The sequence below is a fragment of the Cervus canadensis genome, chromosome 2 (genome assembly GCF_019320065.1).
Source record: "Cervus canadensis isolate Bull #8, Minnesota chromosome 2, ASM1932006v1, whole genome shotgun sequence".
NCBI lineage: Eukaryota > Metazoa > Chordata > Mammalia > Artiodactyla > Cervidae > Cervus > Cervus canadensis.
The window spans coordinates 1,860,421-1,931,733 of NC_057387.1; the positions used below are offsets into that span (position 1 = coordinate 1,860,421).

The following is a 71,313-nucleotide window of genomic DNA, read 5'->3' on the forward strand; positions in this document are numbered from 1 at the left end:
CCGTCAGCTGCAGCATCATCACCCTCTGGTGGCGGCGGAGCAGACATCAGCCAGGCCAGGCAGTGCAGCGTGCCCAGGGCTGTCTCTTCTCTGGCGGGCCGGCTGCCCTGCTACGGAGGCAGCTCTGGGTCCGGACCAGCTGTGAAGCCGTGGCTTCTCAGAGACCGTCGCTGTGGAGGCACTGCCTGGCCTGCAGAAAGATTCCTCTATCCAAAGCCATGTGACAGTCCCCCTACACCTGTTTCCTCCCGGAGGTGGGATCTAAAATCAAGGGGCGTGGACGCCGGGCCTCGGCTTCTCTCCAGCTGCCCTTGGGAGCTGGGTGACAGCGCGGGAGGCTCTTACAGCTGAGCCAGGGTCAGACGTGGGGGATGTTCTTTAAACTGTCAGGAAAACAGTAACAGTGTATCCTGTGTCTGCAGATATGCAAAGAAGGGGGGTGATGTTAAGCAACAGGGTACCCATCTATCTAAAGGAGCCCATTCTGACCCTAAAAACCATTGAATTAAATTTGAAATTTAAAAAACCTGCCCTCTTCTCCACCAGAGCAGGTTCAGAGAGTTTCACAAGGAATTTTCTCAAACTTGCAAAGAACAAAGAAGCCTCACTCCCCTTTTTAAACATTATTTCAGGGACTAGAAACAGTAGGAAGACTCCCAGTTCATGTCATGATGCAATATTCATATCCAAAGACAGTACTCAAAAGTTTTAGATTGATATTACTTATGACCATAGGTGCAAAAATCCTAAAGAAAATATTCTCAAATACAGCAGTACATTTTAAAAATGCATCACAATCAAGGAGGGTTTATCCCAGAGATACAAGAGTGCTTTAGTATCAGATAAAAATCTGAGTTTAATTCACCACATGAAAAGTTAAAAGAGAAACACAAAACAATTCCCTGAATAGATGCAGAAATGCATTTATACATTCAATGATAATCATGGTAAAGCTTTCAGCAAACTAGGAGTAGAGGGTATTTTTCTAAGTGTACAGCAAATATCACACTTACTGGTGAAATGTGAGGAGTGCCATGAAACCCAGGTGCAAGGCCAAGATGGCCACTAGTAGCGCTATTTGTTGTTGCTGTTTAGTCGCTATGTCATGTGCAACCCTGTTGCAACCCCGTGGACTGTAGACCACCAGACTTCTTTGTCCATGGGATTTTCCCAGCAAAAATACTGGAGTGGGTTGCCATTTTTTCTCCAGGGGATCTTCGCAACCCAGGGATTGAATCTGTGTCTCCTGCATTGGCAGGCCAATTCTTCACCACTGAGCTACCAGGGAAGCTACCATTACTCTGTTAGAGGATCTGGTCTTGAGCTGTTCCATATGGCCGTCAAGAGCTACAGGTGGTTTTTCAAATTCAAATTTAACTGAGTCTCATTAGCCATATTTCAAGTGCTAAACAGCCATATGTGGCTACCATATTGGACAACCCAGCTATTGAACGTATCCATCATTGTAGAAAGTTCTATTTGCTAGTGATAGTCTAGCCAATTTAACAAAACCAAGAAAATGAAATGAGAAGCCTAAGGATTAGAAAGAAAAAAATGTTTCCCCTATCTGCAGACAATGTGATTGTCTACACAGGACATCTAAGGAAACTATTAGAACCTGCAGATAAACAATTAGATTTAACAAGAGTTTAGCAGTGTTACTTAGAGAAGGAAATGGCAACCCACTTCAGTATTTTTGCCTGGAAAATCCCATGGACGGAGGATTTCAAACATAATAAAGGAAAAAAGTAACAGGCACAAAAGGTATCTTTACAAGAGTATCAACAACTTTTAAAGAAATTAGGCATAAAGCTAACAAAAGATATGCAAGATAGAGCTCCTTGCTTTGGAGGAAGCCCTGGCTCCCAGCAGCCTTTATTTTTCTCGGCTCCAAAATCGCTGCAGATGGTGACTGCAGCCATGAAATTAAAAGACACTTGCTCCTTGGAAGGAAAGTCATGACCAACCTACACAGCATATGAAAAAGCAGAGACATTACTTTGCCAACAAAGGTCCATCTAATCAAGGCAATGGTTTTTCCAGTGGTCATGTATGGATGTGAGAGTTGGACAATAAAGCAAGCTGAGTGCCAAAGAATTGATGCTTTTGAACTGTGGTTTCGGAGAAGACTTTTTTTTCCCCCACTTATTTTTATTAGTTGGAGGCTAATTACTTTACAATATTGTAGTGGTTTTTGCCATACATTGACATGAGAGTCCCTTGGACTGCAAGGAGATCCAACCAGTGCATCCTAAAGGAGATCAGTCCTGGGTGTTCATTGGAAGGACTGATGTTGAAGCTGAAACTCCAATACTTTGGCCACCTGATGAGAAGGACTGACTCATTGGAAAAGACCCTGATGCTGGGAGGAGGGCAGACCCTGAGGGCAGGAGGAGAAGGGGACGATAGAGGATGAGATGGTTGGATGGCATCACTGACTCAATGGACATGGGTTTGGGTGGACTCTGGGAGTTGGTGATGGATAGGGAAGCCTGGCTTGCTGCAGTTCAATGGGGTCGAAAAGAGTCAGACACGACTGAGCGACTGAACTGAGCTGAGAATAAAGAGGTTGTTGTTGTAGTTGCTAAGTCATGTCCAACTGTTTGCAACTCCAGGGACTGAAGCACGCCAGGCTTTCCTGTGCTTCACTATTTTCCTGAGTTTGCTCAAACTGATGTCCGTGAAGTGATGGGAGCAGATGCCATGATCTTAGTTTTCTGAATGTTGAGTTTTAAACCAACTTTTTCACTCTCCTCTTTCACTTTCATCAAGAGGTTCTTTAGTTTTTCGTTTTCTGCCATTTAATGAAAGAAAAGTGAAAGTGAAAGTCGCTCGGTTGTGTTCGACTCTTGGATTGTGTCCATGGAATTCTCCAGGCCAGAATACTGGAGTGGGTAGCCTTTCCCTTCTCCAGGGGATCTTCCCAACCCAGGGATTGAACCCAGGTCTCCCACATTGCAGGCTGATTCTTTACCAGCTGAGCCACAAGGAAAACCAAAGAACACTGGAGTGGGTAGCCTATTCTTCAGCAGATCTTCTGACCCAGGGGTGGAACCGGGGTCTCCTGCAATGCAGGTGGATTCTTTACCAACTGAGCTATCAAGGAAGCCCTGCCATTTAATAGTTGTCTGTATATGGTATGCATTTTTTTTTTTACTAGTATTGCTATAATTAAAAAAAAAAAAACTTTATTGGAGTATGACTGTTTAGTTTCTGCTGCACAACACGAATCAGCTATCTGTGTGCATACAGACCCTCCCTCCTCGGCTTCCCTCCCACCCCCCACCCCAATCCCACCCCTTTGGGTCATCACAGAGCACTGAGCTGAGCTCTCTGTGCGGTATGCAGCCTCGCAGTAGCTATCTGTTTTATACATGGTAGTGCTCACGTTATTGGTACTCTCCCAATTTATCCTCCTCTCCCCGTCCCGCACTGTGTCCACATGTCCATTCTCTACATCTGTGACTCTATCCTGCCCTGCAGATAGCTTCATCTGTACCATTTTCCTAGATTCCATATATATGCCTTGATACACGTGTTTTTCTTTTAACTAAAAGATTGAAAATTTATTTAAGGTAAACTATCAAATTACAAATGGTTTTTGTATTCATTTCTATTAAGTACGTGTTTTGGTCAGATGTCTTTGGTTTGTTATATTGTCTAACACTACAGTTTGAATGGACATTTACCTGAATAACTATACCGAAATTAATGCTAATAGGTGTGTAAAATGAGGAGAGAGGATGGACTATTTAACTGAGCTAGATGTGTAGAGGTATGCATGTTTTTAAGTATCGATTCCAAGAGATGAGTCATTTTGTTAGTGGACAGGTAGATGGGATAACCACACAGCCAGGGACTGTTCTTGACAGATATACCCAAACATCTGTGCCCCTTCCTAGTTCTGCTGAAGGGGCCCTTTAATACTTGAACCTGACTGTAAAAAACGTAGGTAGCCAATCATAGGTCTCAAAACTAGCAGAGGGGAGATATAAAGGGACTGAAACATAGGGTTTGTTATAGAAAGTCAAATAACTAGAATGTGAAGTAGATACTAAGGGGTGATGAAGACAGGCCTGTGGGTGTGTGAGGCAGACAGGGAGGCTGAATCCAGGTCATAAGAAAATTTAATGCCAAGTTAGGGGGAGTGTCCAGTTCATCTTTGTATCCCCAGCACCCAAAAGAGTGCCAGATGCACAACAGAAACTCACTGTATACTTGCTGAAGGAATGAAGAAACTTTAAGGAACCTCCGTGGAGAAATTACACAAGATTTAAAAGCCACTTAGGATTATTTCAAACTTGGGAGAGGCAATTTGACAATATGCACCAAGACTCTTTTAAATACTCCTATCATTTAACCCAGTAATTCTATTTATGGGACTCTGTTTTAAAGTAATAATCCTAAATGAGGGAAAGCTTTATGCATAAAGTTTATTACAATATTGTTTTTAAAAGAAAAAATGGAAATAGTCTAACAACTGGGAAACAAGTTATTGTGTGCCTTTCTCCTGTAGGGTATTTAATATGCTGTCAATAAAATGACGATTATAAAGACGATGTGATTAAGAGGAAAACATATATATTATTATATTAAGTAAATATAACGAAAACCCTACCAAGACGCACAGTTGAAGATAGGGTATGATTATAAATTACGGGAAGGGTGAAAGAGTTTGTCTGGGGGTGGTAACATTTTTTTCTTTTATCCTTCTGTGTATTTTCCCTACTTGTCCTCATTATTTCATTCACTTATCAAATATTTATTGAGAGCCCACTATGTATCAGGTACTGCCCTAGGAATTAGGGGAAACAGCAGTGAATGAAACAGAAATCCTGTCCTCACGAACTTACAGGTCAGTTGGAGAAGGCAGAAAATTAACAAGACAATGAAATGAGTGGTCGGCAAAAAAATAAGGCAACGAAAGAGAATAAAATCAACATCATTTACTTTTAGACTTGGAGGGAGGAGATACTCATCCAGGTAAAAAGACCGAATTAGATATTTGAGCAGCCGTAAGAGCGAGAGGCCCCGGAGGCGCCAGCCCGGCAGGCGACGCTGCAGCCGGGCGGCGGCGGGACGGTTGAGCGCGAGGCAGGCGGGGCTTGTGACGCGAGGGGCGGGGGCTGGAGGCCGCGGAAACGCCGGGCTCGGCTCAGCACTTTCTCTCCGGGCAGGCGCGCGGAGCTGAAAACCAAACACCGGTCTTCCGCGCTCCTGGGGGCGGGGCAGACGGGAGTAGACCGCGTCGCCGGAGCCGAAGCCTTCGTGGAGTTGTTTTTTCGGTTGCCGGTCGCTGTGGCCGAGACGTCTGAGGTCGGGCTGATACGTGGGGAGCAATGGCGACCTTTGTGAGCGAGCTGGAGGCGGCGAAGAAGAACTTGAGCGAGGCCCTGGGGGACAACGTGAAACAGTAAGAACTCCCCAGACGCAGCCTCCGCGTCTCTGCGCGGGCGCTCCCCCGGCCTCTGGCTGCCCGCCCACCGTGGAGTGAGTCCACGCGGCCGCTGGGCCTGTGCGCCTCTCGCGTCGTTGGCTGTGGGGCTGTGGGTTTTGCCGGCGGGGGCCGGCGGGCAGCCCCGACTCACCCGGCTGGATGGGCCGCCCTCCCCGGTTTGCTCGGGACCCGGGCGGGCGCCTTCCCCCGGGGCTCTGTCCTGGGTGGGGCGAGCTAGGCGTACTCCACGCCTTCACGCCCAAGGGCCTGTTGGGCGGGTGCGGCCAGGGCGCGGAGTGCGGGACGCGCGTGGCTGAGCAGCGGCCTACCCCGAGCCGGCTCGTCTCTAGGTGGCCCGCTCCCGGGGGGCTTCGTGGAAGCGGAGGCTTATTGAGCTCAGGTGTGGTGCAGGAACTGTGGGTAAGACATGGAAAGCAATTTCGGAAGGCAGACAGACCCTCCGGTGAAATAGTCACTGAACACTGCTGCAGTTATAGTGAAGATAGCAGTAGCGAACGTTCATTGAACACCTCTTAAGCGCTCTAGATGTCCTATCTCATCTAATCCTCGCAACAGAGATGTGAGGTAGGTACAGTTATCTCTCTTGTTTCATAGATGAGAGGACAGAGATCTTAACTCTTCAAAAGTCATGGCAGTATTGGGGCCCTCGTGTCTGATTTCTCGCTCTGAAACCTTACCGGGGGGTTGCAAAGGATCCCAGAAGCTCCCAGACAGACTTTCACCCAGGTTATAGCAGGGGATCGAGTACATAATCGGGTCAGAATCGTCGAAATGGCTGAGTTTAAAATCAGTAACTCAGACAAAGCCAGAGACACAGAAGGAACCCTCCGAAGTACAAGGACAAATTTGGAAATTTTCAACACAGTTTGATTACATGTTTATTTTTCTAAAATATTAGAAGCAAATTTTAAGCGTTTTAAGATTATAATGCCTGTGTTATTGCTGCTAGATGATTTTTGTAATATTCTATACGTTTTGCAGTACTCAGTAGACACTCGCTTTGAAATGTTTTTAAAGGTGCAAGGTGTTTGGGGGATACTTTCTTTTTCTCCACTCTCTCTCCTTCTCATCTTTTTATTTTTTTATTATAACTGAATTGAAGTTACTTAACTTGGATGTCATACATGAGTTTTGGTTTTTCCTTCTTGTGAAATTTTGATGTGGCAGTCTACTTTGTGTCTTACCAAGATATACAGAATTCCCATGTAAGACTTCTTGGAACACCGATGGACTAAATGGAATAATTAAAAAGTAAGTAAGGTGAAAAGACAGCCCTCAGATTGGGAGAAAATAATAGCAAATGAAGAAACAGACAAAGGATTAATCTCAAAAATATACAAGCAACTCTTGAAGCTCAATTCCAGAAAAATAAATGACCCAATCAAAAAATGGGCCAGAGAACTAAACAGACATTTCTCCAAAGAAGACATACAGATGGCTAACAAACACATGAAAAGATGCTCAACATCACTCATTATTAGAGAAATGCAAATCAAACCACAATGAGGTACCATTACATGCCAGTCAGGATGGCTGCTATCCAGAAATCTACAAGCAATAAATGCTGGAGAGGGTGTGGAGAAAAGGGAACCCTCTTACACTGTTGGTGGGAATGCAAACTAGTACAGCCGCTATGGAAAACAGTGTGGAGATTTCTTAAAAAACTGGAAATAGGACTGCCATATGACCCAGCAATCCCACTTCTGGGCATACACACTGAGGAAACCAGATCTGAAAGAGACACGTGCACCCCAATGTTCATCGCAGCACTGTTTATAATAGCCAGGACATGGAAGCAACCTAGATGCCCATCAGCAGATGAATGGATAAGGAAGCTGTGGTACATATACACCATGGAATATTACTCAGCCGTTAAAAAGAATTCATTTGAATCAGTCCTAATGAGATGGATGAAACTGGAGCCCCTTATACAGAGTGAAGTAAGCCAGAAAGATAAAGAACATTACAGCATACTAACACATATATATGGAATTTAGAAAGATGGTAACGATAACCCTATATGCAAAACAGAAAAAGAGACACAGAAATACAGAACAGACTTTTGAACTCTGTGGGAGAATGTGAGGGTGGGATATTTCAAAAGAACAGCATGTATACTATCTATGGTGAAACAGATCACCAGCCCAGGTGGGATGCATGAGACAAGTGCTCGGGCCTGGTGCACTGGGAAGACCCAGAGGAATCAGGTGGAGAGGGAGGTGGGAGGGGGGATCGGGATGGGGAATAAGTGTAAATCTATGGCTGATTCATATCAATGTATGACAAAAAAAAAAAAATAAATAAATAAAAAAACAAAAAAACAAAATATAATTTTTAAAGATTATTTTAGTATTAGGAACAGTAATAAATCAAACTAGACACACTGGAATTAAAATTTAATAATCTGTTATTTTGGGCATAATTATTTAATTTTTTATAAACATTAATTGACTCCCAAAGATAAAATATTTTTACCTGAAGTTATAGTTTAATATGCATGTTGACTTTCTCCTTCCTTGCTTACTTAATTAAAAATTCTTAATTATTTTAATGAGTAAAATTGACAGCCTTTACCATCATTAATTACTGTAGCTTATTTTTGTAATACTGACTGCTAAACTTTACACTTTTTAAGCACGATAGACTTGTCACTCTTATATTTATGATGCTTACAAATATTTGAAAGTGAATGTTTTCATGCTACAGTAAACTTGGCTTGTGTGTATAATTGACTGATTAGATGCAATGATGCCCTCTGTGATCCCCCCCTTCTCACACAGGTCACCAGAAATGTTGAAGTTAGTGCTTCCTATTTGGTCTTTAAAGGTCAATGCTGGCTATCAGATGTTTTGTCAAATACAGATGCCAAAGCTAAATTTGGTGCATCTGTAGCTGAATCTCCATTAAGAATGCAATCAAAATATACCTTTGTGCAAGGAAGAGTTAGTGGTATAGTGTTGTTCTCTATTAATGTTTTCCATTGTCTTTTTTTCCCTCTGCTCCTTAAAAAGTGCTTCTTGGTTGAGCAGTCTGTCCTACAATATTTTCTCACATATCCTGCTTGAGTAGTTTTTCTTGGTTTGTACAGCCTGACCATTTGAATGCGGTTCTTGTTCATGGATAAAATACGTCAGGTATGTAAGGACCTCATGCATGAGTTGTTTCCTAGTTGATGCTGTTGTCCTCATGTTCTTTATGCCATGCTGTCTGCGCTTGTCAGCTTCTGGAAAGACATGAGCTTTGCTAGCTTACTCACTTTGTATAGTACTCAGTAGAGTGTCGGGTTCAAATGAGTGCTTAGTTTTTGGGATGATTTAGCCATACGTTATTTAATTTTCCCCAGGTATCTGCAGTGCTTCCTAGTCTGATTCATTTATACTCATCACCCATTATCCTCACCTACATAGAGGCTGGCTTACTTTGTTTTTCTTATTTTTAAGGAAAACAATCAGTTGTCCATGGCTATACAACGAGTTAATACAGGGACCAGGATTGGGAAGTGAGTCTTCAACTTGATAGCCAGTGCTGGCTATTTGGGCTATAAAGTTTGGAAAGATAGATAGCATCAGGTTGGCAGAGTCTTGTCTTCACTTCAAGTATGAAGTATTTGAAGCTATCCTTTCTTGAAAATAGGAACACAGGGTTTTTAAACAATGAAGTTTTTCTCATGTTACTCTCCTCTTTTGTTGTATGGGATAGGAAAAGACTTTTGCTTTTCTGTGGTACTTTATTTCACTTTTAAATTGTTCTTGTCTTTAAAAAGGCAGGGGAATCATGTAAGTGTTTGCTATTGGGAAGGTATTATTGGTTAATGAATTTGACTCAGGTGAAATGTTGTGCCAGGTTCTAGAACTAAACTTGTTTTGCTGTTGAATGAAATGGGTCTTGGGAAACTTTAAGTCTCCATTAAAGTTACGCATTTTCCCCAGCGGGGTTGGGGTGGGGAGTACAGGAACTCAAACAATTACATATATATAGTTATCCAGACTTAAGCTGATCTGTGTATAGGACAGCAGGAGAAACTGCCATGGGTATAATGGCAGTGAGAGCATTAAACTGCCTTGTTTAGGACTCTGTTTTGTTGTTAGAAACTCAAATGAGCATTACAAAGTAGCTAATCGTGAATTGAAAGTTACTGTAAAACATGTACTAAGTAATTAACTAGTCCTGCTTCATGAATGAGGAGTAGCTTGCTTAAGCATTAAAACAAGGGGTGTGGATGTGAAAAATCAAGTATTTTACTCCTATTTTTAATAATGTTGTTAAGGTATAAAAGATTGAATCCTTTTCTTCTACCAGTTAACTAGTAATTTTTATGATTAGTGGTTGTTTTTCACTTCTAAAAAACCACTAAGATTCTCTTATGCTTAGGTATTTTTCTTTGTAGCAAGTTATTTTAGAAGCCTGTTCAACCAGATGGAGTAAAATTTGAGTTCAGTTGAGGGAAAAGGTCACCCAGCGTCCGTATTAATGTACACTCCTCAATCTATAAAACACAACAAACTTTAAAATATAAAGCTTTCTCAAAATTGAGGTAAAATGACAGACAACTTTTCGTTAGTCTCAGGGGTACAATATTAATGATTCAGGATTTGTGTGTATATTTCAGTGTGGCACCACAAGAAGTCTAGTTCACGTCTCTCATCATACATAGTTAAAAAATTATTTTTCTCTTGTGATGAGAACTTTTAATACATTATTGACTGGGGGATTTTGTAGAAACTAACACCCATGACCATCAATTTGTTATGTAAGTGAATATTGAAACACTCTGGTCAATAATATTCAGGTTAACAAAAGACTTATTGATACGTCTTTGGGCAGTAAGTTGTTAAGATCTACTCTCAGCAGCTTTCAAATATGCAATATTTGACAACTTTAATAATATTTAAAATAATTTTAAGTGTATTTTTCTGGGGAGTAGGTCCTTTAGAAAGGAAAGGTATAGCTGTGGTTTTTAGCTGGCTGACTTATAGGTCAGACTCTGTGACTACCGCTCAGTCCCTTTTAGGGAGGACTTTCCTCTTCTGATGGTATTCTGGCTCCTCCGTAGCTTAAACAACTGAGTTATTTTCTCACCATTCCAGAGTCTAGAAGTCTGACATCAGGGTGTGAGCAGGGTTGTTGTTTTCTGAGGCCTCTCCCATTGGCTGTTGCCTGCTGTCTCTTGTCTGTATCCTAATCCCTTCTTATAAGGATACCAGTCTCATTGGGTTAGGGCCTACCCTGATGCCTCCAGTTCAGTTCAGTGTCATGTCTGACTCTTTGTGACCCCATGGACTGCAGCACGCCAGGCTTCCCTGTCCCATCACCAACTCCCAGAGCTTACTCAAACTCATGTCCATTGAGTTGGTGATGCCATCCAACCATCTCATCCTCTGTCGTCCCCTTCTCCTCCTGCCTTCAATCTTTCCCAGCATCACAGTCTTTTCCAATAAGTCAGCTCTTTGCATCAGGTGGCTAAAGTATTGGAGTTTCAGCTTCAACATCAGTCCTTCCAGTGAATATTCAGGACTGATCTCCTTTAGGATAGACTGGTTGGATCTCCTTGCTGTCCAAGGGACTCTCAAGAGTATTCTTCAACACCACAGTTCAGAAGCATCAATTCTTCGGCACTCAGCTTTGTTTATAGTCCAACTTTCACATCCATACATGACCACTGGAAAAACCATGGCCTTGACTAGACGGAACTTTGTTGACAAAGTAATGTCTCTTCTTTTTAATATGCTGTCTAGGTTGGTCATAGCTTTTTTACCAAGGAGCAAGCGTCTTTTAATTTCATGGCTGCAGGCACTATTTGCAGTGATTTCGGAGCCCCCCAAAATAAAATCTGTCACTGTTTCCAATGTTTCCCTATCTGTTTGCCATGAATTGATGGGACTGGATGCCATGATCTTAGTTTTTTGAATGTTGAGCTTTAAGCCAAGTTTTTCAGTCTTCTCTTTCTCTTTCATCAAGAGGCTCTTTAGTTCTTCTTCACTTTCTGCCATAAGGGTGGTGTCATCTGCATATCTGAGGTTATTGATATTTCTCCTGGTAATTTTGATTCCAGCTTCTGCTTCATCCAGTCCAGCATTTCTCATGATATACTCTGCATATAAGTTAAATAAGCAGGTTACATAATTACCTCTTTGAAGGCCCTGTCGCGTTCTGTGGTACTAGGGGTTAGGGATTCAACATATGAATTTGGGGGGAAACACAACTCGGTCCATAACATTAAGGAATGCAAAATTTCCTTCTTTCCCTGGGAGTTGAGGGAGATAAGGTGAACTTGGGGAAGAAGCAAAACCTGAGGTTCTTAATATTGCTTCTGCCTCTGCAGATACTGGGCTAACTTAAAGTTGTGGTTCAAGCAGAAGATCAGCAAAGAAGAGTTTGACCTTGAAGCTCATAGACTTCTCACACAGGATAATGGTAAAATAATCTGGGGAGTTATTTTATGGTTCCGAAGTTTTCCCAGATCTGCAATAAATTAAGTTAAAATTTTTTTTTTGGTTTTAGTAGTATGTAAGGTCATTTAAGTAATGTGGATATTTAAAAGTAAATGTAAAGAATGGCAGAGTAGGGGATATCCAAAGTCTTTAAAAACTAGACTAAAACAGTGGGTTCCTTATGTTGTAAATATTGTGTACTTGACTTGTGACAATCTTCCCTTTTTCAGTCCATTCTCACAACGATTTCCTCCTGGCTATTCTCACGCGTTGTCAGATTTTGGTGTCTACACCAGGTAAGGGAGTGGAAATAACCTCTAGGGATGTCAGTCAGCAAAGCCACAAACTCTGGGCTTATTACTAGGCTCTGGCTGCCTTTAACAGACGTGTTTGCAAATGAAATGTTCTTTGAACTGCTTAGAAGACACATTTTATTATAAAGTGCTGATTCTTTTATAGGACCTTTTTAAAGCAGGTAATTTCACTGTCCTTACATTGACTTTTGGGCTTTACTGGGTTTCCATTACTTAAGTAAACCAGAGGTGAGGAGGCGACTAGTTAGTCAGGAGGAAGAAGCTGAGGAGAGTGAAGAGAGGGCAATTTGGTGGTTAGAAGAGGTTTACCAGAGGATGGATTTACCAGAGGAGGATGAACCAGGCGGAGGAGAAACCACAGCATATGTTGAGAACTTGGATTTTCCTATTCTTAATTCAATGAGATGTTAGCACCTGTTAAGTGCTTCAGCCTGTGTTTGGCAAACTATCGTGGAGAACAAAGGTAGAGAATAGCAGCGAAGTAGGGAAGTGCATGGAAGCCAAGTCTGTCACTTCAACCTAAGAAAATGAGTATGACAGAATGATTTTTTGCCCCTAGTTTTTTGGAGGTTTAAGTGGTACAAGTCACCTCTTTCAATCTTATTTTAATCAGTTAGTCAAAACCAAATAAATACATTAGAAATTTGCCTCATGGTAAAGCTTATCCTGGGCCCTTGTATTTTCAGGTACTGTTGGTTTTTGTTGTTTCTTTTAAAGGGCCTGTGGTGATTCTAATGGTCATTTATTAAAAGCCCATGTTTGTCTAGGGAAAGTGGAGTCACTCGGTCGTGTCTGACCCCTTGCGACCCCCTGGATAGTAGTAGCCTACTGGGCTCCTCCGTCCATGGGATTTTCCAGGCAAGACTGCTAGAGTGGCTGCCATTTCCTTCTCCAGGGTTCCCCCCACCCGGGGATCGAACCCAGATCTCCTGCATTGCAGACAGGCGCTTTACCATCTGAGCCACCAGGGAAACGCCTTTTATCTAGAAATGGCTAGTATTTTGTATCATCTCCCTCTGCTAAGCTCTGTTGTAAGATCGAGAATTCAGATAAGATATCTTAAAGGCCTGTTCTTCACACTCAAGAGAAGTTACCGTTGGTGGGAAGAGTGGTAAAGAGTGTTTGTTTATGGAGATTGGTGTCAGAGCAGGGAGGCTGCTCTCCACCCCTCATCACACCCCTTGCTGCACATTCTACACTGTGTCTGATGTTTAATTTAAATAGAAGTGGACTTTTGCCTCTTAGATCATAAAGATAATCCACTCTATTGTTTAAAATTTAATTTGATCAGAAAAGCGAACATTTTGTGAGGACGGATCTTACTTTTTAGGTAGATATATTCTGAAGTGCCAGACACCCAAAAGATTCAGTGGGATGACTGGAATTAAAAACTTTGGTTGATAGAAGTTAGGAGACTTGGGTTCAAGTTTAAGTTTTGTCACTAGCTTATATTAGGTGATGTATTTAATTATTGAATGTTGTTAGCTTCCATGAGACAGTAATATCTACCCCACATGGATATAAAAAAAGCAGGTGAAAGAACATGTAAAATTTCTCTTAAAAATAAATGCCAATAAAATATGAAGTGATACTAGTATAGGTGGCTGATTTTAATTAAAGCCTTTGATACTCTTGAATGTTTGTTGTTGGTTGTTTAAAAATAAATGAAGATACATTGGAATTTAAGAGATTATTTCTCCATCAAACATCCAAAATATCTTTCCTTAAAACAAAATATTTGTTGGAGATGATTTCCACTAAAAGTATAATATAGAAGTATAATTTTTTTGTGTGTTAATAATTGTGGTCAAATTGCTTACTATTTCTCTAAGCCAGGCAGGAAAGATGGTTTTAATAATATTATTTGTTGACTACTAACAGCTGGGTCCTAGACACTTTATGTGCATTGTCTTTTTTCTTAAAAGTATTCTTTGAGATATTTTTTTCAAGTGTATGTGTAACTTTGGTTTTTTTGTTTGTTTAGCTTGGTCTTTCTTACCATGTTACAGGTTACTATCAAATGTCTGATAATTTGTATTTAAGAATGAAGCATAAAACTGCCTGGAGGTTGCCCTTTAGAGTGTCAGGAGGCCTGTCTAACAGCTGTTAGAGTGGGGCTGTGCTCGAGGGTGCCAGCACCCATACCAGCTACCTGAGTAAAGCCAGGACATCTTGTTTTATTTTGACTAGAGAAGGGTTCTCCATTCCCCTGGCCTTTCGCCTGTCACATGCACCTCACTACGCACGGGAGTGAGCGGGCGGGTCTGGCTGTGTGGACTCGGAAGGGCCTGCATTGATTTACTGCTGTGCTCCGGTTGTCTTGAAATTCTTAACTTTTGATCAGGGGACCCATCTTTTTTTGTGTTGTACTGAGCTCAGTCCTGGACGTGAGGGAAGACATTTGTATAGATGACTTTTCAATATAGATACTCCATTAATCTTGTTTTTAGCTGTACTGTCCCTCCTGCTTTCCACTGGACTCACCTACAAATTCAGATTCTTTATGGATGTCTACTAGTCCGGTTAACTGAGTTCCACCTATTTGCCAGGCTTGCCTAGCTTAGGTCATAGCTCCCATGTGTCCACTTTGTAAGTTGGCTCCTTTTTAGCCTATCCTTGGAATTTGGTGAGATCTCATCTTGGTCTGCCACTCATTTTCCTTTTAATCTCTGTTGTGGATGTGCCATTTACTTTTTTCTACTGTTGTTTTTAGTAGGATCTTGAAAGAGAGAGGAGACACATACATGTGCTTAGTTTGCTATCTTGAACTAGAAAATTCTGTCCTGCTTTTATAATATTACTGCTACTATTAAGCAGACAAGCACCCCATAGACAATTAAAAACGTGAGAAACAAATTTGTCTTCCTAAAAGAGCAATTTTGGTTACAACTAGAAAAAAAAAGTGATTTGAGAGAATTTGAAGTCTTGTTTAGAGAAGCAGAAAGAGATCTGAATTTAAGCATTTATTGTTTATTTCCATCATTTGAGCATCTCATACTTCTTTAACCCAAAGTGAAAACAAACTTAACAGTTATCAGTTGTCATTCTTTTCTCTTATGATTGTTATTTTTCTGTCTCATAGAGGGTGCTGGATCTTTACCCTGGACAGGGGGTTCTGCAGCCAAACCTGGAAAACCAAAGGGAAAGAAAAAGCTTTCTTCTGTTCGTCAGAAATTTGATGTAGGTGGTTCTTCAGTAGATCTTGGTAATGACTGATTTAAGAACTGTTGTGATGGAACTGGCTTTAGTTTTTTAATGAATATTACAATTCTGGTAGGAAAGTTGAAAAAAGGTGAAGAGAAAAAGATGTTATTTGGGGAGGAAAAGATGTTATTGAATTTGAAATTGGGACTCAATCTTTGAAACCCTCTTTACCAAAGTGTCTGAATTTTTATACTTCTAGTTTGTTATTGCATAATTATTAATATGTTTTCATTAGTATATAATGATTTTTCAGTGATTCAAGAACTATGCCTGTGTTCTTTTCCCTCTAAAATATCTTTGGGAATGAATAATGTTACTCAGATTGAAGACTTCTGTTCCAAGGGTCCAGGAGGTCTAGAGGCCTCCAGCAGGATCTTGGTGATGCCCTGGTAAACCTTGAGCCTTCTGGGGATCCTCAGAGAAGTCTTGAAGGCATTGGACTATGAAATTTGTAAACATTTTAGAATAACTTGCTTTTTCAGGTTTATATCCAGGGAACAAAGTTTCCCAAAAGTATCCCTCTTATAGATTTGATTGGGTACTTTACTGATTAACATCAACAAGCATGTATTTACTTCTAATTTTTGCTCTATGTTTTATATCAATAATATTCGATCTGGAGGGCGTCAGCATCTCCAGAAAGGCGTACTTGCTTTAAAAAAGCATGTTTGATATAAAACAGTTTTATACTTGAAAAATGGAAAAGCAAGTTGCTTTTATAATACAGACTTCAAATAGGAGAAGCCATATTTCCTACAAAATCTAGTGAGCTGGACTTAAGCTAAAGCTACAGGGGCATATCTCCTACTGATGGTGGAGAATATAAACGTGCTATCAGTATCTCCCAGAGCAAGGCTGGGGTTATATAAGTGGAAAAGATTGGGAAAGGCTATTTTTTAAAAAACTAATGACTGTCTTAAAAAGATTCTGTGTTGAGAATTGTTAGTGGAATATAATGTAACTGAAGAGTTATACTACCTACATTATCTTGGAATATTTGTTATTAGATCTGTTACGTTGGTAACAGAAATTACCAATTTTCTGAAACATTCACTGTATCTTTCTGCTTTTAGAATCTGCTCACTTACAAGTGTACTTTAAATGTTTTGACTTGTTTGAAAGTAGTTTTATATCTTCTCTTTCTCCCCATTTGTTATTTTTAGCACAGAGCCATATATTCTGTGATTACTAAGGAATTAATTAAATAGAATAAACTACTATGCATACTACTACTATTTCCCTAAACTCATGTCTTCATTATTAATATGTAATGGTTGTGAATCTGTGATTGTTTGTGCATGAGTTACTTTTTTTTAAACTCTTGTGGTTTAGTTTTGATGGCATTAATTTGTAGGATCTCAGGTCCAATTCATTGGTTACTTTTGTTTGTGTCTTTATTACTTGTCATGTAATGAATAATTGTGAAAAGTTTTCTTACCTATAGCATAGATTCCAGCCTCAAAATCCCCTCTCAGGAGCCCAGCAGTTTGTGGCAAAGGATCCCCAGGATGACGATGACTTGAAACTTTGTTCCCACACAATGATGCTTCCTACTCGGGGTCAGCTTGAAGGGAGAATGATAGTGACTGCTTACGAACACGGGCTGGACAATGTTACCGAGGAGGCTGTCTCAGCTGTGGTCTACGCGGTGGAGGTTGGTTTGCTGGTGTCAAAAACACTCCTATAGATTGAATGTGCGGCTTGTGTGTGTTATTCAGAGTTAGTACTGCAAGAAAAGAACTAAAATGTAACTCTGATTTCAGAATTGCCTTGCTGAAATTGTTTCCTCTTGAGGGGAGAAACATCACAATCCAAACAGTTGCTTTCAGTTAACAGACTAAGCTTTTCAGAAACGTTACTGGTGGCATAACACTTTTGATGTTTAACTTGTCAACACTGGGAGAGTTTTTAAGCAAAAAATTGAGATTGAGAATCCTAAAGATTAAAATAACTTGATTTTGCTGTGGTACAGCATTTGAAGAGCATTACTAGGTGTGGTGTCTGAACCGTGGGATTCTGTCTCAGCACACTCTTCCGTTCATTAATTTTACTCATTCAGTTACTAGACAAAACTTCCACTGGGGTCTACACAGGTACTGACAGGTGACGTTGGGTCTTTCCTTTCGATTCTCTGGGCCTCTCTTTCCTAGCCTGTACCTCAGATTATAATAGCTATCTCATGAAGTTTTAAGTTACAAAGGGTACCATGGTGTCCTGACATGAGATGGTCTTATTGGTATAGTTGGAATGCCGTGCCCCCTGGCTCTGCTGTCAATAATGGTAGTCTGGGACTAGTCTGTTCTCACAGACAGTCTCTAACCGTCTCTTAGGCTTCACAAAGGTGAAGAGATGTTAAATACCTAATATCTATTTATTTCCTGTATATATCTGTCTTTTATGTGGCTTTTGAGAGAGCCAGGGTTCTATATATGCAAGGATTTTAGTAGATTGGGCACTATAACCAACATATTCCTGATCTTAAAACATTTTGTACCATTTTCAAACAAGCTTCAAGGTAGTTTGCTACTTTAAAAAATTACTTGTTTTTGTACTTATATTTAAAGCTATCTGAAAATCATTTTTGAGAGAGAGGAGCCAATTTAGAGGTACAAAGATTTTAATAAATTTCCGAAGAGCAAGCTCGTCTTAAGTAGAACTGGATAAAAACGTGCCTCTCCCTTCACTCCCTGCTAGACTCGCCCACTCTGGTGTGGCCTGTGGCTTTTTAGGGAGCATTCGTTTGGCTTCAGCACTTGCTTGCCTTTCTCACATCTCCATTCACTCAGTCCCAATAAACATTGTTTGGTCAATGGGAGTTTTATGGTTTGCTTTTAAGAGGAGTTCATGCTATTTTTCTTTTTTTTTTTTTCTTGTTTTTACAGAATCACCTTAAAGATATACTGACATCAGTTGTGTCAAGAAGGAAAGCTTACCGATTACGTGATGGTCATTTTAAATATGCCTTTGGTAGTAATGTGACTCCACAGCCATACCTGAAGAATAGTGTAGTAGCTTATAACAGCTTAATAGAAAGGTATGTGAAGTTTCTTGTGATTTTTGCATCCATCCTTTCTAGTTGGCTACGCTGCTGCTGCTGCTAAGTCGTTTCAGTCGTGTCCGATTCTGTGCGACCCCATAGACGGCAGCCCACCAGGGTCTGCCATCCCTGGGATTCTCCAGGCAAGAACACTGGAGTGGGTTGCCATTTCCTCCTCCAATGCATGAAAGTGAAAAGTGAAAGTGAAGTCGCTCAGTCGTGTCCGACTCATGTGACCCCATGGACTGCAGCCCACCAGGCTCCCCCGTCCATGGGATTCTCCAGGCAAGAGGACTGGAGTGGGGTGCCATTGCCTTCTCCGCTGGTTACGCTACTCTTATGTAATAGACCACCGTTAAATAATTGGTTGTTGAGTTTCTGTGAGTCTAGGGTATGTCTGAGAGCACTAGTTTTATTTTCTCAAGTTGCTTCCTTGCATAACTGGTGAATTCTTTTGGTGCTCTATAGATCAGAAGTGAAGTTGTAGAGTTTGGCTGCGGCGTGTGGTTTAACGTGAGCCCCACTATCTCAGGGCGGTGCATCTTGAGGACTCCTGGGGCCGCACCTCCTGGTGGTGGGAGTGGGCCAGTGTCACTCGGAAATGTGGCCTGTGATTGTTAGGTCAAGGTTGGGCTTCTTGATGGTGGGAGGAGGTGTGGTGGGCGTTTCTCCAGGTCCTCATCTGGCGTTTGTTGCTGGAGCTCAAGATGGTGGCCTGGGCTGGGTGTCATCGGTTGCTCTTGGCATCCTGTTGTGCAGATCTGGTCTTTCAGCTCCGATCTCTGGAACCTCTCTGCACTCTACTGTGGGCTCCCAGGACCTCTATGCTGTCCTGAAACATCCCTCTGAGATGACCTGGATCACCTTCCCTTTGTTGTCTCTTTTCAGGGAGAAGAGAGGTAGAAAAAAGTGTGATTGGGAAGGCTGGCTGGAGTGGTGATGGGGAAGAAGTAGCTGGCAGGGAAGGCAGGTGGCGTGATCGTGGTGGGATGTGAGGCGGGACAGCGGGCAGGGAGCCGGGGCAGACGGTGCTGACGCCGCAGGGGGCCTGCACTGTGCTTGGTTCATGGCTCTGCAGACCTCGACTCAGCTCACGAGGCTGTTTGAAGAGCAGCGGCTTAGACTGGGTTCACTGTTTCAGACGGCCAGAGGTGAAGGTTTATGTTCTCAGCCTCATTCACGTGTATCTGTTGTGGATTATTTGTTCTCCTTTGCGAGTCATTCGTCTTGAGGGAGAAACAGCCCCTTGTGTTGGGTGAGTGCTGGAGCAGTGTCTGAGCCTGCCAGGCCTCCGGCCACCCTCTCTCCCTGCCAGCCTGTCCCTAAGGCTCCTGCTTCATTCTTGGCCACCTGTTCTCCATCAGGGCTGCCTTTGGCTGGCGCCGAAACCCACGCTCACAGCCCACTTGTGCTTTCCTCCGAGTTCCGTCCTCGCTGTTTGACCTGTGTGTCCTCCAGAGTGGCAGAGCTTATCTCCTACTGTATAATGATACGAAAATCATGCTTGTCTTCCCAGTCATATCTGGGTTCTATTTGGGGAACTTGGCAAAATTTGGATGCGTTTTCTCTACCCCCCTAGTTTTGCCTGTCGCTTCTTTTGTGCTTTATCTTCTTTCCTCGCTTGTTATTTTTTCATCCTGTTGTCTTAGTTTCCTCTCCAGGTCAGTTTGCAATTTCATTTTCCTTTAATTAGGGTCTATTATTTTCTTCTACCTAGAAGCCCCTTAAGGGCAGGAAACAATTTTGACTCTGTATCCTGATTTAACAAATATTTTGACACTTGTGGAGGGAGGGGGGTAAGTGCAGTTGCACTGCATTTTATTTGAAGCCCCAGAGATGGGCTGCCTTTAAAAATGAAAATTGTAGGTTATTCATGTATAACACTGGCTGAAAAATAATTGGATTTCTGGTTCATTTTGAGATATATATTATAAGAAGTTTTCTAGCAGACTGTCCCTGTCCTGGTTGTTCAGTGGTTTTCCTCTTTCTTACTGGGACTGTTTCTGGCACATTTCGTTTCCAGCCCTCCAGCCTTCTCTGCTCCTTGTGCCGGTCAGAACCCAGCGTCCCACCCGCCCCCTGATGATGCTGAGCAGCAGGCGGCCCTCCTGCTGGCGTGTTCTGGGGACACACTGCCCGCGTCTCTGCCTCCAGTGAACATGTACGACCTTTTTGAAGCTTTGCAGGTAACTCTTGGCACCTTAAGGTTTATCTCGATTTATGGATAGGTTCAAAGTTTCTTCAAGTCTACAAAGATAATATTCACTAGCTTTCCCATTTCTTGACTTGTTTTTCAGTTTTTATTGCTATTAAAGTTATTGTTTGTTATTAATACTAGCCTTATTTTCAAATCCTGCTCTCAGGAATCCTTCCTAACTTACCTCCCCCATTTCTCACCTTTCCGGTGAAAGGAGAAAAAAAAACTCCTTGTTCCCTTATTTCTCCTTCAGAGCCTTGTTATTTCCTTGTTTTTTTGTTATGTTTTGGGTTTTATTAAGTTAACAGGTTTGTGTCTTGTGTATGAGTGCTTTGTTGATATAAACCTTACTTTCATTTTCTGTGTACTGAAGTATAATTGGAGACATGCTGATGTTTTTATCCCAGGTACACAGGGAAGTCATTCCTACCCATACCGTATATGCTCTCAACATTGAAAGGATCATTATGAAACTCTGGCATCCAAATCACGAAGAGCTGCAGCAAGACAAAGTCCATCGCCAGCGCTTGGCAGCCAAGGAGGGGCTTTTGTTCTGCTGAATTAGGATTTGATGGTGTGGGACCCTCAGCAACCTCATTGATTATTGAATTGAATGTTTTGGGGATTCACATTTCAAGACTTAAGTGTATAGTGTACATATAATCTTTCCTATGGAAATGAGACAGTACATTTTGTGTTGCTACTGTGACGCCATTAATATAAATCTGATTTTGATAATGACCCATATCTCTCTTGTGTATGTGTGTGTGTTCCCAATTATGGGACTAGGCACTGAGAAAGTTCTGTGCCTGGAATAGCGATGTTTGGGCATCTGAGCCCTAGTATCCTATGGTCTTCATGTGAGGTAGGTGACATTCTAGAACAAAGAAGCTGTTATAATTTTGTCTCCACAATCAGGAGGATGTCTGTTTGTTCAGAGACATCATGTATTCTGTATCTGGCAAGTCTAAAATCTCTGCTTTTCTCCTGAAGAACTGTTTTTTCTTAAACTGCTTTAAACAAAGTGTTAAAAGTTGGTTATCTTTGTTAGTCATCAGTTTAGTATACTTTTTTTTTGTGACCAGTTTTAACAGATACAGTTGCCTATTACAATATCATAGAAAATAAGACTTAGAAATATTATGCTGTTCGATAAGATAAAGTCTCTTCTTTAAAAACCAAATGAGAATAATCTCTTAGGATGTAATTAACTTTATAAAAATATCTTCTCATAATTCCTTTCTTTTAGAGTTGTTAGGCCCAAAGACTTTGATTGGTAGGTTCATCTGTTCCTATAGACGTCTTTAAGAAGTTCAGGTAAACATACTGGATTTATACTTGGTTAATTCTCCTGTTCTTGTGAAATATCCTTCCAAATGGCAGTGTTACTAATAACCAAGTTTGTTTCTTAAAAGATATGTTGCTTTTTTTATTCAAGAGATGTTATAGGTAGATACACTAGAATATACAGATGGGTTTAAGTAGGTCTAAATAATATATGTGTAGATAAGTATGTGTGGTTCAATATCTGGATCTGTGCATTTGTTTTTGTATTTTAAATGCAACAAATAAATCTTTTGGGGGAAAACTTACATAACGAATACTGCCTTCAGAAATATGAAGAGCCTTGCTTTATGAGATCTTAGCAGAAACTTTTCAAAAGAATGTATCAGAAAGATAAAAAACAGGTTCCAATTAAGGTGTGTCATCGCTTCCTTTTGTGATACATAGATTAAGACAAAAAAATAAATAGCTTAGTTTCAGTTCTTGGCACAACTCTGAAAAGTCATTTAGAGTTTTGGATAACTCAAGAATTTTTAGGATTTCTAAGAACTTGAACTGATACCTAAGTGTGTATAGTGGATCCATACTATATCTTGAGCCTCAGTGCTAAGTGTGTATTACATTTCATGTGCTCCATAGATGGAGAGACACCTAGACGTCTTGAACATGCCCTGCTGCTCATTACAAGGGCAGGTTCCCACTGAAATCCGTGTAGCAGTGGATCTCCAAAGAGAATTCCTCACTCCTCTATAGGACCTGGCCTAAATCCCTACTCACCATTCTGGTGGGACCAGAGGACACCAGAGGACTCCCAAGTTTTGGGCCTACACTCTTAAGGTCTGCTTTCCATGCCAGTTTTCCTCAAGTATCATTTTATACAGTGGAGAGATGAGGCTAGGGGCACGGCAGGCAGGTAGAGTCATTGATACTTAGGATTTTTCAAGATAGACTCTCTGATTCAAATATTTCAGTTCCACCAAACACTGCCTCCAGCTCTAGCTCCATTTTGGGATCCTGAATGCAGTGCATCTTTTATAATTAGGTTCTTAAGAAATCATGAGTGCTTATTGTCAGGCATCATTCAGAAAAATAACTGCTTCAGAGAGGAAAAAGGCAATTAGAAACCAGGTAATTTCAGGCTTAGAATAAAGCTTATTTTTCCTTTAGAGATTTAAGTAATTCTTTAAGCTATAGGTGTTATCATTGTTCAAAACCAGATTTGGTAAGGCCCGCCTCTCTACCAGGCACAGATGCCGGTTTAGCACACATTCTTACCACCTTCATCACCCATTCCTGGGATCAGTCAGGCACACAGTTCCTCTAGCCCTTCTCCCATTGCCTGAAGGGATTAGCATGTTGCTGATCAGATTTCATGAAGTGACTTCTAAGTGATTGCTCCCTTTCACCATGTAAAAATGCCTATGTTTCATCATGTCTTTGACTTAAACCAAAAATTCCTCCAGTTTGAATAATGGTTTGGGAGTCAGACTTAGATGCTATGGTCAACAGATTGGTTCAGCATTCAATATTCATGGCTTAATAAAGGAAAAATGCCTAGATTATTCTTGGAGTGTAGACTAATATTTAATCAAATCAACTGGCATGGTAGTTACTAAAAGCACAATATGAAAAGGCATATGGATTCATCATACTTTCATTTTAAAAAATATTTATCAAAACAGGACCAAGTTTTCTATTCATCAACCTGCTAGCATGTTTCCATTCTTTTAAATTTAATATCCCTTTATGGATTTCCTTCATTGATTGGTAACATACCATTCCTGAGAGTAGTCACCAGACATGACTGAGGGAAAAAGGTATTTTTGCTGGGGCCCTTTCCCCCACCTTTAAAAGCCAGTTGGAAACCACACATGTTTACCTTTAAAGACACCAACAGTAATTACATTGTCATCCCATGAACAGACTTTTTTATTCAAGGGTATAATATATTTCTCCACCAAACTGAGTGAGAATAAACTGTAAATGAGAGTTTGAAATGTGACTTTTTAAAATGCTAGCAGATAATAAAACACCAGAGTCTATTGTCTTTATTATCAAAGTTTATTGTTAGAGTCAGTTCCTATCTACTGGGGAGTACAACTATGTCTCAATATGTGCTATAGTAACTCTAGGGTAATAGCCATTCTGCAAAATAGTTGTACTGGGGCTCTGTTAGGCATAGATCATAAGTCAGTGGAAGAATGAGCCCAGAAAACCCTGACAGTAGAGCCATTACTCTAGGAAAAATTCCAGTGCTATGCAACCTGTAAGGCGTCATCTACCAGCTGACGATGAGGCTCAAGGAGGTGTTGGTGGGATGAAACAGGAGTTGAACCCATTTTCTACTCTTCTCTGCAAGACAACTATGGCTCCAATGCAGGAACCAAAAACCAGGTCTTACAAAATCCTTTAAGCTCCCAAAACAAAACAGGACATAAAGAGGAAAGGGCCAGGAACCAGGATAGTGGAGGATAAATTAAGTGGAATTGGAGGGAATGAAAACTTATGGAATGAAAAGTAGCTGGATTTAGATGCCATTTGAGATGATAAAGAATACAGTGCAGGTAAAAGCAAATGAGGAAACAATTCAAACTTTGAAAAGTATTCAGACACCAAAAGTTAAAGTTCCCCTCTTGGAGGAAAACTGGTTTTAAAAAATGAGGAAAGTGGGTCACTAATAGGAATGAGTACCTGAGTAGAAATAGGTGTTTCAGGATGCCAAGAATATTATAATATATAAATGAGCTGGGTCTATAGGAAGGAAAAGTGGTTATGGTAGCCTGTTATCCAGATCTGACATTGGAATGATGTTTCTAGCAATGGCTTTGTCTATGAGGTTCTGGCATATTTTTTTTGTAGCATAGGTAGCTTTGATGGAATGTTTTCATAACACTCAATTTATGTGGGAATGCAAATTACTATAGTGTAAAATTTCAAAGATCTCCCACCTATTTCTGCGGGATAGAAGATTAGAAGTCCTGAAACAGCTGTGGCTAAAGGCCCAAGCCCTCTTACCACCCTTGTGATGAAAATATTAAAGGAATGAACCAAACAGTATCAGGTGAGTCAATGAGCATTGTACCATGTAGACAGCAGATAATTTATGGTGACTTCTGCAGGCAGCCTGAGAAACAGAAAAGCTTGTGTACTAAATGCTACCCTATCATTAAATATAATAATAACAAAAAACAGGGCCATTAAATGAGACCCTAGAAAAGTCTAGCTGCCAACCAGATTGGGAAGATAAATAGCATAGTTTATTTTAATCTGTGTCTTCCATACTAACCTAGTTTGTCTGTAGAAAAGCCATCTGCTGGCACTAGGCCAGTATGTCTGAATTTTGTCATTATTAGCATCTCATTTTTCCAAAAAAGGAAATGTGTAAGTAGCAGGTGTACATAAAGGACCATTTCTACAAAGCCTTCTCTGCAGTCTTGACCTGTGTAGGGACAGGTTCTACTGAGGAAGCATTTTTAGAGGCAGAAGGAAAAACATTAACTTGAGGTTTTCTCCAAAGAAAGAATACCAGTGGAGTTGGGCCCATATGATGAGTTTCTTGTTGGTGTTGAACAAAGGTCTCTTCTCTAGGAAATACGTTTGTTCACACCTATTTACAGGTTCTATAAATGTAATTTCTAAAACAAGAAGTAGAAGCAGTTTCTTTTCTAATCACGTCTCTGATGCAGTGAAGGGTCCTCCACTTTTCGGACTCCTCATGGTGTGGGATGGGGTTGGGCTCTATCCCAGGGCCGGATGCCCAGGCTGCTGTCCAGACCTGGGTTATTTCAAGCACCACGGCTTTTTCCTGCTTCTCCCTGTGCATTCAGGCTGCGAGGAATCTTCTTGAACATTTTCCTCCCCAACTGTTCCAAACACAGTTCTATTTGCTAGAAAACAGAACGTAAGTGTGAGTTAAACTTTGGATTTTAGACACCGTATAACTTCATGAACATAATTATTCCATTAGTCACATTTCCAAACAGATGAGAAAAGGCCATTTTATGCCTGTATGTCTCCTCTCAAATGTCTTGTTCACTGGTAATCCTGTCTACTTCTGTAATTTCCTCAGCTCAAACCCAGGGCAACTGTACAGAGAACTGTGGCTGTCAGGATGAGCCAGGACTCATGGTCCTGATGGGACGTAAATGCAGAGCCTGTGTCCACAGCTGTGCCCCGGCCTTGTTTTCTTCCTTTTGACAGGTTTTGATCCAGTCCTATGTGTAGCATATACCTTAGAAAATTAAAAATACACAAAAATGTCATCTGCTTAAAATCCTTCAAGCTAGGCTTCAGCAGTACGTGAACCAAGAACTTCCAGATTTACAAGCTGGGTTTCAAAGAGGCAGAGGAACCAGAGATCAAATTGCTAACATCTAATGGATCACGGAGAAAGCAAGGGAGTGCCAGAAAAACATCTACTTCTGCTCCATTGACTACGCTAAAGATTTTGACCGTGTAGATCACAACAAACTGGAGAATTCTTAAAGAGAGATGGGAATACCAGACTACCTTACCTGCCCACTGAGAAACCCGCATGCAAGGCAAGAAGCCACAGTTAGAACTGGTCATGCAATACCTGACTGGCTTCAAATTGGGAAAGGAGTACATCCAGGCTGTACATTTAACTTATATGCAGAGTGCATCATGTGAAATGCCAGGCTGGATGAATCACAAGTTGGAATCAAGATTGCCAGGAGAAATATCAACAATCTCATATATGCAGATAAAACCACTAATAGCAGAAAGTGAAGAGGGACTAAAGAGGCTCTTGATGAGAGTGAAAGAGGAGAGGGAAAAAGCTGGCTTGAAACTCAACATTAAAAAGAACTAGGATCATGGCATTTGGTCTCATCACTTCATGGCAGATAGAAAGGGAAAAAGTAGACACAGTGACCAGTTTTCATGGGCTCCAAAATCACTGCAGACAGTGACTGCAGGCATGAAATTAAAAGACTCTTGTTTCTTGGAAGGAAAGCTGTGGTAAACTTAGCATATCGAAAAGCAGAGACATCACTTTGCCGACAAAGGTCTGTATAGTCAAAACTATTATTTTTCCAGTAGTCATGTATGGATGTGAGATGATGATAATTGTGCTCAGTTGTGTCCTGACTTTTTGTGATCCCACCAGGCTCCTCTGTCCATGGAATTTTCCAGGCAAGAATACTGGAGTAGGTTGCCATTTTCCTCCCCCAGGGGATCTTCCTGACCAGGGATCGAATCTACATCTCTTGTGTCTCCTATTGGCAGGCAGATTCTTTACCACTGCACCACCCAGGAAGCTGCAGTCCAAGGGACTCTCAAAAGTCTTCTCCAGCACCACAATTCAAAGGTGGCTGAGCAGCGAAGAACTGATGCTTTTGAACTGTGGTGTTAGAGAAGACTCTTGAGAGTCACTTGGACTGCAAGGAGATCAAACCAGCCAATCCTAAAGGAAATCAACCCTGAATATTCATTGGAAGGACTGTTGCTGAAGCTGAAGCTCCAATACTTTGGCCACCTGATTGGTGAAGAACTGATTTGGCCACCACTTTGGCGAAGAACTGACTCATTGGAAAAGACTGATGCTGGGAAAGATTGAAAGCAAAAGGAGAAGAGGGCAGCAGAGGATGAGATGGTTGGGTAGCATTAGCGACTCAATGAACATGAATCAGAGCAAACTCTGGGAGAAAAGTGGAGGACAGGGGAACCTGGAGTGCTGCAGTCCATGGGGTCACGAAAAGTCAGACACAACTTAGCGACTGAACAACAACAACAATGGGGTGGGGGAGGAAGGTAAATGTAAAAATTCACTATAACTCAAAGTTTGATATTCAATGGATGCAGTATAATGGTTAACAGGCTGAATTCATAAAGGGAGGCTGAATTCATGGAGAGTAAGATTAGAGAACATGAGGGGGGAAAAGCAATTTTGGTGATTTTGACTGTAAGAACTTCTAATTGGCTCTGTAATTCTGGGGATCTCAGAATAACACTGGGGATTAATGTTAGGAGTACAATTTGATTTGAGCTTCCCTTGTGGCTCAGCTGGTAAAGAATCTGCCTGCAGTGCAGGAGACCTGGGTTCGATCCCTGGGTTGGAAAGATCCTCTGGAGAAGGGAAAGGCTATCCACTCCAGTATTCTGGCCTGGAGAATTCCATGGACTGTATAGTCCATGGGGTTGCTGCAAAGAGTTGGACACGAGTGACTTTCACTTGATTTGGGGGCAGGGAAGGAGATTTAAATCACTCTTCAACTTACGCAGCATGAATTGGGGGTGTCTGACAGGAGATTTCTCTTAGCATTTCATTTAGAGAAAGAAGCAAGTAGGATGGAAATACCTAATTATACCTTACAGGAAAGAAAAAATTATCAAGATACATTTAGTCCTTTTTAAAAGGAGTGTTCTCTTCATATTAAACACTGTCTAGAGGAACAAATGAACAAATTAGGGAAATAAGAACAAGAAAGGAAAATGAAATATGTTTGTTCTCTGTACATTGCCCACTGTAGGTGGTCACTTTCCTCTCTCAGGGGTGTGGGGGAAGAATCACTCTACTTGTTGGGTAGTCCTCCACTCCCAGCGTCCTATTAAAGCTGTGGCCCTTCTATATTAACTCTGAAAATTCCAGGCCTTATTGTCCTCAGACTTCACTTACTGGAGTCCTAGATAAGCATTCTGGTTTCTTTTTTGGAACAGAGTTTCAGTTTAAAAATATCACCCTTCAGGTGTCTGTGAAATTATCCTAATTGTTTATTCCATGTGAATGTAGTCATGAGAATAAGATGATGCTTTAAAACAGACTTTTGATGTCCCAGGGTAAAGCAAACATAAGCTATTTCTTTCATTGCCCATTGGGCTACTGCAGACTACCCCAGGACGGAAACTTGAGACCCAGGAGAGACAGTTCGAAGGTGCACACGTCCTTACATCCCAGCCCTACAGGCTAGCCAAGGTGAGCACAGTTGCTTCAAGTGAATCAGGTACACACGTTGGCTCTATATATTTAGCATGATTCATATGGGGAAGAAAAATTTTGGTTTTGCAGACAAAACTTTTTGTTAATGGAGTCATGTCAAACTATGCTCCTTCAGGATTAAATCATTTCAGCATTATGGCACTCAGATTAAATGTTCAGGCAGCTCACTCGTTGTTCACTTCATGCATGATACAAAATACCATGAGATAAGCCAGGCAACCAAAGTTTCATATGAAGGAGGAAATGCTGATGGCCTGCTACCTGCAGCATTGCACTGTGGGTTCGAAGAGCTCTCAGAAACAAAGAATGGCAAGAGGAAAGGGTGTTCGCAAAACCCCACACGGCCCGCGGGAAGGCGCCCCGCGCCCCCTCCGGCTGCTTACCTCGCTTTCCCTCAGTGCCTCTCCGCCAGGCTCTCAGGGTCACACTCCTTGGGCGGGTCCCCTCCGCCCGGCAACTCGCTCTCGATCTCCCACAGCACGTCATCCTCATCCTCTAGATTGCTGGAGATGTGGCACTTCTTGAACCCTTGGACGATGGACTCGCTCGAGATGCTGTTCCACGCCACCATGACCCACTCCAGAAAAAGGCCCAGCGGCGGCTTCTTGGCGTTCCCGGTGGGGCTCAGCGCCAGGTTGCCCGCCAGGAGCCAGTTGGAATACTGGGCCCGGACACTGTCATTCAGCGGTTTGTAGACCACCACATCCAACACCTGCAGCTGCGAGGTCAAGCCTCCCGGGATGATGACCATGTCGGTGTTCATGCTCTCCATGGAGCTCTTCACCGAGTCGGTGGCGTGGCCCCGGAAGCCGTTCAGGATCAGCAGCCCTCGCTGCTTGGGCACCGCGCCCGTCCTCCGCCTCCACACCACCTCCAGCCAGTCCTGCATCAGGTCCTCCGTCATCCAGCCGTACCGGTGGCAGCGGATTTCCATGCCACTTGGGAACTTCCCGGGGGGGATGTACGTGCCCCTCAGAATGATATATGGAGGTAACTTCCTCCCATCAGCCAAGACACCAAGCATGGCTGTGATTTTCAGTTTCTCCCTCCCTGGCGTCTTGACCAAGACAGGCTTTTCCCCCTGGTTGTCTACAGTCACCCTCGAGGGCACCTCTAAGCAAATGGGCGTCTCGTCTGCATTTCCCATCTGAGCCACCTGGTAGTCGTGTGCCCTGCGCAGAGCCAGGACGCTCCGCTGGTAGGTAACAAGCTTCTCGGTCAGGTCTTCGGGCAGCTGCTGGGGCACGGGCACCTTATGCCGCAGAGACAAGTCATACCTCCGCATCATTCTTCGACACCAACCCAAGCTAGCCTTGAACCCTTTCTCTGGAATGTTCATCTCCTGGGCGATCTCCAGAGCTTTCAGCTGCATGGCCTCCCTGGTGATGGGGTCCCCTTTGGCCTGCATGTATCGCACGTACTCGGCCACGCGCTGGTCCACCAGGGCGAAGCGCCCGTTCTTGGGGCCGCGGAAGGCACGCCGCATGGCGTGGGCGTTCTGCAGCTGCGGCTTCACTTTGCGCCAGTCGCGGACGTTTTTCTCCAGCACCCCAAACTGCTTGGCCGCTTGGCAGTTGTTGGTGCTCTCCGCGTACTCCACCACCATTAACTTGAAACCTGCGTCGTAACTGCGGCGCATGCCCCGGCTGAACTGGAACTTCCCGGCCAGGTCGTCGGCCGAGAGGTCGTACCCGGGGAAGCCCATGGCCATGTAGAAGGGGTACCCCTCGCCCCACTCAGGCAGCTCTGTGATGTCCCGAGGCAGACGGAGGCCAAAGCCATCCAGGTGCTGAGGCTGGGGAAACTGCGCGGCTGCGTTCATCGGGCCCGCCCAATCTGGAGGCTTCAGGTCGGATTCTTCCTTTTCTGGAAGACATACAGGGAGGGGTGAAGATAGTGCCCATGGGTACAACGATTTGGGGGTCATTCCTTGATTTGTTTTTGGTCAAAATACCGAGACTACCTCAATCTGAAGCTCACTAGACGCAGTCACTTTAATTACCGATACTTCCAAAGTCCTCACCCCTTTGCCAGTTCCCGTAGATTACCACATCTAATTCTCACAGTAACTGTTTCTTTACTCTGTCTTTGCAGATGAGTGTAGAAAAATTAGGTAACACGTCAAGGTGGCAAAGCCAGGAAGTGACAAGGGCTGGAAACAACACGGGCACCATGCTTGAGTAATGCGCTAACTGTGAGGGTCACGCTGGGTGGGAAGCCAAATACAACCCATTCTACACACAGTATTACAGAATTTGTATCATCATGAACCGAATCATATCCCTTAAGGCAGAAGTATGGTTTTTGCAAACCCATGTCAGAACTGGGTTTCACTGTATGTTTCTATTTAGAAAGTGGTCACAGAAATTGAGTATTACTCAGGGATATTACCATATCTCACCAAAACTAAGAACCCATCGATTGCAAGATGCACCATTATATGCCATTAAGGGAAAAAAAAAAAAGCCACTAGTGAAACTAACAGGCCATCAGTTTTAAGTGTTAGTCACTCAGTTGTGTCCAACTCTGCGATGCCATGGACTGCAGCCCAGGTTCCTCTGTCCACGGAATTCTCCAGGCAAGAATACTGGAGTGGGTTGCCATTCCCTTTTCCAGGGAATCTTCCCCATCCAGGGATTGAACCTGGGTCTTCGGTATTGCATGCAGATTCTTAACTGTCTGAGCCACCAGGGAAGACCCATCAGTTTTAAGAAGCATTCTCAATTGCAGAGATGTTAAAGTGATGAGGGAAATACATCTTTTAGAATCAATGAAATACGGCATTTTAAACTATTACTTATAGAGAGAAGGTAAATAAAATCGCTCTGGCTGTTGGGAAGCTGTATTTATCCAACTCCTGCTCTCCAGCTATGTTCCTTGGTACAACACTGTGTGCTTCTTTAGACGTATTTGCTCAAATGTGCACTATAGCTGCTATTGCTTTTTCTATCCAAGATGAAGCAGACAGGAAGTCAAGTAAATAACCCTGGATGCATGCTTTGTCACGCTGTTTTCTTTAGCTTTCAGAAGCGTGTGGTATGCTACCAAGGCACTCAAGATGTGCACTGGACCAATACAAACTTCAATTTCATTCACCTGCGTATGAGGTTGCATGTTGAGATTTATAACCTGCAGGTGACAGATGAAGAAATGGACAATCAGAGAGATGGATGAAGTTGCCTAAGGTCACACAGCATGGAAAACAAGGAGATTTTGAAACTCCAAAGCCCATAGTCTTTCTGCCTCAGAACCTTGCCTTACTCTTAAATACCCCACAGAATGTACCTTAATGTAAACTTAAAATCCATCTTCATAATTCTACCATTGGATGCCTTCTGCATTGGGTTAATCATAGTACCTGCAAAGGTTCCTCCTTGGAGCTGCCATTCGTCAGAATTCTGAGATTCCTCCTCCCTTTCCAACCGAGTGATCATGTCAGGCTTAGGGAATGGGAATTCTGTTTACAGGAAATAAAACAGGTTAACAGCTGTGTTACTGTCTTGGAGAATTGCCAAAATAAGTACTTTGTAATACTTAAGCAAACCTCCCCTCCACTCTCACCCCACTACAGTCTTCTCAGTATGGAGATTTATGAAAGGCAGTAGAGAAGGATTCAGGGATACTTAAAGAAAAAATATGATGGGAAATAGGTCTGTCCAAGGGAATTTATGGATCTCTGCTAATGAGGGCCCGTACTAGCAATGACAAAAAGGAACTGCATTTAGCAGGGAAGTGGGTGTATGCAGCCACTGATCTAATGAGCATTCCAGTACCTGCATGAGCCAAGTGGGAAAATCCCTCCAAATGGTTAGATTCTAATAATATCAGTGCTGGGAGGGAAGCAACAAGGATTCTTCGGGGATATGTCCCCAAGCTTCTGAGGCTGACAGGATAACAGCGAGGCCTGCCTTCTCTCCTAGGAATGTATAAAGTACAGGCCCAGATCCACGGTGACATTTCTTAGATTATGTCTTATTTTTTCTTTTTTTGATGAGTATGCCTGGGTTGAATGAGGATGGTTCTGAGAGCTGGCATGAGCTGCTGAGTAGGAGGACACAATATTTATATCCTGCCCAAGTCAAAAACAGGAAATTAAATGGGCACAGGCATTGAGGGGACAGAGCCCAGGTTCAGGAGAGAGGTATGTTGGATACACCTGAGAAGAGAGACATGGAAACAATTCTCTGGGCTCAGAGCTTCTAAGAGACAAAGGAAAACAAAGTTTTACCCAGAGACAGGACAGTTTCATAATTCATCCTCATGACCTCCCGGTAGAGAGCCTTTTGTTGCTCCGTCAAAACTTCCCACTCCTCATCGGAAAAATATATGGCCACCTCATCGAATAGGGCCGGCACCTGCAACAGTGAACAGGCTTTTCTCAATGACTAGTCAGCACATGCAGACACAGTTCACACACCATTATCTCACAAGGGCCGGCCTGGGCCCGGAGACACATCTGTGCTCACATGGCTCCAAGAAGCAAAATCTGGATGTCAACAAGGCCCTCTGTGCCCTGCTGAGTGCTTGCCACACTCTCATTCACAGATAAGGAGAGCAGAACCTTGAGATGAAAACTCCCCACCATGGATCACCAGGTCGAGAGACTGGATCCTCACACGAAGCAGGGAGAGCTGATCACAGCTCAGCCCCCACCCAGAGCCAGAGTCGACCACGTGAAGGAACACCCTGAGACAGTTCCCCTGCCAACACAGCCCTGCTGTCTCCCTCAGCCACAGAGCCTCAGACCATGTGGGTGCTGGGGGCTGCCTGGGCACTAGTATCCATTTCCAGAGCACTTGCCCCAGTGTATGCCTCAGAACCCAAAGCCTCTCAGCAAGGAGCCCGTAAGAGAAGGGCCCTCATCAGGCCTTTTCCAATCCACAAGAGGATGAGGAGGAAGAGAGAAGGGCTAATCAGAGCTTCAATTTTTGTAATGAGATACTAGAGCAAACTGGTTTGCTTTGATGCCTAGACCCACAGCAGAAAGTCCTAAAGACACAGCTCCACTCCCCTCTCCCGTACCTCCCCGACACTACAGGCCAGTGGGAAGGGGTGCTCACGTGGCCGAATGCAGCCAAGCCACCCAGACCAACCTCCTCTTGTTCAGCTCTTTCCTTTCTTTTTACTATGTGTCATCTTTCAGTCATTAAAAATCCTATTCCAAAGCTCATCATAGTCAGTGGTAAGGCATCACTGGGCTGCTGCGTTCAGAGCTATTTCCCCTGGTGCAGTCTAGGGCCTGGGGGGATCATGATGATGTTTTGCATCAGCTTAGAAAAGTTCAGTGTCTGCACAGCCTGCAGCTTCTTCAGGTGTCTGGCCATCAGTCACTTAGACCGCCTGGCCTTTCCGCCTTATCCACAAAGCTCACCCCACCCCTCCACACCTCACAGCCCCTTCCACATAGGGAGAATTTCCTGAGAAAGGCCCTATAACTGCTTCATTTATCCTCCCCCCCCCCACCCCCACACCCGCAACCCCATTTAATCCAGGAGGAAACTGGCTCAGAGCAGCCTTGTTTCTGGTCTAAAATCACATAGCCAATAAACAGTAGGGTTGAGGCTGGGACCTGGGATGTCTGACTTCACGGCTCCGGCCCTTACACAGGGCAGAATGGCCTCCCTGGTGCCCAACTTGCATGGTCTCACTTCCACCCCCACACACTCAGTGGAACTTAGCTCCTGCAGTTCCTTGAACAAACCATTCCCCACCCCTCCAAAGACCAGGAGGTCTCCATACATGCTGCTTCAGAAGTCTTCCCCATTCTTGGCCTGGCTGACACCCACCCACCTTCCAAGATTCAGCCCAGATATCCTGTTCTCTGGGCAAGCTGGCCTCACCCTGGGCTGTGTCCCTTGTAAAGCCCTGGGCTCAAGGCTCTGGGGCACCTATCACACGGCAGGATCCTCTTAGTTTTCCTGTCTGACTCTTCCACTAGAGTGTCAGCTCACTGAGGGTAGAACATGGGCTTATTTTGTTTTCTTCCCCTAAGCCTAGGACACTTCCTGTAGAAAGTAATCCCTTGAAAGTGTGTTTTTGAGTCAAAGATTTAAGTATATACTCTCTGGACTTCGCTTCTCTTGTCCTACCTGGAATAGTTTCAAATAATCATTAAAATTTATCTGTCACAAAACTGAGCCTACTCTTTGGAGTAAGAATGGACAAAATGCCTAGAGTAAAATACCAGGAGGTATAACGGATTGGTCTCTGGGCTCTGCTCAGAGTTCATCAATCTGGAAAGCCAGGCAGCTAGGAATTTTCCATCCCACCCCATCCCACTTCCCAGGCTTTTGAACAACTCTCCTTTGGCCTTTTCTCTCCCTAGGAAATTTCAGATCTAGGCTACACCTATTTATAGTCCCTTTCCCTCTGCTGATAAAACAGGACACAGGGCTGGCTGTGCCTGTCATTTCAGAAGGGCGATCCCTATCGACACTCACAGAAGGTAACACGTGCCCAGTCTGGTAAAATACAGCAGACCTGGAGTGGTGTGAAGGCACCCGGAGGCTGGGGCTGGATTCGTCTCCTCCCATTTCCGACTGAGCCGCAGAGGGTCCTCAGACGAGCCCCATGATGCGTCAGAGGCGCACATGTCGTGTGGCTTAGCCATTCTCCTCACAGCAACCTTCTGTGAGAACTGAGCCAGCCTTCAGCCAGGCCCTGCTATGCAGGCCTCCCCTCTCTCTACAGAGGCCTTTTATCTGGCCAAGCCCAGCAGAAGGTAAACAGGGCCAGCCCTGGGCCAAACTCAGAAGTCAGGCAGCCAGCGTCCAACCCCTCGACACCCACCCTTGCTTGGCCTCACGGGTAGGGGCCCTCGATCCCTGCCCTTCTCCCTTCCCAGAAGGTCAAGGACTCATCAGATAGGTGTTCTTCCTTTAGCCTGTGTGCGCTGCCTCGCTCGGCCCCAAGAGCCGGCCTTCCAGCATTTATTGAACCATCCGAGAGTACTTACATGCTGCCCAGGCATGCTGACGACGCTGTGTGACCACTCAGCAGACAGTGGGGCTCTTGGGGCAGAGGCCTGGGACCAGTGCATAGATACAGCGCCTGCTGTATGCCAGGCACTGTGTAGGGCACTCCTTCTTGTACTCCTATTGAATCCTTTAGATACACAAGGACACGGGGATCACTACCCCAGTTTTATGGGTGAGCAAACGGCTGATAAGTATCTCGCCCAAGGTCACAGAGTTAGCAAGTCTGACTCTCATGCCCACGCTTTCTCAGCAGGTCACTTAGGCCCCTGCCTCGTGGCAATAGCAAGCCCCAGGGTCCCTTAAGAAAGATGAACCAAGGACTTCTTCCTCAGAGCTACTTAGGAAAGAGCTCAGACTCCAGGGCACAGCATGTACCCCTGGGTGGCTGGCTTGAGCCTGGGCCTGCCCTGCTTCTCTCAACCGTCTCCTCCACTCCCTGACACACGCTGCAGGCTCCAGCGGCAAGAGCTGTCGCTAAACTTCTTCTCCAGTGCCTGTGCTCCTGGCTTCCTAGATAGCAAGATCTTCCCTTCCCTTGGCTGGTTCCACCTCTGCCTAAGACTTGGTTCACAGTACATCTTCCCTTTTCTTTACCTGAAATTGTACTTCTACTCCAATTCTCCCATGCAATATTACCTTTATAGCATGGTTCTTAAGATTGAAAGATTTTATTGATCACCCCAACACAACCTACAGCCAAAACACATATGTAAGAGACAGACTTGATTGTTTTCTTCTCCTAGTTTAATGCCCTGGTGCAGGATTTTTTTCACTCAGCACTGCTGACACTTCTGGCCAGATCATTCTCTGTTTCAGCGGCTGTCCTGGGCATCGCAGATGTACAGCAGCATCCTGGGCCTCTGCCCAGGAGATGCCAATAGGCTCTCCCACTTCCCAAGTTCCACCACAAGTCATGATAACCAGAAATATCTTCACCTAGATGTACCTGGGAGGGGGCAAAACTACCTACTACTCAAGACCAGGTCCTTGCCTGCTTTCTCCAGGAGTTCTCCGGCCTGTAGAAGAGACTGTCCAGACCTGACATCCACCACAGAATTCCAAATACTGTGCAATTAATCAGATTTACTTTCCTGTCTTCCTCATAAAACAAGCATTAATAATTCCACGAGACTAAGGATCCTGTCTTAGTAACACCCAGCACTGTGCTGAGTAGCTGCAGACGGATGGCAGATTGCTTGGATGCCACACATGCCACTCCCCCTCCTCCAGCTCCACTGGTTGCTTCCTTTCCCAGCCAAGCATGGGCTTCACCTTGCTCCTCTCTGTGTTGTCCCAACAGACTCTAATGTTTGCTTCTACTACACCTGTTTTGCATGCTTCTCCATTCTGTCGAAATGTTCTTGGCTGCCCAGTATAGCCTCAAAGCATTGAGTTCTTGCTCAGGGCTAGATGGGATGACTCCTGCGCTCTAAAATCTCCCCAGCTGCAGGGATTAGAACTGAGGAGGACAGCAGCATGGTCTGAAGAGACAGAAGCAGTCCAGTTTCAACAGCTAGACTGGTAAACCCACAGCCCGGAGTCGTATTGTTTTGTTTTTTTTTTTCAAATGGAGTATAACATACATACAACAAAATGCACTACTTTTAAGGTTCCAGCTCAAGAGGCGTTTTTAAGAACAGCAGTCAGTATACATGTGTATCCCAGGGGTAAAGCAGATAACCCTGCAGCACTTTATGCAGTGGGAGGGGAGTAGGACGAGATAGTTTGCAAAGACCATGATTCTCTGAATACATATCTCTCATTGGAAAAAAGCATACTATGTATACTGAGGACGTTCATACACAGTGGAAAACTAAGCAGAGAAAAGGAATGTCATTTGGTGCTTATTTAAAATGTTTACCATGCATGCTGAGTTATCATGAAGTCCAGTAAGTACTGTAAGTAATGTACACAACTGTAACTATAAATCTCTGTTGCATTTATACTTTACATTTTAATTCTATCACACTACAATGTTTGGATATGCTCCCTGCTCACTGCTGCCTACTATCCCAATCCCTCCACCCAGGGCCAGCTGGAAATGCAGTTCTCTCCTGTGTCAACTACTGTAAGAGGTGTTCACACAGAACCAACTGGCCTCATCCCATAAAGCTCTCCTCACATCAGCTCAGTGCCCAAGACTTAAATGGTTTAAGTGGTCCCCTTCAATCAGCAGTAGGTGACAAAGACTTTGTCCTCACCCCAAACTTGGTCAGGCTCCTCTGAGCCCTCTTCTCCACTAGGCCTCTACCCGGGACACATACACACCTGCTATGGTCCACAGCCTGCACAGCCCAGTTTTAGCAAGAATTCCACTAAGGCAGTTTAGAAAGAATCCCCTACTGTTGATGACTCCTCTTAGTAATTTTCCATTCGCTGAGCCCTATGCCCTGTTCCCTGGCTGTAAATCCCCACTTGTCTTTACTGTTGAACTCTCTCCTGTTCTCTTCGCTCTCCTATTGTGACAGTCTTGAAGCCTATCTCAGCAGTTCTGAATATTAATATATTCCTTAGTATATTCCTTATTATCTAAACAAGTGCCAGAATCATTTTTCTTTTACACGTGGGTCAGCAGACATTTAGTTGATATCTACAAGGTGCCTGGCATTGAGCAGGATATAGGGAATCCATGGGTACAGGAGAGAGACATAGTCGTGGCCCTGTGGACTTCCAGTCCTGATGGTGATACGTTATGTGCCTAAAGAGACTGTTCCCATAACCAGCTTCTCCATCCTTCGCTGTGCCTTTTAAAGCCACAGAACTGTTTTCTCAGGAATGCAAAAACACCGGACTGGGCTAAGCTAGGCTATTTTTACTTCCTGTGGCTGCCTGAGGAAGAGACTTATTACAAACCTGGCTCCTAGGCCTGCCCCTCACAGCTGTGTGAGACCCCACACCTTCTTACTTACCCATCCACCCTCTGAGCAGATTCGGACTTTTTGCATATCTGTGGGACCATCCTCCAGTTCCCGGCTCTGAATCTCTTCTTCTTCTTCCTCTTCTTTCAGGGTCAAATTGAGAGGGCAGGCTGTGGATGCCATCTCTGCAAGCAAGATTCAGTTCAGAAAAATCAGGTGCTAGTGTGAACTCTTCAAAGCCTGTGAAGGGGGCAGCTCAGGTTACACAAACCTTTTTAGCTCCAGGACAGTTCAGGGGAACAAGAGCAAGGGAAGAGCCAGGTCTGGGGAGGAAGGGCTTCAAGGAAAGCACCAGGAAGCTGGAAGGTGACATTTAGCTCTGAAAAGAAGAGGGTTGCAGGCAGTCAGCATACCTGGCTGTCTTCAAATATTTAAAAAAAAAACTGGAAGAGAGACCAGACTGGTTCTGTAGAGACTTAAGGGCATAACAGGTTGGTGGGTAAACATTCCAGGAAGTTTTAAGAATGCATCAAAAGGAAGAACTTTCTCACAGCCAGTGCCACCCAAACATGGAATCAGCAGCAGGTGTGTTGGCTTCCTGTCAATGAAGGCATTTGAACTCATAGTGCACTCGCTCAACTGGGTTGTTCCTACAGGGCCAGTTCAGTGTCAGGAGGTTGGTTGGTCCAGAAGACCTGGATTTTCCAGAGTCAAAGGTTTTGTCCATGAGCCAGGTCAGAAAATAGAGTCATTCTGCCTTAAGTGACTTTCCAAGCCCAGGACCCTTAGTGAAGAGTAATGCTTGGATACCCAAGAAGATGCAGAAATCACTAGGGTCTGGGGCCCACCCCACCGGTAAAACTCTTTGCCTCTGGACCGCAGATTCTCTCTTCTGCAAATTCTCTTTCGCCCAGCTCCTGGGCCAGTACAAAGGCTCCTGCCCTCTAGGGGCGCGGGCAATTCCTAGGTGTGGAGTGAGTGTGCATCTTGTGGGCCTCATCCTCCCAGGCTTCCAAAGAAAAGATCCTTCCGGAGTTCAAAGTCCGCTTCTTCGGTATTTTCAAAAAGGACGGGCAAACGCAGCAAGATACGTCTGGGGCGGGTGAAACAGGCTTCAGATCCCTGGAGCTGCGGCCAGAACTTGGCCAAGGCCTCCCCGGCCGGCTCCCGGGAGGTGGAGGCGCCGCCCCACCGCAAAGGTGCGGTTCAAGAGGTCCCCGCCGCCGCCGCCCACCCGCTCGGCGCCCCGCCCGCCGCCGCTGCCGCGCCCCCGGGGCGCGCTAGGGTTTCTCCAGCCATCTTGTCCCATTTCCCTTTCTCCGCGGCCCCGCGCCGGGAGCGCTCCGCCGCCTGCCTGCCCGCGCCCGGCCCGGCCCGCCTCCCCGCCTGGCCCGCTCCCGGCCCCAGCGCACCTGCCGAGCGGCCGGGGCCGGCGCCGCCTGCCTCCCCCGGCGGGCCCGCAACAAAGGCGGCGGCGGCGGTGGTAGCAGCTGCAGCGTCGGCGCCCCCGCCCCCGCCGCGGCCCAGCGGCCCGGGGCCCGAGGGAGGGGCCGCGCTGCCCCCGCCCCGCCCGCCCGTGCGCACTCACCGCCGGGCCGAGCGCCAGGGCGCGGGCCGGGGCCGCGGTGCAGACGCCGAGGGCTGCGTCCCGGCTGTCACAGCGCCATCCTTCCCGTCTCGCTGGCTTCCCGTGCGCGCGGCCCCTCGGGAGGGAGGGGAGAGGACACGTGGTGGGAGGAGGGAGGGTCCGGCCGGGAGCTGAGAGTGTTGGGAGGCGAGGGGAGGAGCGCGGCTGATGTCAGCGGGCCTCGGCGGCGCCGGGGGACGGCGTCCGCGCCAGCTCCCGACCCTCCTCCTGGCGTGGCTTCCGGCTGGTGAGCGCCCTGCGCTCCTCGAGGCTGAGCTCCTGACCCACTGGCAGGCTAGCCTCGCCTGCCTCAAGTCTTGCACTCTGCCCTCTCTACTCCCCTGGTGCAGTTTCCAGTGCACCGTGTGTGACCTCGGCATAGAAGAGGCAGGAAGAGCCCGTATTTACATTTGAAGTGAATGTAGCCTGGGTGCACACGTTCGTGCGCTTATTTGCATGAACCACTGCTTTGCGCTTAGTTAAATGAGTACTTCGGGGACTCGGGGCGTGCTTCAAGGAATGTGTTATGAAGAATGACCAGCAAGGGCATGAGGGAGAGTGAGGGGGTGTTGAATTTTGGGGGAAGCCTGCATATGCACATTCTGGCAGGCATGTCAGAACTTTGTTGTTATGGTTTAGTCGCTGAGTAGTGACCTACTCTGTAGGACCCAATAGACTACAGCATGCCAGGCTTCCCTGTCCTTCACCATCTCCTAGAGTATGCTCAAACTCATGTCCATTGAATCGCTGGTGCTATCCGAGCATCTCATCCTCTGTCTTCCTCTTCTCCTGCCTTCAATCTTTCCCAGCATCAGGGTCCTTTCCACTGAGTGGTCTATTCTCATCAGGTGGCCAAAGCATTGGAGCTTCAGCATCAGTACTTCCAATTGATTATTCAGGGTTGATTTCCTTTAGGATTGTCTGGTTTGATCACCCTGCTGTCCAAGGGACCCTCAAGAGTCTTCTACAACACCACAGTTTGAAAGCATATATTCTTTGGTGCTCAGCCTTCTTTATGGTCCTACTCTCACATCCATACTTGACTATGGGATAAACCATAGCTTTGACTCTATGAATCTTTGTCAGCAAAGTGATGTCTCTGCTTTTCAATATGGTGTCTCGGTTGGTCAAAGCTTTTCTTCCAAGGAGCAAGTGTCTGAATTTCACGGCTGCAGCCACCGTCTGCAGCGATTTTGGAGCCCAAGAAATAAAATCTATGACTGTTTCCATTTTTACCCTGTCAATTTGCCCTGAAGTGATGGGACCGGATACCATGATCTTAGATTTTTGAATGTTGAGTTTTAAGCCAGACTTTTCACTCTCCTCTTTCATGTTAATCAAGAGGCTCTTTAGTTCTTTGCTTTCTGCCATTAGAGTGTTGTCATCTGCATATCCAAGGTTATTGATATTTCTCCCAGCAGTCTTGATTCCAGCTTGAGCATCATCCAGCCCAGCATTTCTCATGATGTACTCTGCATGTAAGTTAAATAAGCAGGGTGACAGTATACAGTCTTGATGTACTCCTTTCCCAATTTGGAACCAGTCTGTTGTTTCATGTCCAGTTCTGTTACTTCTTGACCTGCATACAGATTTCTCAGGAGGCAGGTCAGGTGGTCTGGTATTCCCATCTCTTTAAGAATTTTCCACAGATTGTTGTGATCCACATAGTCAAAGGCTTTAGCATAGTCAACGAAGAATAAATAGATGTTTTTCTGGAATTACCTTGTTTTTCCTATGATCCAACACATATTGGCAATTTGCTCTCTGGTTCCCTTGCCTTTTCTAAATCCAGCTTGTACATCTGTAAGTTCTCAGTTCATGTACTGTTGAAGCCTAGCTTGAAGGATTTTCAGCATTACCTTGAGAGCATGTGAAACGGATGTAATTGTGTGGTAGTTTAAGCATTCTTTAACATTGCCCTTCTTTGGGATTGGACTGAAAACTGACCTTTTCCAGTCCTGTGGACACTGCTGAGTTTTCCAAATTTGCTGGCATATTGAGTGCAGTACTTTCACAGAATCATCTTTCAGGATTTGAAATGGCTCAGTTGGAGTTCCACCACCTCCACTAGCTTTGGTCATAGTAATGCTTCCCAAGGCCCACTTGACTTCACACTCCAGGATACCTGGCTTTAGGTGAGTGATCACACCATTGTGGTTATCTGAGTCATTAAGACCTTTTCTGTACAATTCTTCTGTGTATTCTTGCCACCTATTCTTAATCTCTTTTGCTTCTGTTAGGTTCATACCCTTTCTGTCCTTTATTGTACCCATATTTGCATGAAATGTTCCCTTGATATCTCTAATTTTCTTGGCGATATCTCTAGTCTTTCCCATTCTATTTTCCCCCCCCCCCCTTTTTTTTTGTATTGATCACTGAGGAAGGCTTTCTTATCTCTCCTTGCTATTCTTTGGGACTCTGCATTCAGATGGGTATGTCTTTCCCTTTCTCCTTTGCCTTTTGCATCTCTTCTTTTCTCAGCTGTTTGTAAGGCCTCCTCAGACAACCATTTTGCCTTTTGCATTTCTTTTCTTGGGGCATGTTTTTGGTCACCACTTCTTGTACAATGTTACTAACCTTCCTCCATAGTTCTTCAGGCACTCTGTCTATCAGATCTAATCCCTTGAATCTATGTGTCACTTCTACTGTATAATCATAAGGGATTTGATTTAAGTCATACATGAATGGCCTTAAAAGCCTTCTGCCCCTATCTAGTCAGCTGTGTGCTGGAACCAAAGACAGCTGTTCCACACCCAGGGGCTTATTCTGAGCCCTTGATGGGACCACTGTGACCCACAAGATGGCAGAGTAGAAGGACATGCACTCATCTTTTCCTGTGAGAACTTCAAAATTATAACTCACTGCTGAACAACCATCCACAGCAGAATGTTGGGTCCCACCAAAAAAAGATACCCCACGTCCAAGGGCAAAGAAGAAGCCCCAGCAAGATGGTAGGAGGGGTGTAATTGCGTTTAGAATCAAATCCCATACTCGCCAGAGACGCTTGGAGGGCTCAAACAGAATCTTGTGTGCCCAGGACCCAGAGACCCCACAGAGACTGAGCCAGACCTGCCTTTGAGTGTTTGAGTATCTCTTGCAGAGGTATGGGTCAGCAGTGGCTGGCCACAGGGGCAGGGGCTCTGGGTGCAGCAGACCTGGGTCACACGGCATGTGGCATAAGCCCTCTTGGAGGAGGTTGCAAGTAACCCCACCATAGAGTTGCTGAGCGGATGACCCACATAGTGCAGAACAGTTATACAGAATAAATTCTCACACTGTTAAGAAAGTTCTAGGACCCACAACAGATTTCCCAACCTGGGGATCTGGCAAAGGGGCTGAGAACCCCCAAGCAATTTGACTTTGGAGGCCAGTGGGTTTTGATTACAGAACTTACATAGGACTGGGGAAACAGACTCTTGGAGGGGACAAACCAAACCTTGTGTGCACCAGGACCCAGGAGAAAGGAGCACTGACCCCACAAGAGACTGACCTAGACTTGCCCGTGAGTGTCCAGGAGTCTCTGGTGGAGGTGTGGGTAGACACTGGCCTGCTGCAGGGTCAGAGGCACTGAATACAACAGTGCATGCGCAAGACCTTTTGAAGGAGGTCACCATGATTTTGCCTCCACCATAGTTTGGTCTCAGGTCAAACAACAGAGAAGAAACACAGCCCAGTCCATCAACAGAAAATTGGATTAAGGATTTACTGAGCATGGCCCCGCCCATCAGAACAAGACCCAGATTTCCCCACAGTCAGTCTCTCCCATCAGAAAGCTTCCATAAGCCTCTTATCTGTATCCCTCAGAGGACAGACAGAATGAAAATGACAGTCACAGAAAACAAATCAAACTGATCACATGGACCACAGTTTAGTCTAACTCAATAAAACTATGAGTCATGCTGTGTAGGGCTACCCAAGACAGATGGGTCATGGTGGAGAGTTCTGACAAAATGTGGTCCACTGGAGAAGGGAATGGCAAACCACTTCAGTATTCTTGACTTGAGAATCCCATGAACAGTATGAAAAAGCAAAAAGATAGGACATTGAAAGATGAACTCCCCAGGTCGGTAGGTGCCCCATATGGTACTGGAGTAGAGTAGAAAAGTAACTCCAGAAAGAATGAAGAGACAGAGCCAAATTGAAAACAGTGCAGAGTTGTGGATGTGATGGGTGATGAAAATAGTCTGATGCTATAAAGAACCTGGAATGTTAGGTCTATGAACCAAGGTAAATTGGAAGTGGTCAAACAGGAGATGGCAAGAGTGAATATCGACATTTTAGGAATCAGTGAACTAAAATGGAGGGAATAAGCAAATTTAATTCAGATGACCATTATATCTACTACTGTGGGCAAGAATCCCTTAGGAGAAATAGAGAAGCCTTCATAGTCAAAAAAAGAGTCTGAAATGCAGTATCTGGATGCAGTTTCAAAAATGACAGAATGATCTCTGTTCATTTCCAAGGCAAACCATTCAATATCACAGTAATCCAAGTCCATGCCCCAACCACTAACACTGAAGAAGCTGAAGCTAAATGGTTCTATGAAGACCTATAAGACCTCCAAGGACTAACATGCCAAAAAGATGTCCTTTTCATCATAGGGGACTGGAATGCAAAAGTAGGAAGTCAAGAGATAACTGGAGTAACAGGCAAATTTGGCCTTGGAGTACAGAATGAAGCAGGGCAAAGACCAAGAGAAAGCACTGGTCATAGCAAACACCCTCTTCCAACAACACAAGAGAAGACTCTACACATGGACATCACCAGATGGTCAACACCAAAATCAGACTGATTATATTCTTTGCAGCGAAAGATGGAGAAGCTCTATACAATCAGCAAAAACAAGACTGGGAACTGACTGTGGCTCAGATCATGAACTCCTTATTGCCAAATTCAGACTAAAATTGAAGAAAGTAGGGAAAACTACTAGACCATTCGGGTATGACCTAAATCAAACCCCTTACAATTATAGAGTGGAAGTGAGAAATAGATTCAAGAAATTAGATCTGATAGACAGAGTTCCAGAAGAACTATGAACAGAGGTTTGTGACATTGTAGAGGAGGCAGTAATCAAGACCATCCCCAAGAAAAAGAAATGCAAAAAGACAAAATGGTTGTATGAGGAGGCCCTACAAATACCTGAGAAAAGGAGAGAAGCTAAAGGCAAAGGAGAAGAGGAAAGATGTACCCATTTGAATGCAGAATTCCAAAGAATAGCAAGGAGAGATAAGGAAGCCTTCCTCAGTGATCAATGCAAAGAAATAGAGAAAAACAATAGAATGGGAAAGACTAGAGATTGCCTCAAAAAATTAGAGATACCAAGGGAATATTTCATGCAAAGATGGGCACAATAAAGGACAGAAATGGTATGGACCTAACAGAAGCAGAAGATTCTAAGAAGTGGCAAGAATACACAGAAGAACTATACCAAAAAAGATCTTCATGACCCAGATAACCATGATGATGTGATCACTCACCTAGAGCCAGACATCCTGGAATGCAAAGTCAAGTGGGCCATAGAAAGCATCACTACAAACAAAGCTAGTGGAGGTGATGAAATTCCAGTTGAGCCATTTCATATCTTAAAAGATGATGCTGTGAAAGTACTGCAGTCAATATGCCAGCAAATTTGGAAAACTCAGCAGTGGCCACAGGACTGCAAAAGGTCAATTTTCATTCCAATCCCAAAGGAAGGCAATGCCAAAGAATGCTCAAACTACTGCACAATTGCATTTATCTCACATGCTAGTAAAGCAATGCTCAAAATTCTACAAGCCAGGCTTCAAGAGTACATGAACCATGAGCTCCCAGATGTTCAAGCTGGATTTAGAAAAGGCAGAGGAACCAGAGAGCAAATGGCCAACATCCCTTGGATCACTGAAAAAGCAAGAGAGTTCCAGAAAAACATCTACTTCTGCTTTATTGAGTATGCCAAAGCCTTGGCTGTGTGGATCACCACAAATTGTGGGAAATTGTTAAAGAGATGGGAATACCAGACCACCTGGCCTTCCTCTTGAGAAACATGTATACAGGTCAAGAAGCAGCAGTTAGAACCAGACATGGAACAATGGACTGGTTCCAAATTTGGGAAGGAGTACATCAAAGCTGTGTATTGTCATCCTGCTTATTTAACTTTAATATGCAGTTTTATTTAACTTTAATATTTAACTTATTTAATTTAATATGCAGAGTACATCATGCAAAATGCTGGGCTGGGTGAAACACAAGCTGGAATCAGGATTGCTGGGAGAAATATCAATAACCTCGGATATGCAGATGACACCACTCTAATGGCAGAAAGCAAAGAACTAAAGAGCCTCTTGATTAACATGAAAGAGGAGAGTGAAAAGTCTGGCTTAAAACTCAGCATTCAAAAAACTAAGATCATGGCATCTGGTCCCATCACTTCATGGCAAATAGATGGGGAAACAATGGTAACAGTGTCAGACTTTATATTCTTGGGCTCCAAAATCAGTGCAGATGGTGACTGTAGCCATGAAATTAAAAGATGCTTCCTCCTTGGAAGAAATGCTATGACCAACCTAGACAGTATATTAAAAAGCAGAGACATTACTTTGCCAACAAAGGTCTGTCTAGTCAAAGCTATGGTTTTTCCAGTAGTCATGTATGGATGTGAGAGTTGGCCTATAAAGAAAGTTGAGTGTGGAAGAATTGATGTTTTTGAACTGTGGTGTTAGAGGAGACTCTTGAGAGCCCCTTGGACTGCAAGGAGATCAAACCAGTCAATCCTAAAGGAAATCAGTCCTAAGTAAGGACTGATACTGAAGCTGAAACTCCAATACTTTGGCCATGTGATGCAAAGAACTGACTCATAGGAAAAGACTCTTATGCTGAGAAAGATTGAAGGTAGGAGGAGAAGGGGATGACAGAGGATGACATGGTTAGATGGTATCACCGACTCGATGGACATGAGTTTGAACAAGCTCCGGGAGTTGCTGATTGACAGGGAGGCCTGGTGTGCTGCAGTCCATGGGGTTGCAAACTATCGGACATGACTGAGCAACAAATTGAACTGACTGAATGGCCTAGTGGTTTTTAGAGCTTAGTATGTAATATATTAATACATGTTGAAAGATCTTCCTGATTTTTATAGTTGTTGCTGGTTAAATCCCAAATATGTAATGCCACCAAGGAAGTAACGTTTTATAAGAATCTTCTCCAAAGAATTTGCATATCGATAGTCAAAGAATTTGCATATCGCTCTGTGGATGATACAACAAAAGTGGGCAGTGAAGCCCTGAAGGCCATTCCATTCCAGAAAAAAGATCTCAGGTTTGAGTTTTTGTTGGTATCTCAAAGAAGAAATTATTCTGACACTGTTTAAAGTGAAATAGTAGGATTTTATTTGGGATTACTGACATAGTTGGCAATACTATTGCAATTGAGATGAGTTTTCTGGCTCAATACAGCAAAAACAAGTTGGGGGATCATCGCTTACACTGAGTGAGGGGGTCAGTGGCTGGAATACTAAGAGGAGACATGAAAGGTAGAAGGATTCTTGCTGATGGCAATCAATGGGTTGATTGATATATAAGATAGGGGATTCTCTCTAACCTGACTTAGCAGAATTCTTGCTACAACAGGGCTTGGCGGTCTTGGGACCAGAGTAACTATGTGTATGTGTCCAAGGTAGAGAAGAGGGTTCAAAGGGCTTGACTCAAATTTGGTGAAGGAGATGGTTTTGTCACTTTTCAGACTGTTCTTTAGACATGAGTTGCCGGCAGGGAAAGATTCCTCCAAGTTTTTGTCACCATTCCTGTATTTACGTGTGACTTTGACTTCTGTCTGCCATGGAGAGGCTACAGTGAAACTGTGTATCAGTTAATATATGAAATATAGTATGACAGTTGTGTCTTTGAAGAGTAATTGTGGCAGACAACCCAAGACCAGAGAAGTCTAGTCAAAGGAGAACATTTGATTCACATATTGGAAGAAATATTAGGATCTTTTGTTTTTACAAAATATTCTTCTTGTATATAAATTTAACATATTTTAGGGTAAGAGTGACATTTTAGCTCACACTGACTGATATTCTGCTCTTAAGTTTTCTGAGAAAATGGCTGGTTCAAATGAAATGGTGAGGAGGGTATCAGGAAGGAGAAGAATACTAGGGACACTGTTGGTAACTCGCCTTCTTACAAGAAAAGTATTAAGACACAGTATGAGATAACCAAAGAGGAATATTATGCTAGGAGTTGAGTCTCTATGAGCCCACTGTTCTTGTGCAGTTTTGACTAGGTTTTTCCTGGGAAAATGCCAACCAACAGTGACCCACCTGAGTTCTTGACTTTGAACTCTCAGCCCCATGATCTCAATTACTGTCGTGGAGCCTACCTTTGTAGAAGTCCACAATTGCTAACATGACTTAGTCCAGTTCAGTTCAGTCACTCAGCCGTGTCCAACTCTTTGTGACCCCATGGACTGCAGCACGCCAGGCCTCCCTGTCCAACACCAACTCCCGGAGCTTCTTCAAACTCATGTCCATTGAGTTGGTGATGCCATCCTCTGTCGTCCCCATCTCTTCTTGCTTTCAATCTTTCCCAGCGTTAGGGTCTTTTCAGATGAGTCAGTTCTTCCCGTCTGGTAGCCAAAGTACTGGAGTTTCAGCTTCAACATCAGTCCTTTCGATGAATATTCAGGACTGATCTCCTTTAGGATGGACTGGTTTGATCTCCTTGCAGTCCAAGGGACTCTCAAGAGTCTTCTCCAACACGACATTTCAAAAGCATCAATTCTTCTGTGCTCAGCTTTCTTTATAGTTCAACTCTCACATCCATACATGACTACTGGAAAAATCAGCTTTGAACAGATGGACCTTTGTTGGCAGAGTAATGTCTCTGCTTTTTAATATGCTGTCTAGGTTGGTCATAACTTTTCTTCCAAGGAGCAAGCATCTTTTAATTTCATGGCTTCAGTCACCATCTGCAGTGATTTTGGAGCCCCCCAAAATAAAGTCTGTCACTGTTTCCACTCTTTCCCCATCTATTTGCCATGAAGTGATTGGACCGGATGCCATGATCTTAGTATTTTGAATGTTGAGCTTTAAGCCAACTTTTTCACTCTCCTCTTTCACTTTCATCAAGAGACTCTTTAGTTCTTCTTTACTTTCTGCCATAAGGGTGGTGTCACCTGCATATCTGAGGTCATTGATATTTCTCCCAGTAATCATGATTCCAGCTTTTGCTTATCCAGTCCAGCATTTTGCATGATGTACTCTGCATATAAGTTAAATAGGCAGGGTGACAATATACAGCCTTGACGTACTTCTTTCTCGATTTGGAACCAATCTGTTGTTCCATGTCTGGTTCTAACTGTTGCTTCCTGACCTGCATACCGATTTCTCAAGAGGCAGGTCAGGTGGTCTGGTATTCCCATCTCTTTCAGAATTTTCCACAGTTTGTGGTGATCCACACAGTAAGAGACTTTGGCATAGTCAATAAAGCAGAAATAGATGTTTTTCTGGAACTCTCTTGCTTTTTCAATCATCCAGGGGATGTTGGCCATTTTATCTCTGGTTCCTCTGCCTTTTCTAAATCCAGCTTGAACATCTGGAAACTCATGGTTCATGTACTCTTGAAGCCTGGCTTGTAGAATTTTGAACATTACTTTGCTAGCATGTGAGATGAGTACAATTGTGCAGTAGTTTGAGCATTCTTTGGCATTGCCTTTCTTTGGGATTGGAATGAAAATTGACCTTTTGCAGTCCTGTGGCCACTGCTGAGTTTTCCAAATTTGCTGGCATATTGAGTGCAACACTTTCACAGCATCATCTCTCAGGATTTGAAATAGCTCAACTGGAATTCCATCACCTCCACTAGCTTTGTTCATAATGATGCTTCCTAAGGCCCAGTTGACTTTACATTCCAGGTTGTAGGGCTCTAGGTGAGCGATCATCTGGGTCATGAAGATCTTTTTTGGTATAGTTCTTCTGTGTATTCTTGCCACCTCTTCTTAATATCTTCTGCTTTTGTTAGGTCTGTACAATTTCTGTCCTTTATTGAGCCCATTTTGCATGAAATGTTCCCTTGGGATCTCTAATTTTCTTGAAGAGATCTCTAGTCTTTCCCATTCTATTGTTTTCCTCTATTTCTTTGCACTGATCACTGAGGAAGATTTTCTTATCTGTCCTTGCTATTCTTTGGAACTCTGCATTCAAATGGGTATATCTTTCCTTTTCTCCTTTACTTTTCACTTCTCTTCTTTTCATAGCTATTTGTAAGGCCTCCTCAGACAGCTGTTTTGCTTTTTTGCATTTCTTTTTCTTGGGGATGGTCTTGATCCCTGTCTCCTGTACAATGTCAGGAACCTCTGTCCATAGTTCATCAGGCATCCTTTCTATCAGATCTAATCCCTTGAATCTATTTCTCACTTCCACTCTATAATTGTAAGGGATTTGATTTAGGTCATACCTGAATAGTCTAGTGGTTTTCCCTACTTTCTTCAATTTAAATCTGAATTTGGCAATAAGGAGTTCATGATCTGAGCCACAGTCAGCTCCTGGTCTTGTTTTTGCTGACTGTATAGAGCTTCTCCATCTTTGGACGCTAAGAATATAATCAATCTGATTTTGGTATTGACCATCTGGTGATGTCCACATGTAAAGTCTTCTTTTGCATTGTTGGAAGAACGTGTTTGCTATGACCATTGTGTTTTCTTGGCAAAACTCTATTAGCCTTTGCCCTCCTTCATTCTGTACTCCAAGACAAAATTTTCTTGCTACTCCAGGTGTTTCTTGACGTCCTACTTTTGCACTCTAGTCCCCTATAGTGAAAAGGACATCTTTTTTGGGTGTTAATTCTAGAAGGTCTTGTAGTTCTTCACAGAACCGTTAAACTTCAGCTTCTTCAGCATTACTGGTCGGGGCATAGACTTGTATTACTATGATATTCAGTGGTTCCTTTGGAAATGAATAGAGATCATTGTGTCATTTTTGAGATTGTACCCAAGTACTGCATTTCAGACTCTTTTGTTGACCCTGATGGCTACTCCATTTCTTTGATGGGATTCTTGCCCACAGTGGTAGATATAATGGTCATCTGAGTTAAATTCATCCATTCCAGTCCATTTTAGTTCGCTGATTCCTAAAATGTCAATCACTCCTGTTTGACAACTTCCAATTTGCCTTGATTCATGGACCTAACGTTCCAGGTTCCTATGCAATATTGCTCTTTACATCATCAACTTTTATTTCTATGACCAGTCAAATCCACAACTGGGTTTTGTTTTTGCTTTGACTTACCATAGGAACAAAATGCGGGGGTTACACAATATACTGTAGACATTCATGTTAAAGTGGCTAAGTCACATCACTTATCTGCCTGGTTTCTTTATCTTCAGAAACAGGAGGTTAAGCTGGTTATTGTCCAAGTTTCCCCTTAACTCTATCATTCAGTGGTTCCATTTTCCATGAGACTTTGCATTAGTCTGAATGGGGAGTGACTGAAGCTAGTCTTTGAGATGCTACATGACTTTGGTACTTTGGTAAGACGTATTTCTGTTAGTGGGTAATTAATACATATTCACAGAACACCTATGGAATCAACATGACAGTTCTTTAACAATGTGATTGGTTTGACTTCATCCTTCCTTTTGTTGAATTTTTTCAGTACACAAACCATAGGGATTCCAAAGAGTCCAAGTTTCACAAAATACTTGTTGAATTGTAGTGTCTCCTAGTGAATACGCATTTCTGACCCCAGCACAGGCTCCATGGCCCTCAGACAGAATAGCTACTGGCCCCTATTGTGCCAGCCACAGGAGCTTGTGGTAGATTGAATCAAGAGTCGATTGTTTGTGTCCCTGTGGTAGTACACCCTGCTCTTATGTAGTACACCCAGCCAGATCTCAGTTGTGCAGAATGTACTTCAGTACCCCTTCACTTGGCATGGCCATGTGACATGCTTTGATCAATTGAATGTGGATGGAAGTGACTACATGTGCGTCCCAAACATGGGTCATGAAAAGTCTCACATATTGTCACTTACACCTTTGGTAGCTGTTGTCCTCTGCCACGTCAAAATATGCCTCGTCAGTCACTGCCACTCCAGCCTCGGTTCCAGAATGAGACCTGTGCTCACAGCCATCCTGTGAACATGAGAAGACATCACTGTTTTGTTTTAAAGTGTTTAGTCCTTGGGTGGCTGCTTAAGTAGCATTTTTTGTAGTGATAGCTAATTGAGACAGTGACAACAGGCAATCTTGGACTTAGCACTCCCATCATTGGCGCTCATGGGGATGCTCAAAAGTAGAGGAAATGAGAATTACCATCACATGGTAGAAATCTTCAGTTGTGTGGACAAGGGAATCCAAGATTGGAAGCAGAGGATGAGAGAACCAAATGAGGGGAGGAGTGTCACTGCTGGCTGTATCTTTTGCTTCCCTGGGATTCTGGCACTTTAGAGGAAGATCAAGATAGGTCCTCTACGTTCATAGTCCCAGTAAAGCCTCAAACTGTTCCTGGGAGATCTTGATAAAGTGGTAAGGGAAAACCTTCTTCGGACAGTTCTTAGAAGGTTTAGGTTCCTGGAGAGGCAGTTTGTTGTTAGAGCAACTCAGAGGGTGAAGGAACAGGTAAAGGATTTTCTAGAGAAAAAGGAAAGAGAATTGTAATATTGACTGTAGTGGAGTAGTCTCCCCTTGTTAGCAGGGGACACTTAGTGGATGCTTGAAGCCACAGATAGTACTGTACCATTTTCTCTTCATGTCTTCTACTCACCAATTTAATACCTTTTCCATCTTAACTAAATACTATCATACACCGTGACTGTGATTTTTATAGTTTGAGGTGCAACAGCAAAACTAGCATGAGTTTATTTTCTCTTTTTCCCCATTTCATGGATAGGAGATTTGTTCTTACCACACGTTAGCAACCTCAGCATATGACTTTTTTTACTTACTGAGTTGAAAACTTTCATCTTTTCACTTAAAGGAAGCACTTTATGGTTTTTCTTTGGCATAACCAAATTGCCAGCATCACTACTCTTGTAGTTTGGAGCTGTTATTAAGTAAAATAAATATCACTTGAACCCAAGCACTGACATACTGATACAGTCAATTTATAATAAAAATGGCTGCTAAGTGAGTAACAGAAAGCATATGCTGAACAAAGGGATGATTCATGTCCCAGGAAAGATGGCGGGGGAGGTGCGAGACTTCATCATGCAACTCAGAAAGATGCACAGTTTAACATTCATGAGTCATTTATTTCTGGAATTTTCCATTTAATATTTTCAGACTATGGTAGACTATGGGTAACTAAAGCTATGGAAAGTGGAACTGTGGATAAGGGGAGAATACTGTACAGACCACAAACAGGCTATCAAGTATACAAAGGCTCAAACGATAGAAATTTATCTTTCATTTATGTAACAGTCCTTTGTGGGTGCTCCTGGCCCACAGGTGACTCTCCTCCATGTTGCCATTTATGGAGCCAGGCTCCTTTCATCCTGCAGCTCTGCCACACCTGGGTTTTCTTCATCCACCTGAGTGAGGAGAAAAGGGAAAATGGAGAATGTACTCCCTGTTTTTTTAAGTCCTAAAGTGACACACATCTTGTTTGCTTACATTCTATTAGTTAGGATTAATTACAGATATTTGAGGAGGGGCTGGGAAGTGTAGAATGTATCTAGGCAGTCACTTTCCAATGACAGTTCCACACATTGTTAAGGGGAACCTGGATTTTTGTCTCTGCCACGGGGATGCTTTTTCTTTCAACACTTGAATTATTTCACTCCACTCTCTTCTTGCTTTTAAGATTTTCTTTTGTTTTTCTGTAGTTTGAATAGGATATTTTTAGGTGTAGCTTTTTGATATTTTCCTGCTTGGTATTCTCTGAGTTTCCTGGATCTATGGTTTGCTGTGAGTCACTGATTTAGGGAAATTCATTATTATTACTTAAAATATTTCTTTCATTCCTTTCTCTATTCTCCTCCTGGCATTTTTGTTATGTGTATGCTATACCTGTTGTAATCTTTTATAGTTATTTTTCTCCTGTTTTTTCTTTTGCTTTTCAGTTTGGGAAATTTATACTGACATATCTTCATGTTCACTGATTCTTTCCTTGACTGTGCACAAACTACTGATGAACCTGCCAAAAGCGTTCTTGACTTATATTGCACTGTTTTTTATTTTTAGAATTTCCTTTTGATACTTTCTCAGAGTTTCCATCTCTCTACTGACATCATCTGTCTTTTCTTACATGTGGTATACTTTTCCCATTAAATCCCTTAGCATATTACTCATAGCTATTTTAAATTCCCAATTTGGTAATTCTAAAATCTCTGGCATATCTGAGTCTAGTTCTGATATTTATTCTGTCCCTTCAAGCTGTGTTTTTTTGCTTTTTAGCATACCTTGGCATTTTTGTTAAAACCCAGACATGAATCATTGGGTAAAAGGACTGAGGTAAATGGACCTTTACTTTGAGGTTTAATATTTACTGGGCTGGGATTAGGCTATACTTGCAGTTTGCTATAGCTGAGATGTTAGACCCTAAAATTTCCTGAGTGTCTTTGTTTTTGTCTCCTTTGCTGTCTTTGGATTTCCCTAGCGACTCTTTCTTTAGGATCTGAGCCCTGAAGTTCTTTTAGCTGTAAATCTGTTATTGTACCATACAGGAGCCTCCTTGATATGGTGAAAACTATCGGGGGAGGATAAGCATTTCATAATCTATAATCATGTCTTCTTTGTTCCTGAGCTATGACCTTCACAAGTACTTCTCAGTTTTCTTCTCCTTCCTCCTTAACTGAGATAGGAAGAGGAGTTGGACTTGGGTTTTTCCCTTCTCCCAGTTCAGTTAGGCTCTGGTAAAACAGAGTTGGTTAAGCTCGGGTAAAATAGCTTGCCTTAAAAGCAGGCTTTTGTTAAAGAGAACAAAGCACTCTTTTTAAATGGTTAATTTCCCCCTTCTCCTTCTGGATGTATGAAGCGATTTTTCTTCCATATTCACCCTGAGAACCTGGTGAGGCTTCTGGACATAAAACTCAAAAATGTGGGGGCCCCCCAGGCACATTTATCTCCTAAACTAACCCAGGCCCAGTCTCCAGTGATTAGTCAGCTGCCCTTTCTACAAGGCTCCAGCTGCAGCTTCTGCTCCTAGTAAACTACAATTCTCTGTATTTTCCTGTCTCTCCAGGGTTGCAGTTCCTGTGTTTTTGGGGTTGCAGTTTTTCCTGTGAACTCAGTTCCCTGATATATCTAACACTTGTTTATTTTCAGTTTGTTCAACTTATTTTCTTTCTGTAAGAATAGGAGTGATGACTTCCAAGCTCTTCACATGTCAGACTGGCCAGGGGTTCTTTAAATAGGGAAGCTACTTATCTTTAAGTTGGAGATAAGGCTATGGCAAGAGTCTGCTACTTTACTTTATCCTCAGAGATGACACAGTGTAAGAGCTAACTTTCTTTACATCATCAGAGTTGAGCTCAGTACAGCTCATTCATGCTTCTTCTTCTTTTTTGACTGCCCTGTACAGCATGTGGGACCTTAGTTCCCAACCAGGGGTTGAACCCGTGCCCCCTGCTTTGGGAGTGTGGAGTCTTAACCACTGTTCTTCTTAACTCTCAGTTTATATATTATGTCTACAACCTCCTCCCATTCTCTTCTGTAATATTTATTTATTGCTCTTAGTCTTAGTCTCTGAAGTGGCTCAAGCCAAATCTAAGATTGAAAAACTTCTGTTCCTTCAAAAATCTCCTAAAAGTTCCTTTTTTCTTCAATAGTCCTTCATAGGGCATGGTTTCAAGTTTTTGTCCTTGGTTATTATTTATGATTTATTGTAGTTCAGGATTTTCCTGAGACTACAGGTCTTAGTAGTACATGATCCTCATAGTAATTTTCCCACATATATTTCTATGTGCACTTATTTTTTCTTCTTTCTACAGACAGAAAAAGCTTTGTACTGGAAATGAAAAAGCAAACTAGTCCTTCAGCAGGAAACAGAGTCTTCCCTCGCAGTGAATGCCGGCCTAGTGTCTCGTGTGTCTTGTGTGAGGGATACTGAACGATACAATACCATCCTTAACAACATTGTTTGAGAAAATGTAGTCTCAAAATTCAAGTAATGTAATTGCCAGCTTTTGCTGCACAATGGGATGTTAGTGGATGTATGTGAGCAGAGAATTGACCTGTGCTGGCACAGTGGGGTTTGCCTCTGATGCACCAGAGTTCCTATGGAGAGTTTCCTCTGGGTGGCTGCTCCTCGAGCTTGGCCTCTGGACCTTACATGTGGAGCTGACCTTAACGCACAGCCTGGAACCAAGCCCAACCAATTCATTGCCTGAAGCAGACAAAGCTGCCATGGAAGCCCAGCCCAGCTCATCTGATACATAGTTGACTTAAAGATCAGTAAACATGAAAATACTTTTTATGTAAATCACAGTTTTAGGAGATGGGACCAGGCTGGTCAGTTGAGCATAAGAAACAAGCCTGCCTGTGCAAGCACATGTCAATCGTCTGTGCATATTTTAACCACTAACATACTGTTGGTCAAAGCAAGTCTCATGGCCAGGCCTGAAATCAAGGGCTAGAGAAATACTCTGTCCATCATGAGGCCATGGTAAGAGTGTTGTCTTATCTGCTCAGAGTGCCTTAACAAAGTGCTTAAACCACAGACATTTATTTCTCACAGTTCTGGAATTTGGGAAGTCCGAGGTCAAAGTGCTGGTAAGGTTTCATTCTGGGGCTTCTTCTCCTACTAGTAGGTGATCACCGTCTCACTGTGTGTTCCCATGAATTTTCTTCAGCGCTGCATGTAGAAAGAGAGAGTGAGAATTCTTTCTCTCTTCCTTTTCCTATAAGGCCACCAGTCCTATTGAATTAGGGACCTAATCCTACAACCTTAATTACCTCCCAAAGACCCCATGTCCAAATACAGACATGTATTTGGCAAAGCTTCAAATATGAATTTTTAGGAGGCAAATCAGTCCATAGTAGGTGTCACCATATAATATTACCACAAGGGATAAATAATTGGAACTTTTAATTCAATCTGCAAAATTACTAATGATCTTTCCTTTTGCAAACTATATTCACACCCATTCCAAGATTCTTTCCCACCCAAGTCTCATCTAATCACAACATCAGCTCAAAGTCCAGATTTTCATGACTTTTCATCATGTCTGCTTAATCAGGACCTCTATGAACTAAGAAGGCAAGTTATCCTCCTCCCCAGCCCTTCACACCCCATGTAGAACGAGAGCCCAGGGACAGGAAAACCACAATAAACACTTTGATTTGAAAGGAAGAGGAGTGAGAGGTTGAGCAGCCATAACCATAACAACTCTGGAAGCCCACTACGTAAGTGTTGTCCCTTGGGTAGGCCCTGGATCTGCTCCTGGCAGTGACTCCAAAGTTTATGTTCTTCACCATTACGGCTCCAACACTCTAGGAGGTCCTTCACTTTCCATCATTCTCCTTAGCCTCTTCCAAGGCCAGAGGGGAACATGCCCATCTTGGTGGCAGAGTAAACTTCTCAACCTGCTTCCTGCCTTTAAACTACAAAAGACTTTATCTTTATAGATGCTTATATAGATCCTTATATTGTTATTGTTCAGCTGCCCAGCTGTGTCTGACTCTTTGAGACCCCATGGAGTGTGGAACGCCAGGATCACCCAAGTTTGCCCAAGTTCATGTCCACTGCATTGGTGATGTCATCCAGCCATTTCATCCTCTGCCACCCTCTTCTCCTCTGCCACCATCTCCTTTCCCAGCATCAGGGACTTTTCCAATGAGTCAGTTGTTCACGTTAGATGACCAAAATACTGCAGTTTCAATTTCAGCATCAGTCCTTCCAATGAGTATTCACGGTTGATTTCCCTTATGATTGACTGGTTTGATCTGCTTGCTGTCCAAGGGACACTCAGGAGTCTTCTCTAGAACCATAATTCAAAGTTATCAATTCGTCGGTGCTCTACCTTCTTTATGGTCCATCTCTCACAACCATACATGACCACTGGAAAGACCATAGTCTTGGCTACAGGGACCTTTGTTGGCAGAGTAATGTTTCTGCTTTTCAACACATTCTCTAGGTTTGTTACAGCTTTCCTGCCAAGAAGCAAACATCTTCTGATTTCATGGCTTGCAGTCACCATCTTCAGTGATCTTTCAGTCCAAGAAGAGGAAATCTGTCACTACTTGTACATTTTCCCCCTCTATTTGCCACAAAGCAATGGGGCCAGATGCCATAATCTTAGTTTTTTTCAATATTTAGTTTTAAGCCAGCTCTTTCACTCTCCTCCTTCACCCTCTTCAAGAAGCTCTTTAGTTCCTCTTCACTTTCTGCCATTAGAGTAGTATCATCCACATATCTGAGGTTGTTGATGTTTCTCCCACCTATCTTGATTCCAGCTTGTAACTCATCCAGCCTGGCATTTCTCACGAGTGCTCAGCATAATGGTTAAATAGGCAGGGTGAGAGCAGACAGCCCTGTTGTACTCCTTTCTTAACCTTGAACCAATGGGATTTTCCATACAGGATTCTAACTGTTGCTTCTTATATAGTAATCATTATTTATAGATCCTTATACACTGCGAACACCCTCAAGGTTTTCTTTTTTTTTTTACAGTCTGGGTTTGTGAGGAAACTTTTGCCAATACAGCTCTCCTAAAAACTTTGTGAGTTTTCTAAGTATTTGATTACTATCTGCATTATGTGTCCAAAGACACCTCTTCCATTCTTTGGGGGGAGATGGCTTTCTCTCTCTAGACACAGATAAGGAAATTAAGGAAATTTAGGGCACTTCCAGCTTCTGGGCCAAGTTTTTTAATATTTCAAGTGGTCCTCTTGTGCAGCTGGGAAGATCTGCTCTATGATATTTTTGTCCTTTCCAAGGTCTTAAAAAGAGCCGTACTTTTGATTTGGATTTTTTTTCTTGAGGTTCTATTTGAATATCCACTCCTGTGATTTGATGAGAAATAGTTTCTTTTCCCTACTCTGCAATTTCTGTGACCTCTATATTCCTTCTAATCTCTGTTCAAAATCTGACCTGTTTCTTTCTCAGCTCATTTCAGAGCTGTCTTTGCTTTAGGGCTTTAAAATGTAGCTAGTAGCAGCTAGTTCACAGCCAAACAGTCCACCTTAAAACTTTGTCCTCCTTTCATTAGTTACATTATCTGCTTTTCAAGTAGATAGTTTTATCAAATATTGAAAGTTTTATCAAGTATGTTACCACTACACATGTCATCATCTTCCAGCTTATAACAGTTTCTGGGCCCCTTGCTTCCCAGTCCCAAACGTTTTTACATTTCTCTTGTAGCAGTAACCCACCTCTAGCTACAAGCTTCTTTATTAGTCAGCTTTTGCTGTATTATATATACTCCAAAACTCAGTGTCTTAGAAAAACAAGTATTTATTGAAACTTCCCTGGTTGTTCAGTGGTTAAAATTCCTCACGTCCACTTCAGGGGGTGCAGGTTACATCCCTGGCAGGGGAGCTAAGATCCCACATGTAGTATAACCAAAAAAACAAAGCAAAACACAAAAAAGCTCAGGCATTTATTTTCATGCTCATGGGCCTGCCTGCCAACTGTTGTTTAGATGATCTTAGCTGGGCTGTGGGTGTGCTAAAGGTTGGCTGCATGTGTTTCCAGCTTGTTGGCTAGGCTCAGGTGTGCTCACGTGGGTTTGCTTTGGGTTCCAGATTGAAGGGGCTTCCCTGGTGGCTCAGTTTAAAGAATTCACTTACCATTGCAGGAGATATGGGCTTGATCCCAGGGTTGGAAAGATCCCCTGCAGAAGGAAATGGCAACCCACTTCAGTATTCTTGCCTGGGAAATCCTATGGCCAGAGGAGCCTGGCGGGCTACAATCCATGGGGTCACCAAGAGTCAAACACAAGTTAGCAACTAAGCAACAAGAAACAGATTGAAGGAGCAGCAGCTATTAGAAGGAAACTCTTCCCGTGGGGGATCACAGAAACTCAGGAGGGCAAGACCCACTGTAGGAAAGCACTTTTCAAGTCTTCACTTCTTTACTAATATCCTGTTGGCCAAAGCAAGTCACGTGGCCAAGCCCAGGGTCACGGGGCAGAGAAACATACACCCTGCTGACCTCGAGGCCATAGCAAGGGTGTGGGCATAAAACACCACAGAAGTATAAGCAATTGGGACTGATAACATAATAATTTAGCACAATTAGTCTTCCCTAGTGGCTCAGACGGTAAAGAGTCAGCCTGCAATGTAGGAGACCCAGTTTGATCCCTGGGTCGGGAAGATACCCTGGAGAAGGGAATGGCAACTCACTCCAGTATTCTTGCTGGAAAAATCCCATGAACAGGAGGAGCCTGGTCAGCCCCAATCCATGGGGTCACAAAGAGTCGGACACGAGTGAGCAGCTAACACACACACTCAGCTACCTTCCATTTGCTTTTCTGTTGACTCCCTGTTATTAGGAACCTGGATGATATGGTGTAAAGATATAGAGGTGAGAAGAAGCATCTTCTAATTCTCTGCTTAGGTCTCAGTCATTAATGAGCCCGTATTCTTGGGCTCTGACCTTCTCAGGTGTTTCTCCGCTTCCTACCCCTACACCCTTAAGGGAGACAATAAGAGGGGCCTGGAGCTGAGTATTGCCCTTCCCTTACGTCAGTTGGGCTCTGGTAGTTTCTCAAGGGAAACGATTTTCCTTGAGAGCAGGATTTTGTTTAAAAACAAAACCAGAATGCTCTGGGCTTGTTTTCAAAAGCCTCTTTGTCCTCTCCCCTTGTCAGAAACATAAGGGAAATTTTCTCTAATCTAGTCTTTACTCTGAGGACCTGATGGGGGTTCTGAAGGTAAAGTTTATGAAAGTTAGAGTTCCACTAAGACTGGGCCCCTGGAATTTTTAACTTACGGCTGGTGCACACATAGCCTCTAGCAAAGGTTTGTACCTACACTGGCTCAAGCATGGGCTCCTGCTTCCAGGAAACCTTCTTTGGGTTCACCCACCTCTTTGATTTTCAGTGTGGCTACTTGCCTTGTGACTTCAGCTTTCTCACAGGTCTAAGAAGCATTGTTGATTTTCAATTTGTTCAGCTTCTTTTCTTAGGAGGACAGTAATGACCACTTCCAAGCCCATTATATGTCAGAGAGAAACTGATTCTCTGATCAGGGAAAAAGAAGACTTTTACTCACAGGAAAGAATAAAAATCACTTGAAACTCTCATGACACGCATGTAACTGCTAAATATGGTTGTTTCTTAGGAGAAGATGAGAGATTAACTTAGACATGTAACTCAGTAAAAGGAGTCAGGAACATCATAAATGGATGACATTTACTATTTCTCTCTTAGGTATCCAATCTGATGTAAAGAGTGAATTTAGAGATTTTGGAGGAGTTGTTGTTATTGTTAAGTCATTCAGTCGTGTTCGACTCTTTGAGACTCCATGGATTGTAGCATGCCAGGCTTCCCTGTCCTTCACTATCTCCCAGAGTTTGCTCAAACCCATGTCCATTGAGTAGGTGATGCCATCCAAACATCTCATCCTTGGTCACCCCTTCTTGCTTGCCCTCAATCTTTCCCAGCATCAGGGTCTTTTCCAATGAGTCGGCTCTTTGCTTGAGGTCGCCAAGATATTGGACTTTCAGCTTCAGCATCAGTCCTTCCAATGAATATTCAGGGTAAATTTCCTTTAGGATTGACTGGTTTGATCTCCTTGCTCTCCAAGGGACTCTCAAGAGCTTTCTTCAACACCACAGTTTGAAAGCATCAATTCTTCAGCGTTCAGCCTTCTTTATGGTCCAACTCTCATGTCTGTACAAGACTACTGGAAAAATCATAGTTTTGACAAGATGGACCTTTGTTGGCCAAGTGATATCTCTGCTTTTTAATGTGCTCTCTAGGTTGGTCATAGCTTTTTTCCCAAGGAACAAGGGTCTTTTAATTTTGTGGCTGCAGTCACCAATTGCAGCAATTTTGGAGCCCAAGAAAATAAAGTCTGTCACTCTTTCCACTTTTTCCCCATCTATTTGCCATGAAGTGATGGGACCAGATGCCTTGATCTTAGTGTTTTGAATGTTGAGTTTTAAGCCAACTTTGTCACTCTCCTCTTTCACCTTCATCAAGAGGTTCTTCATTTTCTGCCATTAGAGTGGTGTCACCAGCATATCTGAGGTTGTTGATATTTCACCCAGCAATCTTGATTCCAGCTTGTAAGTCTTCCAGTGTGGCGTTTTCCATGATGTACTCTACATATAAGATAAATAAGCAGGGTGACAATATACAGCCTTGATGTACTCCTTTCCCAATTTTGAACCAGTCCATTGTTCCATGTCTGGTTCTAACTGTTGCTTCCTGACCTGCATACAAATTTCTCAGGAGGCAGGTCAGGTGGTCTGGTATTCCCATCTCTTTAAGAATTTTCCACAGATTGTTGTGATCCACACAGTCAAAGGCTTTAGCATAGTCAATGAAGAATAAATAGATGCTTTTCTGGAATTCCCTTGCTTTTTCATTGCCAGTGGATGTTGGCAATTTGATCTCTGGTACCTTGGCCAGAGGTACTTCTGGTACCTGGTACCTCTGGTGCCTTTTCTAAGTCCAGCTTGTACATCTGGAAGTTCTCGGTTCATGTACTATTGAAGCCTAGCTTGAAGGATTTTGAACATTACCTTGCTGGTATGTGAAATGAGTGCAATTGTGTGGTAGTTTGAACATTCTTTGTCATTGCCTTCCTTTGGTATTGGAATGAATACTGACCTTTTCCAATCCTGTGCCCACTGCTGAGTTTTCCAAATTTGCTGGCATATGGAGTACAGCACTTGAACAGCATCATCTTTTAGGATTTGAAATAACTCAACTGGAATTCCATCACCTCCACTAGCTTTGTTTGCAGTAATGCTTCCTAAGGCCCACCTGACTTTACACTTCAGGATGTCTGGCTCTAGTTTGGTGACCACACCATCATGGTTATCTGGGTCATTAAGACCTTTTCTGTACAATTCTTCTGGGTATTCTTGCCACCTCTTCTGCTTCTATTAGGTCCTTGACATCTTTGACCTTTATTGTGCTCATCTTTGCATAAAGTATTCCCTTGGTGTCTCCAATTGTCTTGAAGAGATCACTTGTCTTTCCCATTCTATTTTTTCCCTCTATTTCTTTGCCTTGTTTGCTTAAGAATGCTTTTTATCTCTCCTTGCTCTTCTCTGGAACTCTGCATTCAGTTGGGTGTAGCTTTCCTTCCTCCTTTGCCTTTCGTGTCTCTTCTTTCCTCGGCTATCTGTAAGACCTTCTCAGAGAACCAGTTTGCCTTCTTGCATTTCTTTTTCTTGGGAGTGTTTTTGGTCACCACTTCTTGTACAGTGTTACAAACCTCCATATTTCTTCAGGCACTGTGTCTCAGATCTAATCCCTTAAATCTATTTGTCACCTCCAGTACATAATCATAAGGGATTTTATTTAGGTTGGATCAAATGGATGACTTAGTGGTTTTCCCTCCTTCCTTCAATTTAAGCCTGAATTTTGCAGTAAGGAGCTGATCTGAGCCAGAGTCAGCTCCAGGTTTTATTTTTGCTGACTGGAGGAGTAGATGAAAACTAATTTGTTAATCGGTTTTCTCTGAATATCATTGCTACTGGCCTAGCTTTTTCTAGGAGCTTGAAGGGAGATAATTTGCAAATAAGAGACAGAATTGCTGGTGTTTTATATCACCCACAGGAAAAATCCATGTGCTTTGGGATCCACATCAGCAGTGTGGGAAGGGTGAGGATGGGGGTTAGGAATTGACATTCAATGGCAATATTATAAAAATTAAGTGACCTGTACAGAAGGACACCTATGGGCAAAAAAGGCCAGACTTTTATTTTTAAATGAAAGGATTTTTCGATCTGCCTCAGCACATGCTTGGTGGTATCCTTAAAGTGCTTGACCTCAAGGATGATAAAGTAATTTTGGCTTTGAATATCCTTAAAGCAGGTGTTAACAATTGTCCTACAGAGAATACAGAGAAACAGTAGTCCCATGAATTATCTATTGGTCTTTTCTATCAGCATAAAAGCATGTTACAGTATTTCTCAATAAAAGAAACAAACAAACCACTCTTTACCTCATATCTCCCTCCATACACCTTTTTTTAACTCTTTTACTACAAATCCCTTTGAGTTGTCTGTTCTCACTGTCTCCTTTGTCTCCACTTCCCTCTTAAACACCCTTCAACATTGTTTTCTCTCCTTCCCCAACATCCTTCTACTGAGGAACTTGTCAAGGTGATCAGTAAAGTCCACACTGCTGTGATTAAGTCTCAGTCTTCTAATGAGCCTGTGTTCCTGGACTCTGATCTTCACAAGTGCTTTTCAGCTTCTCCCTCCTTCCCCCTTGTTGACATAAATTATTCATAACCTTATTGAGAGTTGTGTTTTATTCGGAGGGAATTTTCAGGACTTCAGTCCCAGGAGGCGGCATCTCAAGTAACCCTGAGAGAACTGCTCTGAGGAGGTGAGTGGGGAACCAGGTTATACAGAAGCTCTGCAACAAAGCATAGGTAGTCTGAATGTCAAAAGATCATTGTTAATTAAAGAAACCAGATATCCCAAGTTCAGGAGTTTAGCGCTTTCCTATATATGGGAAGATGCAAGAATCTAGGCTCACTGAAATCATTCCTTCAATATGCACCTCAGCTATCTGGGGCTCATATCCTATATTTTCACATCCTGAGTTTCCTCAGGGCTCACTAGCTCATGTTAGAGGACTGCAATCACTGATGAATAATATGGCAGAAAACATCCTATTTCTCATCCTTAAGTGAGTCAGGAAGACAGGGCTGGAGTTGGTTATTTCCCTCTCCAATTCTCCATCTGCATCTTATTGAATTATGAGGCATTGTTATATTACTATCCCCAAAGAGTTGTGTGTCTCAGGATCACCCCCATGTGGTATTCTTCCACATAAACGCTGGACTGGCCATGGGCTTGTGTTGACCGATGAGACATCAACAAGTCTGAAGCAAGCATACATTTGATAAGCGTTTGTGCTTCGATACTGTCACTCTTGGAGCCCAGTTGCCAAGGAAACAAATCTGTGCTATCCTGCTGGAGAGGTGATGTGCAGGGGAATCAAGATATGGCAGCCCAAACTGACCTCCAGCTCTGTGACTGAGGCCACTGGGAAAGAGTCAGCTCCCAGCCATCCTGTTGTCTTGAGGCAGAAAGGTTGCTGTTCCCCCCCTTCCCCAACCCATGGTAAAGCAATTGGAGATTCATTCTATATGTACTAAAACTCCAAGACGAGAATAGCAGGACAACTGAGGGAGAAGAACGGACCTTGCCCAGACCACATATTTCTCATTCCCAAAGTCAGGAGACCTCTCTGACCACATGTGCACAGAAAGGCTCACTGGAGATCAAAGGGGGAGATGATGTCAAGGGATGCTCTACCCATACACCTGTTCGGTAAAATCCATCTTGGCTAAGAGATGCATTCACACACATGAAAGAATCATGACATATACTAAATATGGACTGTGAACTAGGCAAATCAAAAAATTTGGCCAAAGGAAAACTGGAAGAAATTCTCCATATAAATGATTTAAACTGCCATGAGGGCACAACTCAGGGACTCTCCCTCTGAGTCTGCCCATGTGTCTATCCACACATATTGTACTCTTTTTCCTCTTAATAAATATTTGCTTCATTATTTCCCACCTTTTTAGAAATTACTTTTTGCACATTCAAAAGAGTCACAGCCCTTGTCACTGACAACTGGTCTAGTGGCTAGGATCTGGTGTTTTCACTACTGTGACCTGATCTTAATCTCTGACTGGGAATCAAAGCCCTACTCCAAGCCACTGCAGGCTGAGGCCACCCAAGATCAATCTGACTGCAGCTGCTTAAGTGTCTCTAAGCAAGACCATTAGATGTGCTGCCTAGGAATGGTGTCAGCATCATGGTGGTGTAAGACAATTCTCCTTTATATCCTCCCTTTTAAACAATGCAATGGGCTTCCCCGGTGGCTCAGCTGTTTAAGAATCTACCTGTGGTGGGAAGATACAGGTTTGATCCCTGGGTCAGGAAGATGCCCTGGAGAAGGGGATGGCAGAACACTGACTGCATTCCAGTATTCTTACCTGAGAATTCCATGGACAGAGGAGACTTGTGGGCTATAGTCCATAGGGTAGGAAAGAGTCAGACACAACTGAGAGACTGTTACTTTCAAACAATGAAACATCCCACCCATGAACAAAAGGGCCTCTGTGGGTGCTGTGGGATCGAGCACCATATTGCCAAGGAATCCGGGAGGAGTTGTGCCCACCTGTGCATTCAATAATAGGCAGACAGACCTTGGTATGGGCTGTGGAACTGGGGAGCCAGCAAACCTACCCAGACCTCTCTCAGTACAGCCAGGAAAAACCCTGGAGAGTGCTGCCCTGGGTAGATAATTCATGCATGAGAGAGAATTGGAAAAGTACAGCTTTCCCAAGAAGAGATTCCAGCACACTATTCTATTAAAAAAATGTTTGGTTGCTGTGAAGGTGAGGGTAAGAGAAACTTTTCCAGTCCTCCCACCCTTCACAAGGAAACCCTGTGCGTGGGGGAGTGGGTAGGGAATGTGTGTGGGAGCTGGAGGAGGGGAAGCTTATCTAATTAGGAAGTGAGTTCTCCCTGGGGAAAAAGGTAGCTGTGAGTATGAGTGCCTGGCTGCCCCAGCTGTGCAGGACGTGCCTGGAGCAGCCCATTTCTCTCCACCAACACCCGGAGTGCTGAGGTGGGAGCTCCATGGCTGAGGGGAGGCAGGAGATTGGGAAAAAAGCAAAGAAGGGACCTCATTCCTTCTGACTGCACTCAGCAGGAAGTCTGCCTAAGCCTCTGGGAGTCCTGAACCCAGGAATTAGTCTATCAGACCCACGGGGCCCCTCCAAGGCCTCAAGTGCTAAACCCACACCTGCCCCAACTCTGCACCGAATACCGGTGTGCTGTGCTGAGCTTAGTCGCTCAGTCGTGTCCGACTCTTTGCAACCCCCTGGACTGGAGCCCGCCAGGCTCCTCTGTCCATGGGATTCCCCAGGCAAGAGTACTGGAGTGGTTGCCATGCCCTCCTCCAGGGGATCTTCCCAGCCCAGGGATCGAACCCGGGTCTGCCACACGGCAGGCGGATTCTTTACTGCCTGAGCCACCAGCGAAGCCCTTGCTGGTATGTTCGTCCACACAAAGCATTTATAGACAGCTCCAGATAGACTGCGGGCATTCAGAAAACAGGCCACTGTCTGTGGGCAAGGAGAAACCACAAACTTGAATTTAGCGCCATCTTCTGGAAAATAGCAGGGAGGGTTCCACTAGCCAGCCTAGTGACTGGTAAGAACCAGAGAAGACAAAAAAGCTTAAGGATTCTGCCACAAGAAGGAGCGAGAAGGATGGAGCAGGTGTACCAATACAAAGACAGATTAAATTCCAGATAATAACACTCAAGGAAAATCAGAAATAAAAGAGGAAACAATTAACAATACAGAGATACAAAACATCGTAATTACATGCCAACACACTGGATCGCCTAGAAGATAGGCATAAATTCCTAGAACGTACCAGGACTGAATCCGAAAGAAATAAGAATCTTAATAGACCAATAATGAATAAGGAGATTGAATACGTACTCAAAACCCTCCCAACACAGAAAATCCCAAGATAAGCTTGATTCACTGGTGAATTCTACCAAATATTTAAAGAATTATTACCAGTCCTTCTCAAACTCTTCCAAAAAATTGAAAAGGAAGGAATACTTGAAACTTATTTTATGAGACCAGAATTATCCTGCTACCAAAGCCAGATAAGGACTCTATAAGAAATATATAGATCAATACCCCAGTGCAAAAATTCTCAACAAAATATTAGCAAGCTGAACTCAATAGCAAGCTGAACTCAATAGCACATTAAAAGGATTACACACCATGATCAAGTAGGATTTATCCCTGGATTCAAGGATGATTCAGCATAGGCAAATCAATAAATGGGATACACTATGTTAATAGAATGAAAGGCAATAATCTTATGATTATCTCAGCATTTGACAAAATACATGATTTCATGAATAAAACTTTCAAAAAATTAGCTATAGCGGGAACATATCTCAACATAACTAAAGCTATAAATAATAACCTCACAGCTCACAGTATACTCAATGGCGAAAAATTGAAAGCTTTCCCTCTAAGGCCAGGAACAAGGTAAGGGTGCCCATTCTCACCCCTCTTATTCAACATAGTACAGGAAGTCTTAACTAGAGCACTTAGGAAAGACAATGATTTTAAGAGTGATGCAAATAAGAAAGGAAGAAGTAAAACTGTCTTTGTTTACAGATGATGTGATTTATATGTAGAAAATCCTAAAGACTCAACCAAAAACTGTTGAAACTAATGAATGAATTCAGGAAAGTTGCAGGATATAAAATGAACATTCAGAAATCAGTTACATTTCTATACACTAACAACAAAATATCTGAAAAAGAAATGAAGTAAACTATCTCATTCACAATTGCATCAGAAATAAAATACTTAGGAATAAATTTAATCAAGGAACTGAAAGATCTGTACAATGAAAACTACATGGCCTAATGAAAGAAACTGAAGAAGACACAAACAAATGGAAAGATATCCTGTGTTCATGGCTCAGAAGAATTAATGTTGTTAAAATGTCCATACTACCTAAAATCATCTATAGATTCAATGTAATCTCTATCAAAATTCCAAAGTCATTTTCACAGTACTAGAAATCACAATCCTAAGCTTTGTATGGAACTAAAGAGAACTAGACCAGCCAAACAATTCATGAGAAAGAAGAACAAAGCCAGAGGCATCACCCTTCTTCATTTCAAAGTGTACTACAAAGCTATAGTGATTAAAAAATATTGTCATCGCCTGAAAATAGGCACGTGATCAATGGAAAATGATAGAGAGCCCAGAAATAAACATTCATATCAGTTCAGTTCAGTTCAGTCGCTCAGTCGTGTCCGACTCTTTGCGATCCCATGAATCGCAGCACGCCAGGCCTCCCTGTCCATCACCAACTCCCGGAGTTTACTCAAACTCATGCCCATCAAGTCGGTGATGCCATCCAGCCATCTCATCCTCTGTTGTCCTCATCTCCTCCTGCCCCCAATCCCTCCCAGCATCAGGGTCTTTTCCAATGAGTCACCTGTTCACATCAGGTGGCCAAAGTATTGGAGTTTCAGCTTCAACATCAGTCCTACCAATGAACACCCAGGACTGATCTCCATTAGAATGGACTGGTTGGATCTCCTTGCAGTCCCAGGGACTCTCAAGAGTCTTCTCCAACACCACAGTTCAAAAGCATCAATTTTTCGGCACTCAGCTTTCTTTATAGTCCAACTCTCACATCCATACATGACCACTGGAAAAACCATAGCCTTGACTAGACGGACCTTTGTTGGCAAAGTAATGTCTCTGCTTTTAAATATGTTATCAAGGTTGGTCATAACTTTCCTTCCAAGGAGTAAGCGTCTTTTAATTTCATGGCTGCAGTCACCATCTGCAGTGATTTTGGAGCCCCCCCAAATAAAGTTTGACACTGTTTCCACTGTTTCCCCATCTATTTCCCATGAAGTGATGGGACCAGATACCATGATCTTAGTTTTCTGAATGTTGAGCTTTAAGCCAACTTTTTCACTCCTCTTTCACTTTCATCAAGAGGCTTTTTAGTTCCTCTTCACTTTCTGCCATAAGGGTGGTGTCATCTGCATATATGAGGTTATTGATATTTCTCCTGGCAATCTTGGTTCCAGCAGGTGCTTCTTCCAGCCCAGCATTTCTCATGATGTACTCTGCATATAAGTTAAATAAGCAGGGTGACAATATACAGCCTTGACATACTCCTTTTCCTGTTTGGAACTAGTCTGTTGTTCCATGTCCAGGTCTAACTGTTGCTTCCTGACCTGCATACAGGTTTCCCAAGAGGCAGGTCAGATGGTCTGGTATTCCCATCTCTTTCAGAATTTTCCACAGTTTATTGTGATCCACACAATCAAAGGCTTTGGCATAGTCAATAAAGCAGAAATAGATGTTTTTCTGGAACTCTCTTGCTTTTTAGATGATCCAGTGGATGTTGGCCATTTGATCTCTGGTTCCTCTGCCTTTTCTAAAACCAGCTTGAACATCTGGAAGTTCGTGGTTCATGTATTGCTGAAGTCTGGCTTGGAGAATTTTGAGCATTACTTTACTAGTGTGTGAGATGAGTGCAATTGTGCAGTAGTTTGAGCATTCTTTGGGATTGCCTTTCTTTGGGATTGGAATGAAAACTGACGTTTTCCAGTCCTGTGGCCACTGCTGAGTTTTCCAAATTTGCTGGCATATTGAGTGCAGCACTTTCACAGCATCATCTTTTAGGATTTGAAATAGCTCAACTGGAATTCCATCACCTCCACTAGCTTTGTTCATAGTGATGCTTCCTAAGGCCCACTTGACTTTGCATTCCAGGATGTCTGGCTCTAGGTGAGTGATCACACCATTGTGATTATCTGGGTCGTGAAGATCTTTTTTGTACAGTTCTTCTGTGTATTCTTGCCACCTCTTCTTAATATCTTCTGCTTCTGTTAGGTCCATACCATTTCTGTCCTTTATCAAACCCATCTTTGCATGAAATATTCCTTGGTATCTCTAATTTTCTTGAAGAGATCTCTAGTCTTTCCCATTCTGTTGTTTTCCTCTATTTCTTTGCATTGATTGCTGAGGAAGGCTTTCTTATCTCTCCCTGCTATTCTTTGGAACTCTGCATTCAGATGGGAATATCTTTCCTTTTCTCATTTGCTTTTCACTTCTCTTCTTTTCACAGCTATGTGTAAAGCCTCCTCAGACAGCCATTTTCCTTTTTTGCATTTCTTTTCCATGGGGATGGTCTTGATCCCTGTCTCCTGTACAATGTCATGAACCTCCATCCATAGTTCATCAGGCACTCTATCAGATCTAGTCCCTTAAATCTATTTCTCACTTCCACTGTATAGCCATAAGGGATTTGATTTAGGTCATACCTGAATGGTCTA

General features: G+C 43.3%; 2 protein-coding genes across 6 annotated transcripts; one reads left to right on the forward strand and one right to left on the reverse strand.

Moving 5' to 3' along the window:
* The first annotated feature begins 5,276 nt into the window (after window positions 1–5,276).
* TADA1 (transcriptional adaptor 1) lies at window positions 5,277–22,340 on the forward strand. Its single transcript, XM_043450368.1, has 8 exons — window positions 5,277–5,413; window positions 11,781–11,872; window positions 12,120–12,185; window positions 15,286–15,383; window positions 16,852–17,061; window positions 18,290–18,441; window positions 20,468–20,630; window positions 21,049–22,340. Exons 1-8 carry the CDS (start codon window positions 5,340–5,342, stop codon window positions 21,199–21,201), a joined length of 1,008 nt encoding a protein of 335 aa, XP_043306303.1. The 5' UTR covers window positions 5,277–5,339; the 3' UTR covers window positions 21,202–22,340.
* A 1,630-nt stretch (window positions 22,341–23,970) lies between these two features.
* On the reverse strand, window positions 23,971–40,462 carry POGK (pogo transposable element derived with KRAB domain). Of its 5 annotated transcripts, none has more exons than XM_043450356.1 (7): window positions 40,307–40,462; window positions 38,990–39,097; window positions 38,770–38,903; window positions 33,112–33,238; window positions 32,242–32,340; window positions 29,267–30,749; window positions 23,971–25,812 (listed from the first exon to the last, which is right to left on the reverse strand). In XM_043450356.1, exons 3-6 carry the CDS (start codon window positions 38,899–38,901, stop codon window positions 29,278–29,280), a joined length of 1,830 nt encoding a protein of 609 aa, XP_043306291.1. In that variant the 5' UTR covers window positions 38,902–38,903; window positions 38,990–39,097; window positions 40,307–40,462; the 3' UTR covers window positions 23,971–25,812; window positions 29,267–29,277. The 5 variants fall into 5 exon arrangements, with proteins under 5 accessions (XP_043306291.1, XP_043306271.1, XP_043306264.1 ...); XM_043450336.1 differs by having other exon boundaries at window positions 38,990–39,811; window positions 40,307–40,461; XM_043450329.1 differs by lacking the exon at window positions 38,990–39,097 and having other exon boundaries at window positions 40,131–40,461.
* Window positions 40,463–71,313: the final 30,851 nt, after the last annotated feature.

Excerpts from the sequence above, each read along its gene's own strand:
- TADA1 (XM_043450368.1), top strand. The coding sequence starts at position 5,340 with ATGGCGACCTTTGTGAGCGAGCTGGAGGCGGCGAAGAAGAACTTGAGC. Across the intron at positions 17,062-18,289 it reads CTGTGGTCTACGCGGTGGAG|AATCACCTTAAAGATATACT; the intron begins GTTGGTTTGCTG and ends TTGTTTTTACAG. Across the intron at positions 20,631-21,048 it reads ACCTTTTTGAAGCTTTGCAG|GTACACAGGGAAGTCATTCC; the intron begins GTAACTCTTGGC and ends TTTTTATCCCAG.
- POGK (XM_043450356.1), bottom strand. The coding sequence starts at position 38,901 with ATGGCATCCACAGCCTGCCCTCTCAATTTGACCCTGAAAGAAGAGGAA. Across the intron at positions 33,239-38,769 it reads TCTGCTCAGAGGGTGGATGG|GTGCCGGCCCTATTCGATGA; the intron begins GTAAGTAAGAAG and ends TCACTGTTGCAG. Across the intron at positions 30,750-32,241 it reads CCAAGGAGGAACCTTTGCAG|AAAAGGAAGAATCCGACCTG; the intron begins GTACTATGATTA and ends TATGTCTTCCAG.